We start from the raw sequence: 71,613 nt of genomic DNA, 5'->3' as shown, positions 1-71,613 counted from the left end.
GAATGCATTCGGTATCGTGAACCGGCAACACCCGGGGTAGGTACTCACGGACCGCCGGTGCTAGCGACTAACGACAGGTTCGTAGATGGTAGAAATAGTTCGACCTAGTTTTGAAATCCGTGCCCGAACGTTACACCGGGGTGTAACCGGGGAGCACCATTACGAACCTTATGTGCGCCGCGGTGCTGCGAAATTAATTTAGTTTAATTAGATCTACTTTTGCCATTGGGCAACCACGCGCATATGGTGAGAATTACAACAAATGTGTTCGGTACGAATAAACATCGCTGGCAGTGCAACGTGCACATGTTTGTCGGTGCCACGAACGCATGGTAGAACGCTATCGGACTCCTTCTTCAACATGGAATGATTTGGCAAAATTGGTTTTTCTCAGAAGAGTTGGTATATTGGTGAGAATTCAATCCTAGCTATTTTCTTAGGAAGCTTTTGATTCACAAACATTTTCATTTATTACACTTTGGCTAATGACTTCATTAAAATAAGTGCTTCCAAAATTATGGAAGCGTATAATAATTTCAAAAGAAAATATAGATTTTTAAACTTTTAAAAACATGGTCTTCAAATACTTTTAATGTCTTTTAAATCAAGGGTCTCGCAGCATTTGCCATTTTTTGTAACTTAACACATCTGAATTAAACATGTTTCTAGAGTTATAATTTGGTTATTAAACTGGGTAATTTACTAGTCGCCTTCACCTGAATCGAAGAACCAGCAATCCTTAACAACGGATGTATAACCAATTTTTAACAAATATTAACGACTTTAAAATGTTAAAATGTATAACAACTTTTTTGATTTGTTTCTTTTGATTTCTTCTTGTAGACGAAAAATGAATTCTAATTCAGGAATAATTGGAATAAATAATTAGAAACGATCTAGTCTATGCGTTGGAAAGAAAAGGAACGAACCCAGAAAATTCTATTTCTAACGTTGGAACAACTTTACAAACTACAGAAAGAGGTCTCCCAGCGGTGAAGATGGTGCTGTAAAAATGAATCAGATCGGTGATGGGTTCCAATTAATTTAAATTATCCTCAACCATCCACGAGGGCCCAGATCTACCCGGTGGCGTACGTTGGGATGCGCTTGAGAGAACGGGGTGGAAAGTGGGGGAGAATAAAAAAGCACCCACCAATGTTCGCAGCATTAAACCCAATGTCCTTTTTCTCGGGCAAGCGGTTTGCACCGTTCAATCTCGACAGTTCCTCCGGGCATAATAATCGTACCTCGAAATCGTAGATAACACTTTAAAGATCACGGTGCTTTCGTTTCGGGTTGCTCTGGTTGCTTGCTTGAGCCGTGTCTCTGGAGCGTGCAGAGTAAATTTAAAATTTCCCAGAAAACGGGGTTTTCGGTGGAATGTTCGTTTGTTCCGTTTGGGCACGGCGGAAAAAGTCCAGTTGAATGAATGCGCTCGTTAAAAATCGTCATCTATTATAGCAAAATAGGCAAAAAAGACCATCACTGAAGGGCCGTGTGGCTTCACAACCGCATTTTGTTAATGGTTGTGGTGGCCGACCAAAACTGCTTACGTTAAATTAGCGCTTCAAGTCGATGGAAATGGATCATAATTAGGTGCGCCAAAAGAAGCGCTTTTCAAGTGCCGGAACTGTACATACCTGGCATGATGCTTTGTTTCTTTGTGAAAACGGTTCTTTCTAGAAAATGGTACATCAGCATACTAGATGATTTTTGAAACTTGACTTTTCATATTTACAATTGTAGGTCATCCATATTGTAGGGTGTAAACAATTCTTTATCCTATTTTATCTAACAGCCATAAACAAGACTGAAAGATCCGTATATTCTCTTATTCGTATATATAGTTTTTGTTGAACTAGTATTACTATTATTTTCATCGCTTTTGTTCATTTTTAATTACTGGCAATATTTATGGATCCGTTCATCGTCATTGTGCGACAAAACCTAATCCAAAAGAAACAGTTCGATGAATGTCGCACTACAAATTGAAGAAAACGCCACTAGTGACACTTTCTGTAGTGCACATCTCTATCAATTCCATTGAAATCTCTAAATTATTTTGCACAATTCTAAGGAGACCGATTGCCTATCCATTCGATGAGAATATGTAGAAAACAGTTCAAAACAAATCAAATCGAAGATTTATTTCATTGGTTCAATTTGTCTTCAGCTTTCAGCTTTAGAATATTCGATACTATTTGAAACATTCCATTTGAAACAACTCATAAACTTTTGCTTCTAAATTCCCACGTGACTAAACAATTATATTGGTTCGGAGGAAGCAAAATTTTATTCCTATTCTATGACAAATGAAAGATCTAACGATATATACTGTTATTTTGTTTGAGTAAAATTTACATTAATTTTTCCACTAGAACGATTACACCACAAACCCCACCACAATGGTCGCTAAAAGCAGACACTTCCATTGTTGAGAGTGGCACTGAGTGTCATAACCAAACAAAATAGGTCCGTTTGTGTGTTCCAGTGTTCTCGTCCTTGTGTGCACTTGTTATATTTGTTGCCATCATTAACATCAATCGACTGCTCTTCTTTTGCTGGTGACATTCATTATTCTACCGTACATAATAATGCAAAAGTGATGCTTCCGCTTACTGGTATTACCGCGAGGCGACTAGCGCACCCCCCCCCCCCCCCACCACCCTCCCCACGAGGGTGGGCCAGCCAGAAAGCAAGAGTGCCATGGAACTATAGGGAAAAAAACTCCCACGCTCGCACGACTGTTCCATTACAGCCAGGTTTTTTTTGCAAGTGAATTGATCAAACCTCAACAAGTCTGCAGCTGGCATCCAAAAGAGCAAACGGTTGGTACCACCACTACTACTACCACGGGCGACCAGACCAAGGACTCGTTCTTTTTCCCATCGGAAAAGTGCTGGTGGGCAGGGCGACCGCAAGCAGACACCCGAGAGGCACTCGCTGTAGACGGACGGTCGGATGTTCGTTGGGTTCAAAAATTAATGTATGCATGTGATTATTTTTCATTGTCCCGCTTATTATGCTTATGCTCCGCGGCTTACCCATCCCCTGCCATCGGTTTCTCTTCACGCGAGTGGATATCGTATAATCCTCCCCCACCGAGTTGGCTTCAACCTCCGAACACACTCTAGCAGCTCTATTCAGTTTGAAGCCCACTTGAGCCACACCGTCGTCCGCGTTTTCTGCCCGCGGTCTGCATAAATTCCGCTCGCAACCAACATAAGGGAGGGTGTGTGTGTGTGTGTGTGTGTGTGTGTGTGTGTGTGTGTGTGTGTGTGTGTGTGTCTGTGAGTGCTGGTGTGGACGTTGATATAAATATGCTTGCTGCAACCTTGTGCACACTCTACGCTCTGCATTTCCACCTACCCGACGATGGAAGGACTCCCGCAGTGGAGCTTCAAAAACACGTTAACCGCACTTTATTAATAAATAATTACCGTCGCATTTAGACACCGTCCAACCCGGAACCCTTGAAAAGGAGCGGGATGGGGTTCGGTTGGGATCGGTTTTGGGGTTTCGGTTTGCTTACCGGTGACGAGATGCGCGGTCCTAATCCCCTCGGCCAGTCCGGCAACAATCTAAGCGACGTAACGTGGAGCACGTGCCATAAAAGAAGGACGAAACCTTGAAAAGCCATAAATCGCATGGACGTTACATAAATCAATTAAAGTCATGTTAGCAGCGGGACTCTTTATTCTGGCCCACCAAGGGCCGGACCTTCGTTTTGCTCCACCCAACCTCGGTAATGAATGTAGTTCCAAGCTGCAAATGCAATCGATTGCAGAACGTTTGTACCGCCACAGGAGGGGGGATGTTTAAACCACCCTTTGCGTTTAAGAACAGTTCCGGTAGATTGGAGGCGCACATCCTGCGGACGAATGAGATGGACGGGTTTTTCTTTCAGCTTTAGCTCACCGCGGTTGTTTGCTGCTACCAACACCGGTGCAATATGCTGTGTGCGAGGGTAAAACCGCACCACACTTGAAAGGACATTTCGCGCCGGCTCCAGAGGGAAATTGCATGAAACCGACTCCTCCCGAAGGTCCGCACCGCTCGGTGGACCACGGGCGAGCAAAACTTGCAAACCCGATTTATTTGGTCTGCTCCCTTTTAAGGTTCGCTGAAAACTCGCCCGACGCGTGGTGGTTTTCGTGTCCGAACTCCGCACACCCCCACCGACGGCCGATGCTGCCCGGACCCGGCGCAATGGTGACAAGCTCGCGAAGCCACGAGCAAACACAAGTTGCATCCCCGTACCGGCGTCCGGGAATTCTGGAGAAGTGAAGCATTCCAAGTGTTCCACAGCGACGACAGTGCTTTCGAGCGCCGAGCGTATAAGGAATTTGGCGGAAAACACATTACTACAGCACGCTTCCGGTGGCGATGGGGAAAATTGTACCCGGGGCAAAATACCGCACCGGTGGGGTGGAAGGTGCTATCCACAGGACTGTCAACATAAAATTTTGCCCGCCCCCGGGAAAGCACTTGCTAAGGAATCGAACGCCGCGGGGACGAGCGTACCCGCTCGGAAAAGGGCTCGCGGTGGTCGGTGGGTAAATAATAAATGACGGTGCATCGGAAGGAAAGATGTCGACGTCGACCCGTGGCGAGCACGCACAGCCGGCGAGCGGGAAAGATTTAACCACAGCACGTTTGACGCAAGACAAACCCCCTGACGTAATGTACGTCTGTCAGGCGCAATTAGGACACGCCCGGACGAACCTGGTGGTTTAGAGTGTGTGTGGAATATGCCGCAGTGAATATTTTTCCCATACCTTCGCCATTTTCAATGGTGTAGAAATGTCCATGAAATAATTTGACGAAAATAATTTAACAGATCCCCTTGCTCGCCTTACTACCCTGAAGCTGCTGTGATTTGTGAACGGAAAAATTTACATTTGTAGTTTATAGATCCCTACTGGGATGTTGTTTAACGGATCTTATTTGATTGAAAAATCATCAATTTGAGGGATCTTTTCGTAATTTTTAAGTTAAGCAATGAGAAAGAGCTAATGATAATGATTGTAAGGCATCATGGCATGGCATTTGAAGTTTCAGTAAGGATTGAACAATGTTGACCACTTTTCCATTGAGTTTTATTGGACAACGATCAATTTTGCATGTATTCAATTAGTCTGACAATTCTTTCCCTTAAAAACTGAACGTTAAAATAAGTTAAAAACAAATTTACAATTGGTTTAGATGGTACAACTTAAAGTTATTTGTTATATTGGATTGAAAGATATGTATGCTTTTAATAATTCGCACTGGATCATTTGGATAAAAGATCACGCAAAAGGTGGAGCTAACCGTTAATCACTGAAACAACCCAGACGTTAGCAAAACTAGTTAAAGAAACGAAATAATAATACCTTTTTTACAAACTCAAATATACATAAGCATGAATGTATTTTAAAGCCCGCATTTTTCAGCATCGCGCTTAACTGAAAAAAAAAATCAAAGCCATTGCAATCGCCATCAGTTTTTAAGTGATACTGATAAATTTTCAGAATGATGCTACGACACTTTGGTAATTTCCAAACAATAAATGTTTCATGTATTTAATTATGTCATAACAGCACTGCATGTCTTGCGTCTATTCATTGAAAATTTCCTGAATTTCTTTCTTTTTTAAGACTCTCTTTTATCAGATAGATCAATTAGACAACCATTTTTATTTTATAAAATGTAAATTATCAGGCAGGTTTACTTTTCCTCAAAAAATTCACAGTACCTCATTAAAAGGCATGAGCACAAGGACAGTTTTATTTAATACCATAAAGCAATGCCTGGGAGGCAAGTGGCAACCTTACTCAGCAACAGATGTTCGTTCCCGAATGCATTCCTGTTACGCTTAACCATACCGTAGTGACACTGAACCGGGCATCCTGTCCCAAGCATACTATTTTAGCAGCCAACTTTTGAGCTCAATTCTTGAATTTTCACATTTAATAAACCACCAGGCGCCTCCACCGGTCATAACTTACCCGAGGCAAGCTGTAACATTCGGGTGGGGGGGTTTCCCTCGGTTCCCGGACGTCACTAGCGGATACGATCCGGTTTGGTATGGAGCGAAATAAACAAAATTCCCCATTCATTATTTCGGAAGCTGTTGTTCCATTAGCGAAATTGGCCAAACACCGGAAAACGAGTGTCTTTCACTGCCTGGGAAACCTGGGTGGTAATTTTTTGTTCCTTTTTATTGTTTCTACAAAACACTACTTCCGGGTGATAACTCCGGTTGTTTTTTTTTTATAACAAGATAAAAGGACATTACACAAGGAAGAACAGAACGGATCGAGTTGGCCATGTTTGCAAAGTGAAAAAGTCTGCAGAGTGTTTTTGTGCGCGCGGTACCATGTGTTTGTGTGCGTCTGTTCCAGGCGCCAGCAGGGGACGTTGAACCGGAAAAAAGGCGACAAATGTATTCGAGGTTGTCGCCAGCAATCCCTACTCTCGGACGTTGAAATGCCGTTGCCAGCCGAAAGGTGAAGGCTCACGAATAAATAGCTACCAGTAAGGGATAAAATGCGGATTTAGTCCGTGGAACCGAAGGCAAAACCAGTCACCCGAAAAAGGAACCTCCACGCCAGGGCCTTCTGCAAGTGACGACAGTTTCCAGCCCGTGCCGTATGGTGGTAGAAGTAATTAAACCGGATCGCAAACCATCGCCAGTACGTTTCCCCGGAAACGAGGGATCCGTAGCCAAATTGAAGCGAACGAAACAACGCGCACCAAGCGGCTACAATTTATGCTGTTAAATGAAATAAAAAACGACGCAAATATCCTGATTCTTGTAAAACAAAAGTAACCCACTCTGAAATACGCCAGGCAACTATTTTTCTCTCGTAGCGGAGCAAAAAAAAACGGAACCGGCGACAAAAGCCTAGCTGATTTTCAGCGACCTAAAAAGAAGGAGAAACTCCACGGTGCCACGGTGGGAGAATTTATGTTTCAATTTATTGCGTAACACGATTAGTGAGTTGTGCAATTCCGTTCCTACTATCCTTGCCGCGTGCGGCATCCCCTACCCAAGGGCTCGTGATAAAATGTTCCATGCTCCAACCGTGGCCGGAATGCCAACGCGAAGCGCAGACCCGGGACGGAGATTATCAGATTACACGACGACGATTGGTACCGTGACAAATCAATCCGATCCGAGCGGGAACGGTTCCGAAGCCAAACGTTAAGCTCGGTGGATTTCACGTAGCACGCCGGTGTGTCACGGAGTCCGTTTGATCAAGTGCGTCCATCTCGCTTTATAATGTTGTCACCCGGGTTTTGCCGTTGTCTTCCTAGGGGCCTTTGTGTGGAACGAGCGCGTGAAGACAGAGTTGGCCAGCTTGGCGGGTGGGTTTCGAATTTATTATTCAGATATTTGATAAGGATAATCCGAGATGGCATGCATCGCATCAGATGAGGCTATCTATTATCGTCGCCCACGGACTTTTAGCTTTGTCTTTGTGCAGAGAAACAACAACTGAACTTTACAATGAAGAAACCCGTTTAAGTGTTTAAGGTGTTGTTTTGATAATAGTCAGTTCAAATATCATTGAAACCATTAGTATTTATGATTATCACACAACTTGATGAAATGATGTTAACTCTTCCATTTCTAATTCTTTAAAATTTATCATCTCAAAGATGTATCATTAACAAATGTTTTGGAATTTTAAATCTATGGCATGCCTTTCTATAACATCACAATAATGTCTTGACTCAACTTGGTTCCATAGCACAAGTATATTAACTTGTACCATTCAATCAAACCAAACCGTAATCCTTGTGTTGCATATTTTTACCCCAAAAATCTCCATCTGACACAACTGTCTATCAATACGTCAAACCTTTCTTCATTTTAAATCTGCCCTACAAAGTGAATTGAATATACCACTTCCTCCACACTCCTCCCAGAAAGCTTCTCGCTAGATGGAGCTTAGTATCTTGATCATCCAGTTCAAAAGTACCAAAAATTCCTGTGGCTTGCCGGCTGCATAACGATTAGAATCGTCTAATTGGATTCATATTGCCTGGAATTCGGATTTTGTTGAAGTGGCACATACCGCACGGGCTAGAACTGACACTGAACGTACAAAACATCACATTCCAAAACCAGTTGAAGTACTGTCAAGCCTTAATGAAAGCAGCAACTGTCTGGCTTAAAGAAATTGATTGATTGTAGATACAAAACGCAATGCAAGAGTGATTGCGCTTATAATTCTGTGTGGTATTTTGCTAACGTTTAAGCAATATCGACCCCATTTATTATGAGGGTAATCGTTGATTGAACATATATAGAGCAGTGGTGTCTTTTTTGTTTAGAGTTTTGCTTAAAATGTATACACTTTGACTAGTGGATAACACTATAGTTTTAGTTTAGTTGCATCAAACCCATTGTCGACTGTGCGTGAATTCAACAGTTTAATCATTTATAAAATACACGTATTTATTGAATGAGATATTTTCAAGGTTAAATTTAAAAAACCAACATTTGAAAAACAGTGATAGTGTGCATTCTAACAAACATTACCAGCCAAGAAAGTTATGCAAACACATTGAAACTATTTCAATCGACCGAATTGCTCCCAATCTGATCCCGCAATGCATCAATAGCCCGAAAACTATTTTCATTTTCCAATTTTTCTGCCTTTTGATCCGCACGCAGGCTAGCCAGAAATAATTTTAATTAATCACAATTGATGCCATGCAACTTTGCTTCTCTGAAATTGGATAATCATTATTTGGAGGTGTGCAAAAATAATTATGATGGCTACACATAATCATTGTTATCGTTATGGGTTACTTTACTATGACCTATTTTGTTAAATAACTTATTCGACGCATAAGCTACGCTATAATAATAATATGATTTACAAAGGAACGAAAGTGAAAACATGTTGCTGACTACCATCTTTCTACTGATATTACTAAGCTCTTAAAACTGTGAGGTAAAACAACATAAGTTTTGTACAGAATGATATCAACTAAAAGGATTTAGGAACGATATCATTTATCTTAACCAGATAATTGGTTAGTCATAAAATAACTTCATTTATGCCCTTCGCTGGGAACGATCGGCGCCAGCAGCGAAAACATCATCGACGATTCATTAACTTCCCAGACATCCATGACATCGAGTGGTCGTTAATCTTTCGTCAAACTTTTAGGAGTGACGATCCGGGCAGCTGTGTTTTCCGGGCAATGGACGAGAGCGACAGAAGAAAAAAGTACTCGATACCAATACCAAAAGTTTTGCTCTGGCGATATCAAACAAACGCCTTCCCATACTCCTTGTCCCAGCTTCATTCGATTTCACCGAAATGCTAGGTTGACAGTTAACATTTGACGAAGATATGTTAAATATTTATCCTTCCCAAAGTTTCTTCGTTTGCGGGAACTATTTGCTTGCCGCATTTCTTGCACGACATTCTCTGTCCGCCGTGATCGATCGATCATCTGCCAGCTTTTGGAAAAGGGAATCAAACCCAAAGGGTAGAGGCTCGTGAAGGGGAAACACTCAGGCAACCTCTTTTCTGGTAGGAATTAAACAACCACTCGAACATATTTCATAACCTATTGTGGCACGGAACACTGTGTTCACAAGCGCACCTTGCACGTTGTTTGTAATCTTCCCAAACGGCAAGCCCTCCACCACCCACACGCGGCTCGAATCTTGTGCGAACAAAATGTCCTCCAGCTCCGAGCAGAGCCGGCACACTGTGGGGGTAATTGTTTTACGATTTGATGATGATTAATTGTACATCGTGTCCTGTCCCGAAACCTTACGAAAAACAAAGGCTCCCATTTCCTTGTTTTGCCGTGTTCGATGCGATAGCGCCGTCGGGTACGACCGTGGCTTTCGCCGGAATTCTTTGATAAAGTCAACTCGTTTTCCGTCACCGAAAACCCGCCACTTGCCCCCACTCCTCCCCAAGCGACCGGATTCCGTGGCTTCTGTTTTCCAAATTTCCTTCGGAAAAAGTTTATCGAAAGAGAAGGAAGCCAACGCTTGCTTGAAAATTCCTCCCCTTAAAAACGCACACACACACACACATACACAAACCAATAGAAAGGAAAAACAACGTACAATCTTGGACGTAGAAACCGGCCGAAAAGGAATCCAAGTGCCCGGTGGCTGGCAGAGGTGGACAAAAAATAAAGAAAGGGTGCCCCAGCTCACTTGCAACAATCCTTCGGAACGGTCGGAATCTCCGGTGCGTCCTGCGACGTTGACCTTCGTCGAGCGACGGCGCTTATCGTTGACGAGGGGTGGATTGCCGGCCAGCCGCACACGCTGCTTAAATTTTCCATCAAAAACTTCTACGCCTGTATCGTTGCTGCTTACGGGTTTCTTGCGGCTCTTGTTGTTTTTATTTGCGCCAGGGATCCTTGCCGTAGCTCTTACCTCCTGTTGTTGCCGTCCATTATTCTAAACCCACGCTTTGGCCGCTTTCACTTTGCACAAAGAAGTTTTCCTCATCCGAAAGGAACGTTCACGGTGGCTGCTTGGATGAGGGAGGGTCGGGGGTGAAAACGACAAAAATACGCGCTAAAGCAGCGCCCGAACATCCGGTTACAAAATAAAGGCACGGGCGACAAAAACGTACACCATAAATTAAAGCTAATTGTTTCATGCTGTTTTGTGCCCGTCGGTTCGGTTTCGGGGAAAAAGATTGTGCCACCGTAAATGGCAGTAGTGGAGGCGTTCGGCTGTGTGTAAGCATAGCGAATATGTGTGTCTCATTTTTGAAAACCTTCACATCTCATCTCGGCTGACACCGTGTCAAAGTGCTGTCACAGAAAGTGAACATTACGACATCATTTTTAGCATTACTTGAATTTTTCATCTTCTGATTGCTACCCCAAGAATCTCACGAAACAGTAGTGTATCAAAAGCATGTTTGCATAATTAAAACCATTTGATTGTTGTACTTGATGCTAGCTAAGAAATGTTCATCAGGTGAGAAAGTGAATTAGAGATTATAGTTTCGGCAAGTAATCGAAAACTATGAAACAATCCTCATTTAGTTTCAATAAACATCAAACATGATGGGCTAATGACAAACGGTGTTAATTTTGAAAAAACCAGACCAGAATGATAGTTAGTATAGCATAACTGTAGCAGTTAAATAAAGCAACCAACTAATTCCTGACGATTGTGTCATAGCAATGCCTACTTGTGCGCCATAAACTTGCGTTGTAAAAATTGAAATCCAAACGACGATTTTACAATTGATCTTGCAATTCTGGGTCAAGTTGGATGATGAAATTGTTTTGTTATATTTTTCATTAAAAGAACTAGAATTCTACACTGGAAATCTACGTTAAGAATTTGCCTACATGTTGGTGTTTAGGAATGCAAGGGAAAAAGCATTAAAATATAGGAACTATGAACTAAGCCTAATGAATTGTAAGATAAGCCAAATGAATTAGTTTCACAGACGAATAAAACAGTAACAAACTGAAGCTCGAGGTATAAGGTTCTCTTACTACAGGAAAGCCATCCGAAATATCCTGCAAGATATGATTTTGAATCATTTGTGGGTAATAGAAGCGAACTTTACTGGCTGGAAAAGGGGAGCTGAGAATCATTGTGGAATAAAGACAGCATGAAATGAAGGACGAAATGTTCAATATTCCCGTAAGCTGAATCCACAAACATTTTCTAAATTTTATCGCTTTACGTAACACAATATTGCATTTGCAGCCGTATTATTCGAAATATATATTTTGCTATCGTAAAAGATATTATCATCTTGTGTCGCCCAACGACATGCTCAGCCCTGAAGCTAAGCATTAAAATCTGTTGGCAATGTACCCCCGTAAGGTATGTACAAGCAGTTCCTGGAATGCAAGCGAGCGTCAAAGCGGAGTCCTGGAACTCTTGTTAACATAATCTCGTAACGTTTCCCGCTGACAGGTAGGTCAGTGTTGAAACGTGCGCCGTCGTTCATGTAACACATTCAACCACACACCGACGAAGCGAGGGGAAACACTCGTTCGAGCTGGAGCTACCCGGCATCTGCCCTACACGATGGCGTCAACGACGGCAGGCTCCATCATTACTGGTAACTGCTTCGTTATGATTAACAAAGCATACATCATTCTTGCCATTTTAAGTGGCTGTACGACGGCACGGCCGGTATGTGTGTCTGTTCGTGTTCTCCTGGCCTCGAAAGCACATTACATCAACCTGGTGGAGCCGCCGCTGGTGGCGCTGCTGTTGTTACTGACCCTGGCTGCAGTTGATAATGATTGTTAGCCGCCCGGAACAGAACGTCGCATCATAGTGCGGCATGTACATAATTTATAACCCGTCCAACAACGCAGGGAGCTCTATTTCAAAGCCGGGACTTGAAGCGAAATGTGTTATTAGTTTTTAATCCATTTACACCGTCGGTATGTTTTACTTTTAAAAACTCTACTCTCATTGGAGGATTTTCGCTTCCCGGTTTGATTATAAGTTGGAAAAAGCAATGTGTTAATATTACAACATTTCGTTATTATATATTTCCATCACGTTGATTTATTTTGCATGTTATTATTTCTATACTTCCATCTTGATTTCAGTTCAATATAATCTAAGACATGTTAGTTGCTTACATCCATTTTCTGTCAATGTTGTCCAATTTTCTTTATGCCTTTCTGTAGCGAACAGCTCGCCTGGTGCACATCGCTCTCCGGCCAAGACACGCACAAATTGCCATCGATTACGAGCCTACCGAATCTATCATCCCTGTGTCGTGCAGAAAAGAGGGAGAGCAAAACGCACAACTGTAACACATTCAACGGCTGCCATCTTCACGCAACGCACATCATCGTTTTCTCTATACGCCCAGCGGGGTGCAGCAATAATAACGACGGCATTAGGGGTGGCCATTCATCGCTGCCATGTTTTTACCCCTCGGGCGGTGTACGTGTTTGGTAGGCGAGACACACAGGCTAAACAAACTAATAACAACGTTTTACTGGGGGATTTGTTGTAAATGAGGCAGGGTATTTGTTTTTCCGATTCAGCTTAAATGCGCCATCTAGGCATTTACTTAGAGTGGAATCAGTTTTTTTCCATTAAATATGCATGTTTTTTTTTAGATAAAGATACATTAAGGATCGAATAACTCTGTTTAACTTTTGGCTTGTCGTAAAAGAAATCCACACACTCAAATTCAAATAATACTGAGACGTTTGTCAAACAATTTCCATACCAATTGTAAATGACTTCGCAGCGGACCACATGAAGATTTCCCTTACAACTCCTTACGTACTCCGAACCAGTTTTGCAGCTGGTGCACAATGGGTCGTCGCATTAGAAATTGTAATCGCCCAACTTCGGGTATAACAATCACGCTGCCGTTTCCGGTCCCTCCATTGCCGTTCGACGAACGTTTCTGTAACAAGCCGGGTGGCAATAAATTCAAATCAAGTCCCATTCCATCTACGTCGCCGAAGTGGCCGAAAGTTTGCTTGCTGCACGAGTTTTCCTACAATGCAATCCTAAACAGCACACCGATGTGTCGAGCACCAATGCACACCAATGGTTAATTACTAATTCATGTACTACCAGCGTGTGTAGTACCGAAACGAAACCCCCAACAAACTACACAACTAGCATAAACTTCTCCGTGATGTATGTATGTGCGCCCGCGATGTGCTGCATCCCACTTCCGGTGGGAAGCCTGCCAAAATGCGACTTCCACAAAGCAAAGGCACAGCTGAACGGGCTGCCCCTCGGTTGGCACATTACGGCGCGCATTTGCGATGCTCCAACATAACAAATAACCATTAAAATTTCATACCTCAGAGAGCATACCCCCAAAATGTGCCCGGTTTTAAACGTGTAGAATCTGGCCAACCGGGCAACCGGGCGCGATACACAAACGCAATAAAGTTCCAAGGGTTAGGACTGGCGGAAGAAAAATACAGATTTTTTTTTTGTCGATTTCCTCAGCGTGAACCTGTTTTTGAGGATCAAAAAAGGAAAACTTTCCAACCACCGGGCGCGCGTAACTATTAAGGAAAATCCCCGACGACCGTCGGTGTCGACTCGTGTGACAAATAAAACGCACCAAACGGTGGACGGAATTCAATTTTCACTTCACGAATTATGAGTACTTAAATTGCTGTAAATCTAATTTCAAATGAATTCCAGTGCACGCCACGCCGGTAACGCCGGGCGCCGGTCGACGACGATTTCCGGGTGACGAGATGGGTTGGGAAATGGGGGTGCAACGTTTCGCCCGACCCACCCGCCATCGACAATAACAATGCTAATGGTTAATGAAAATAAATGGCTGCCTAAAGTTTGCTTCTGCTCCGCGGAATTTCTCACTTTTTTTTACCGTTTCCATCTTTCCTACTCAGGCCACATTAGCACATCGGTTGGGTACTTGAGCCGTTAAAAAATGCGCATAAAATTTAAATTAAAAACACTGAAATGCGACTTTTAATGGCAGCCGGCAAAAGGACAGCTAAGTGATGCACAACAGCAACGTGGGAATTACGTTTATTTTTCCAAACGATTCAATCATTAGCCTGAACTTATAATTGATTTATTTCGTTGTCATCAAAAACGCATCCATAGGTGCACGATCGATCTCGAACAGTACGATAAACACGCTTCTTGAACACCGAACCGAGGAGATGAAATTAGCTACTTTCTCTTAAGAACTTTGGAACCGTCTCGTGGCTACTAATTGTATTTCCTTTAACCTCTTTCAGCCAAGGTTTAATCAAAATTAGGTACCGAGGAAGTGAACGCCTTGCAACTACCGTCTACCGTCCTACATGTGAGATGTTCAAAGTCATCGCCTTACCATGCGTTTGGTCGTCTACCGTACGGCATCCGCGAGGTGACGAACGAGTCAACTTTTAATCGAAAATGGATGCACGTTGAAAATTGATTGCATGCGGGAAATGGCAGGAAACTCAACCGAGAATGTTTATGATCAATTAATTTGGGGGATGTAGAACGAAGTTTAATATTATATGACATCGACAACTAATAAAAATACATGTTATTTTAAGTTAACAATATTATTGCAAATTTAACAGTCTATGTTTTAGGTGAAGCATTTCAAAAAGAAAGAAAAATAAAAAGATTCAAAAACAATTTGTGTTACGTTTTACAGAGAACTGTTTTCAATGTTAGTTCAAATCAAATTGAGTATCATTGCAGAGTGTTGGAGTGGTGAATAAAACTAAATTCTAACCAGAAAGAATATTAACCAAGATCAAAACCAATTCCATTCACAGTGCGTGAAAACTTACAGAATGTAAATGTTCAATAAAATATTGAATACATTTCAAAGTTTAGTAACAATTCAAATTACTGGTACAAATGCTACTTTTATTTCTAGTTTCTTGCTCAGTCATTGCAACGTTACTTTGCGTGTTTCAACTTGCGAGAGATTTCCACAGCGATGCAGCGAGATAAGATAGCTTTTTCAAACTAAAAACATACATTAATTTACTTTGTGTATGAATTGTAATTATGTTTCCCCCAACTTCTTCAATGTGACGTTAAATCCTTTCAAATGCAGACAGGTAACGTGGACGTGGCAATCTACGTCACATCAAGCGTAACAAAATGCAAAAACACTGAATCATCCATCGTCAGCTGGATCTGCTTGAAGAGAACGAAGAACGTGGAAAATAGCAAACTTGTGCCAACTAACTAAAAAACTTTCTCCCGTGGTGTGTCTCGGAATGATTTGTTTTAATAAGAAAACGAGTTAAATTTGATTAAAAACTTTTACCATCTTTCGCTAGTTGTGGACGTTTTCCAGAGGCTACGGGAGAAGAAACTGTTGAGCAGTGAATGTTTGTGTGGGAGTTTCTTTTGGTAAGTTTAAATATTCAAACCCTAAGAGAGATAAGACGGGAGAGACAGCGCAACTTCCGCCCGTATCCCATGTGAGGGGTGCAAATGAATAAATCCTTCTCCTTTTTTGTCGCTGCTATTTTTTTACTTTTCGGACGTTTTTTTCTCGCTATAGCTCGCCCAAGACGTTGGGCTGTGAAATAAAAAGGGCATTTCTTCATCACAGCTGTGCGATGCAGCGAAAGGGAATGCTTTCCAGCGAAGAACCAGACGCGAGCGAAGCAAGGGCAGCCCGGTTGATGAGCTATGGTGAAAATAAATTGTCTGTAAAATGAAAGCAGCTTGCGAGCAACTTTTCATTTCTCATCCGTGCGCCGGCAGGACGTTGACGGCACCCCCAAACCACAAAGGCACACGTCGACAGCAGCAGCTCAAGTCAATTCCCCGGCTGGTAAATACCTACCGGTGCTGCAATGATTTATTGTTTCTGCGTTTCGCTCGACCGCCAAACGCTAAGACGTCTCCGGGGAACAGGTTCATTTCAGCTTCGTGCCATAATGGGAAGGATTCGGTGCGATGTAGGTTTCAAATATATTTTTAAAGAAGATGAAATTGGCCAGTAAAATGAAATAAATGGAATGTCCGTGTAGAAGAGAATGCCCAGCTACATTGTAAGCTTTATTACCTCCTTAGTAAAGGAAGGCTACGAAGCAGCAGTGTTCTCTTTTGTACACGTTTTTAAAGCCGTACATTAAATGTGCTACGTCTTGTGTTGGGTCTTCGATTTTTTATCCAAAATAATTAATTTTCATTGTTTCCTTGTCATGTTTCATGATATCTCAACTCAGATCGGGGGAACTTACTAAGAATAATACTTTTGTTTCTTTCAAAATAACTACCGTGGTTAGTCTAGTTCAAATGAGTCCATACGTTGGATCAAATATTTTTATTTCTACAAGAGTGCTTTTATTACATGTTTCAATATGCCCACTAATGGAAACACCGAAATCTGCTTTTTGGAAACATTGAAAAACAAAAAAATGTATACCAAAACCACAACTTCAGGTGTGGGATTATGTGTTTGCCATGCGATTACCCAATTCACACTAACTTGAGCAATGTACATAACGCTTCGTGTGGAATAAAGAAAAGATAAACCGTTTCCAGGCACAATGGGTTCCATGAATTGTCGTTTCTCCGCACTCCGTAGGATTTATCCTAAACCAGAATACTTTCATGCTTGCGATGCCTCGCAATGGCAGAAAAAAAAATCATAACAAAAAAACAACATTGGCAATCAAACAAGCAAACAGCCACAAAACTACAAACTCATGCATAGACACCCCACACAAATGCAACGACAAACGTGCAAACACTGCACAACTGCAAAGGACAATAACGAACTATGCATGAAGGTACGTGAACGGAAAAAAACTAGGGAAGAAGCTGAAAAGAAGTAGTAGAAAATAAACTCAACAACCAAACACCGCACCGAAAACCATCTCCGATAGCTCCATTTTGTGTCCATCGGCGGGACGACGGGAAATGGTCATCACGAGGTGACAAAACAAACGGAAAAACTTGCTTCCACAAGAGAGATGAAATAAAACTCGGGAAAAAAACAAAATAAATTTTAAACTGCTCAGTTTTGAAAGGGAAGTAAACACAAAGAAGAGACGGATCCTGCGAACTTCTAACAAACGAGTGGGAAAAACTAGCAAATAATATAGAAAAGAGCGTTTCGCCAGAAATTACAGAGAGCACAAGAAGAAAATGAACTTACCATCCTTCTTGCCCTACAAGTCCGAGAAAAGAGTTGCATCAGAATCGACGAATGTTCACATTGTGTGTGTTTTTGTGTGAAAGAAAAGAAAAAAAAGCAACGGAAAAAGTTCTGGGAAAATTATTAGCTCCATAAATGACATGATATACGACGCTAACCGAAGGCAACAAGGAAACTGACCCGAAAGCTCCCTACACCGACAAAGCGTATGACATAGGATGGAGGAAATTGACCGTTCACCATTCACTCCAAAGCAACACACACACATATATATACTTTACGAGAATAGGACAGAGGAGAACAGTACCGAGAGGTCATGGAGCGAGGGATTAAGTATTTTGCTTCATACCATTCCCAACCACCGGGCAAAGGGGTAACTTACGAGTTCTTTTGGTTGCGCGTTGAGTTAAAAAAAATACTTTTCTATACTGAAGGGCAAACGAGCAGGAAAAGTCGTCCTTTGATAGCCCCCAAGGATTCCCGGGGCCAGGGCCGGCAGCGAGTGGGTTTGTTGTCGCTCGGCTACGCCGGTGTCACTTTTTCGCTTAATGGTGAAATAAACATGGGGATTTTATTGTCACAGTAACATGGTCGTGGTCAAGCACTCTACAACGCCAACGTTCCCGGTCGCGGCAGGAAAGCAAAGGCAACGAAACGGGACAAACTTCCTTTTTGCCCTGTCGTTCATTTTTTTCCTCACATCTGGATCTCCTCTCGGTTTCCTTTCCTACCCCAACGTGACAACGCAAAAGGCTTACGAGTAAGTGCTCACTCAACAAACGTAGCGATTTTCAAAGTATTGCCTTTTTACACTGGACGCATGGAAAAAGGAAAGCCAAAGAGGGTATCAGCAGCAGAAGAATAAAAGACAGGAGAAACATATCCTAACGGTAAGGATAAAACTCACCGTCAATTGGCCTCCGTGCTTAGGTGGCTACGGTGGTCTTCGGCGGATGGTGGTTTCCAGCTGTGTCAATAGCGAAAAGGATCATCGATAGGTGTAATAAACCTTCATAACTTAAATGCCCACCCGAACACCCTTGGTGACAGCCGGTGCCGCATTGGGAAGTTTTTATCACCTGTTTAAAAAAAGCAGACCAGCACGGGAATGACAATCAATTGGTTTCTTTATTATATTTGCTGACGGCTTGTTAAATCTCTTCCTATTGTCAAATTTTTCCTACATCTCTACATGTTTGTGAATGAATGCATTACTTTTGGGCAAGAATAAAATGGATATGTTAAATCGTAAAAATCAACATACTGGAGGACAAACAGCGAACTGAGATGAAATTCTCGTTGAAACAACTTGTGAACATAGGAACAACAAATTATATAAAAAAATATTTTACAGTTTTAGTTGCATGAAACAATTAGGAAATGAAGATACACGATTAGTTGTTTTTATTTTGATAAATTTTAAATCCGTCCAATTTACAAAGATTGATTTTCTGAGCTCCTTATTTTGAAAGAGTCAATAAGATTTATTATGCTAGTAAGTGATATTGATTCACGCAACTTTTGGTCATTATCTATAAAACTCAACTGCCTGTTGTTTCTCTTTGAATAACTAATTTAGTCAAGCAATCAACTTAAGGCTTTATTTATTAAAATAATTTGAGACTAGCTTTCCATTCAACTATCTTCATTGGAAATTCGGATGGTTTCGAAAAACTTTGTTGAGAACAGTTTTTCTTCAAGTATTTAAAAAAAAAGATGAAAAAAAAGTTGTGCAAAAAAACCATTTTATATTTTTCACACTTCATTACCGTTTCTACGACAAAAAACTCGTGTCTTATATTTTGTGTTATCCTGTTTTCCTAAAACCAACCCCCTTTCTTTAAAGAAATTGGCTCAGTTTAAAGATTTGTATCATGATTGCTATGAAATGTTCCAGTAAACAGCAATAAGTTATTTGATTATCTTCCTTTTTGTTTCGAACACGAGCAATGATTTTTCAAAACACCGCTTCTTGTGGTGGTGGAGTTCATCCTCACGAACCTGAATCCTTTTCTGATGAACCACTTTCGGTTCCACTTCGGCCATCGAAACCCAAACCTAATCCAAAGCCAGCAAATGGCACTTACGTGAAATCGAACACAACGCTTTCGGAATGTGATGCTCCAATAAAAGCGTCCGTGTGATGATGAGAACGATGACGATGATACCGGTGCTAATGGAATGTGCCCTGCCACCGAGCAAAACTGCAAGCTAACGGATCTGCCGGAGCGAAACTATCTACTCGACTGCCGTGGTCGAATACCGAACTGTCGGCTGTGTAGACGATAGCAAGAGGAAAATACCCACCCCCCATTGGAACTATTTACGCTACCGCCCCGCAACCTTCGAACGCCAGGTGGCCCGGGGGAGAAATATTTTTCACTCCAGTCCACGCTGGTCCATTAGATGAATAGGACATGAGGTGAAAGAGAGAAAAAAACACCCCTGAACCAACCCAAGTCAAGAACCGGACGGCACAAACGTTGGCTAAAATGCACCGGCAGAATCCCGTAAATATTGGCCACTCGCCGGACGATGGAAGACGAATGACCTTCGCGGCGTAAAGGCTGCACCCCACGGCACACTTTTCACGCCTTTCTGCTGACTAACGAGAAGCCCGAAAATGAAGTCTATGGCCGTGGGTCGCACTGCGGGCTTGGTTCGAGGTTCTTCGCGTCTCTTTTTGTTCGTGGTGCTGTTTTGTTTGGACGCGATGAAAAATGGAACCTTCCCACTTAAGGCACCCGGCGCTCGGTTACTTAGCGTGCCCGATTCGAGGAATTTTCACGCCCTCCTCCCAGCTGCTGATCGTGCAGTTGGCCCCAAAGCTGCATCGCCCCACCAACAGACGAGAAGAAAAAATGTGTCCGCAACCGCGAAGCCCACCCCCCAAAGGTGGAAGAGCATCAATAGAGCATCGGGAAGGAAGTGAGAGATGCAGGAAGAAAGTGAAAGAACAACTGACGAGCGCCGTCGAAACCATTTGGCTGTGGTTAACTCCGCCGAATTCTCGGGAGAAAAGTGGAATAATAATGGATTATTGCACTTCCTCCGCAGCGGAACCGAGAGCGATTCGAGGCGCCCATCTTAGGCAGCTCACTCGGGCACAACTGCATGGGTGCGGGCTAAAGGAAGTGCATTAGTGCACCGCGAAACCAAGGGAAATGAAGAAAAAATGGACGCTCCCCCGTAGTGAAGTAAAATAATGGATCGACGAGCGATTCGACCATTGAACAACCATTTGCTAACAACGAAAGGACGAAAAGGATTCGATGGAGCGTACCAGCCGACACGGTTGCACTTCCTTTATGCCTTACCGCTAGGCTTTTTCCTTAGGCCAAAGAAAGAAGGGAGCCGATGGAGGCGCATAAGGAAGATATAAAAATTGCCCTTCTTTCGCTTTCCACTTTCATGGTCAATGGAGTGAAGCACTTTTCGCGAGTACGCGATTTAATGGTTACTTTTTAATTTGGAAAGTGAGTCTTAAGCGTCCATTTTGTAGGCTATGTTAAAATTACATTTTTACTTCTTTTTTTATCACATCGCATAAGTAAAAGAAAAATTTAACACGTAAACGAAGTCTTGGAAAAATAGCTTGAAGTACATAACACTTTGCTTTAAAATGACTGAAAAACAGACATCACAAATGATCAAAACGAAGTTTTTGTATCATCTTTAAATATTCAGGAACTTCGTCTAATGATCTTCTCGATACAGACATTGCCGCATCAAATAATTCAATTATGACACACTATGAATTAGATGAAAACTGCCAACGAGTTTATTTGTGGCTAGGTAGAGCTGCACCAATTTGACCATTAAAAAGTGTCAAGTACTTCCAAGGCTTATTGTTTGTACAGTATTATCTGCCACCATTAAATTGATTTACCTGTTTAAAAAAAAACAATTACTCATGTATTACCCGAAACTCCCACTCCGTTGGGCAAACAATTATTTTCTCCTGCGGGTGGAGTTCATAAACGCTTTGTAATTGAATAACCGTTGGAGGTGTTTTTTTTCCTTCCCCTTTGACGCCACTAAGTCCACTTTACGACGAGACTTATCGCTCATCGTGCCATAAACGGTGACTTTTATCATTTTTTCAATCACCATTTTTCATAATTAACGTTTTCCGCAGGAAAAGTTATGGCCACTTGCTGGCAATCGTTCAATTTTCACTAGAAGAGGGCAAAGTAAAGGATCGCACATTGAAAAATATCCAATATCTTGCCAGGCACATTCACTGCACTTACCTAGCAAATGCCACTCGATGTGTGTATCAGGCCGCAAATTTGGGTACCTTTAACCTTAATTGAGTTTTCTTCTAAAAAAACTTGAGAACACAGACAAACACACTCACCAAACTACCTACTCGAGATGCAGAGCGATTGGTTCCCTCCATTCATTCGATTCGATTGGTTTTCATTAAAAAAAAAAAAAAGTTTCGCTGATTGCACGAAACGGTGCCGAGGCTTCGTTGGAAGCATCTTGTGGATCCTGAAACGGCAGAAGATTTGTTTTCATTCCTTTCTTGGGTGCATTCTACAACTTCGAGCGTGACTCAACCAAATCACTTTGGCAAACAGTTTGAAATGTGAAATCGTATCGATAAAAAATGCTTACGAAGCAAAGTGATTGAGATTAGTACTCACGAAATTGGGGGAATAACAAATTTGATAAAAAGTATACAGTGTAACATTGCTCTATTGGCGATGAATGATTGGTTCCGCTAACAGTTTTTCGAGAGACGTATTAAATGTATATGCATTTTGATAATCGCTCAATTTGATAACTAGGGGAAATCTAACAAATTTTATCAATTAATGTTACCTATGGTTTTTAAAGCAATTTTAACAAATTGTGTGAAGTGAGAAACCTCTTTTCTTTAATTTGCTGTACATAACGCAGGATGTAAAGCAGTTGTTTTTCAAAATTTAAAAGTTGGCGTTCCATTTCATCTCTAATGTTTAAGGATCGAAAATTTAATGTTAATATTTACGACAACACTACGTTTTACTTCACTTGGTAAGTAAGAGTTTTCCAAAATCAATTGAAAACAGTCATGCGGGCTTTAAGATTAGCTACATTGAAAAAAAATTTAAAAAAAAATATTATAATTACTCAGTTCATAGATGAACTGATGTTCAATAGATTGAATTAATAAGACAAACCAAGGTAAGCATTGAATATTCCTATAAAAATACAGAACACATTCCAGATGTTTTCTAGTGTACTGTGTTTTTGGTAAAATTAGATCACTTTCAATTCTGGTATATCTTCCGCAGGACATTAACCCCTTCACAGTTTTGCCCGAGCCTGGCTCGCTGATTTTCACTGGAATCAAAATAGTATTTTCAATTAAATTTCACATTTTCATGCCCCCGTGTGTGTTTATAGTGTAACTTTTTGTTGAAAATGTTATTTAAAATGAAACCAACAGCAGCTAGCACCGAAAATAAGCGCTAATGCCCATCGACGTTGGTTCAACATACAAACGGTTGACAACTTTTGATTATCGCGAAGAAAAAAAGGGAGAAGTAAAAACCAGAACCCCAACAAACAAACGCCATCGCTAAGAACACACTGTTTACCAGGTGCCCACGGGACGGGAGTCCCAAAACCGTACACGGAACCGATTGTTTGCTCCGCTCGCTCAGTTCAAACATTTGCTCGGTGGTCGCTAACGCAAGAGTGTCGCCGGAACCGGATCAAACGCAATAGCGCTGAAAATTCACCCACAAAACCAGACTCGCCCAAAACGGATGCCCAAACCAGGGAGGGTGGTTGTGTTTACCGTATCCTCGGACCTGGTTTCGTGAAGCTGGGAACGATTTTCCTGCTTTTGCTCCGCTCCGTGACGCCCTGGAGTTAAAGTGAATTTCGTAGGAACTGAAAGAAAACACGCCACGCGGAGATAGAAATCCATCTTGGAACAACCCACGAGCTTAAGGTGCTAGTTGTTCCATGTGTCGGGCAAGAGGGGAGTGATTGTAAAATAAACCTTCCGGTCCTCGGCTTCGCAAGAAATATTTGCATTCCCAGAGATAGGACATAAAATCTCGGCTGCCGAATGTGAAAGCACACCAATGGAAGGAAAACATACCACCGGGCACGGTACCGGTTACCATCACCACCTCTGGTGCCACCGATACGTTCGGTGCGCGACAGTGTGACGGAGATTTGTGCCTCGGCTGAACTTCAACTGCAGACGAAGGTTTTCAATGTAGAGGTTTTGTTTTCCCTGGTTTTGAACCTCCCCCCGTTTTATGCAGAAGAGGATAAATATTGAATGTCACCAACGAAACGAACGAAACGGCGCCCGGTGAAACACTGACAAAATAGCGCTAGATAAAGATTTTGAAAAGGGACTTAAAATAAAAGGGCAAGAAATCGAACGGATCAACGGCCCTCGGGCCGAAACGTTCTCACCTGCCACAGCAGAGGAAACCTTTCCCAACGCGCGGTGGTTTATATGGAGTTTTTGTAGACATTCCCTACACTCGTTTGGACAAAAACATGAGCACACGTGCCCTCAAGCAAGATTTTTCTTATTTTTCCATCCTTGCCGTACAGAGTTCTTATGACCTGGAGCGAAAACTAAACGTAGCCACAAATACCCACGCACATACATTCAATGAAAACACCGACGATGGAAAATTGATGAAAACATTGCTTTGGTAACGCCACCATTCGAAGAATTCGGTGCCAGGCCGTAACGATCGAGAAAGGTTTCTTTTATTTCTCTTTTCATTAACAAGTCAGCTGTACGTGTGTGTATGTGTTTCTGAGCAAAAACATCTTTGCCTTTGTTTTTTACGGCCAGCGCAACCACATCGCGTCCACATAGACCAACGGTCCACTTGGACCATCACAGACCCTCCTTAGAGGTCCCCTCCCGAAACCGAAGGACATAGAAAAGCACGCATGCAAAACCGGTGTGCCACACATGGGTGAAGTTTATTGGGGCGATAGGTGTGGTTTTTTTTTCATTTTATTTTACCTACTTTTTCCACCCATAATAAAGAAGACTTAGAAAACTCGTTTTGTTTCTACTGTAAAACCGACGTTAGTTCCTCGTACCCCGAGAACCCGACGGACGGCCTTTAGAAGCATTTTACTTGAGTTGAAAGTTTCACCCTACTTCGACAGTAAAACAGTGTATGATATTGCCGTCGTAAAAAATTACACACATATTCGACAGACCGGTAGATGTTCCGGGCGGCTGAACACCGTTAGTGGCGGTGGCCGGGGGACGTACAAATGGGAAAGAAAGTGAAAAAATAGCTGCAAACGAGAAGCGTTCGTTCGGTTACTTTCCCGTGTGTTTGTGTATGTGTCTTTTCCTTCGATCCGACCGTCACCTTCGGCCGTCCGCCTTTACCGTTTGGCAAATGGCAACCGTGTCGTTATCGCATTGCAAATGAAGTGAAAATTTGTACCGTTTCTAGTGGCCGCGTTTTCAGCGTTTTTGCCGCAAAAAAGTGGAACAGTCCGGACGATCGTTGCACCAACGGAGGAATGGATATCAATGGATCGTAACGGAAACGCTATCCAGTGTTGCCACCGCGGCCTGTTTTCATCTTCAAGGCCAAGCCGAAGGAGTTGTTCCATTCAGTATTTCTCGGTTCGTTGAAGCAAAATTTCTTTATTCGAGCGCCTTCGAAGCCGCATAGTCGGAACGGTGGAATGGACTGAAGTAAATGTGTTGTTTTTTCATGCTTTCAATTTTAGACTTTTTTCCTTAGTATAATCGTTTCATTTCTTTCAAGTTTCTTCACCGCAACAGCAGTATGCGTCATTAGTTTTAGGCTAGCCTCGGTATGCATCATCATAGCAGAGTAAAACTTTCAAATGAAAACAAAATCCATTCCCAAATTATAGATAACTTTTGGGAAAGAACAGCAGAACGGGAGCACCCGGAATAGAACAGAAAAAGTTTTCCAACTTTAACTGACGAGAAAACAAAAACCCTTCTCCGACAGTGCAACACAGAATGAAACGCCAACCCGAATGGAAGAAATCAGCAGCTAGCCACACGGAAAGTTTTATATAAAATAACTCCCCAATACACTCCCCCGCAATTCAATTCTACATTCGTCCTACAGTTTTCCATCGGGTTGTTGCTTTTTTGCAATTCATTTCCTCAACTTTATGTGCTAGTTGGACAAATTGTCTTTTGTTTTAATTTTCTTATTTATTTGGATTGAAGTTAAATGGAATTCAAGAACCACCAGGCGCCTCCATTGGGTCAGACCGAATAGAGACGCCCAGTGTTTCTTTCGAACGGACACTCCGATTGGAGCACATATGTTAAGCTTATAGTTCCGTGAAAAATGATTTTGTGCGAACAATGAAAAGACAAAGCTAGACTTCTAAGTTTATAAACGATAGCGAAGCTTTATGAATGAAAGTTTTATCCAAACAAAACGGAAATCCATATTTACAACATTTTCCCACGTTTAGTACGAAGATTTTAGCAAGCAACTAACAAACGTCTACAAAGCCACATTCAATATCTATCAATAGTTGCCTGTCTTGCTGGAATTTGGCCACTAAACGGTGGAAAATGCCTTATAAAAGAGCTTGTAACACTATTGACAGATTTTCATTTTACAAAGCCTCAAAACAGCATATATTTTTATATGTGTTTATTAAAATAAGTTCGTGAACCAATTAAAATTTAGATTTACAATGCCGAATTTAATCAACAAATTTAGCATTTGACATCAGTACTTCCCCTATTATTGAAGACTTCATTACGATTGCATTATATAACTCATTCCAAGGCTGCTAAGAAAGATTGACTAAAAGATTTGAGTAGCATTTTAGGCTTTTGTTTCGCTTCTTTAATTTTCATTTTTTTTGTTCATGTTTTTCTAAACACTTCTCAGCCGTATCATTTATGATCCACCGGTAAAGTAAATACCGAACGATTTGAACAGTATGGAACCGGTTGCATAATATAGAGTAATAAAAACAAGTTCAGTATAAAGTCATACACATTGTAAAGGGACATTCTGGTTGCTGTCCACTAATCTGAAAAAAAAAACACTTAGACATCCTTCGCACAAGAACCCATTTCACTTCCGGTTTGAGCGACTGGAAGCATAAATCGTTAATAGGTGCGGCGAAAAGTATTTTATATTGCTTCGGAAATAAACTTTCTCCGACATTCATCATCACCGGGCGGGAATTGAATTCCATTCAACGCATGCAACTTCATCCGAAGCGAAATGAATGGGAGGCGATGGCTTCAATGCACCCGGCGCAACATTCTGACCGCAAAACTACGGCTGCACCACGGTCGGGATGGTTCGTTCCGTTCACTCCGTGCGGAGTAAAACGAGACAGCTGCCCTCTTCGGAAGTCAGTACAAATGGCAATTTTTCTAAAAGAAATCTACACGCTCGCAAAAAAAAACAGCTACCTCCCAAAAGTTGCCCCAAACATAGGAAAGTACCAAACGGATCGACAGGATGAAAGAAAAATTTAATCATACACACCGACACACACACACACACACATCCGGCTATCCGGCAACTTTCAAGTACCATAAAATCGCCCGCACACGAAGGCACCGACCGCGCTCGGAGTGCTCGCCGCCCGACAGCGGTGACCGAAACCCATTACGCAGCGGCAAAGAGTTCGATAAGACAAAGTTTTAATTGAATTGCTGCTTGCTCTAATTCGTCTTCTGTCACTTTGAAGGCGGATTTTGATTCGTGGTCACGTGGCCAGCGGTCCCGATTTACCCTTTATACTTTGTACGGCCCGTGCTCTTTTTATTCCACCGGGAAACTTTCGTCCATAAATTCGTGCCACTCGCCGCCCGAAAGCTCAAACCGAGAGGAGAGAAAAAATATAATAGAGATCGAAGGGACACGCTCCCGGGTGTGTCGATGTTTTTATCGGCAGTTGGCCACACCGAAACACGCACACAGCCACACACGGCCACGCTCGACCGGCTTTGGAACTGGTCAGGAAATTGGGACCGTCTCAACTTTCACGATCGATGGACTAATTGGTCTATTGTTTAACCCGGTGGAAATTGGAAGTAAAGGATTTCGGTCGGGAATTTCCTTCATCCGGTCCTCGATCGGGAGGAAACGAACGTCGTGAAAGCATCCCCCCCTCCCCCCCTTCCTGGCCACGGTTAGAACCTGTGGTTGTACGGTTGTCGGGTTCAGAATTTTCCATTCATTGGATAGCGTTGCGGTCCGCAAGGAAAGCCTTCTCCTATTCATCGCGTCAGTTGCCTCGAAACGCTGCTCCAGCAAAGCACGATGAAAAACACTTTCCCAATGCCAAACCCTAAGAGCTCCTGTTCCCTTCCGTATCAGGACGGCCAGGGACACTCAATAGAGATGTTCGACGAGAGCAAGAGAAAGAGATTGGTGATAACTACAGGCCCGACAGGGAAACCCCGTCTAAAACAAATCAATTTCCAATTTCCCATGGACGCAGTGAGCCATGGCTACGTTGAAATCTGTTTCCTGTACAGTATGTCCTTTTACACTGCACTTTGGGTGTGTTTTTGACAATTCTTTTTCGAAAGTAATTGTGTCAAACATTTTCCCTGATACCTATACTTCGCGCACTCTTTGGTGAAACTAGAACATAACAAAACTTTCAAATGCCTTAAAATCGTTAGAAGACCGATCACTCAAGGAGCGATTGCCTTCATCAACAAATAATTTGTTGAAATGATTTATTTTTATTTGAAATCATTTTTTCGTTTTTTAAATATTTGATTCCATGTTAAACAATGTACTACAATTAGATTGTTTGATTTCAAATGTTTATAAAAGACGTACGTTGACTTTATTTTTTATTAATTGTAACTTGTAGAAATATTGTTGATCCATCGTAAAAAAGTGATATTTACACATACTTTTGTGGAAGACTTATAGAAGTAAGATAAATGAAAAAAGTAATCAGAATCATACATAAAGTATGTGATAACCTTTTGCATAATCGTACCAATATACAATAACGATTTTGTAAGTCGGTAAGGTAAATACCGAAGTCAACATCGATTTGGATTTTAAGTAAGCATGATCCGTACCATTCCTCGATCTATACTCAGGAAACCAAGGTAAAGCCATATCCTAAACTCATCTAAGTATAGCAAACATCAGACCAGTACTGGGAGGAAAATTAATCAAGGTTACATTTTACAGCTTTGTTGTGTGTTCTGGAAGCGTATGGATGCCAGAATAGCAGCAAGTGGCCCCTAGATATGATGTTAAACATCGTTCAGGACTGTAAGAAAATTTTCCCATTTAAATAAATCGAAAACATCAAAACCGAAATCGTAGAATTTTCTTAATTCTGAAGAACACTGAAGATTTTCATAACACTGAATGATGCAAACCTTATCAGGCATACGGTAGCACAAATAGTATTGCGAAGAAATAAAAAAAGGTATCTAAAAGATGGGAGAAAAGTTAGTACATATAGTTAAACTTGCAACAAACTCAATCTCTGGTACTTAGTTCAAGTTAATAGCTCATTATTATGGGCATGTGTACACCATTCAACTGTTCTTTTTAAGTTCAATAACAAAAACGGCTCTTTTTCAAGTGCCACTCATAACCAACGGAATTAAAACTCATGGCAAGTGTACCATGAGACCGCATTTGACTTTGTTGAACAAATTCACTATTCAATTTTGATTTTCTACCAAACTCCTGCCCCGAAGCCTATAACAGATCCATCAGAGGATGACGAAGGCGAAACACTATTTTTCATCAACATGTTTGTTTTTTGTGTGTGTTACTCCTTCGTTAGTCACGCTGGGAAAGTAGCCATTTTCCCCCGCCCGTTCTTTCACCAAAGTGTCGCCGCTGACAGGTTGCCGATTGTGTCCGCCCAAGCACGGCAACGTATTACCGGAAGCAGCCGGTACGACCGCGCCTAGGAGCCAGAGGTAGACAAAGCGGAGCTTGGAGGGGAGTTTGTCTGAAAACAAGACAAAAAAAAAACTGCCACCCAAAAGTTGTCGAGTCACTTGCACCGTGTCGCTCGGTATATACGGCTCTGGTACAACTTTTTTCTTCTATGCCGTAAAGGTTTTCTTCGGCTTTGGTGTAAAAAACAAAACAAAAAACCACACAGCCCGAGATTTGCTAGGTATATAGGTTGAAAATAAAAAATAAAAAAAAAACCATACATAATCTGCACCAGAATGTGCCGTTTACACAAATGTCCAGCCTCGGGGTCGGGTTGCCAACATCCGACCAACCCTAAATCGCCAGTAAGACGGGGTCCGGCGAACGTCGGGAAGGCAGCATGCGCAAAAAACAACCCACAAACCAAAGGACATCTACCCCGGAGAATGAATCTTGATGATTAATCATTAATCTTCTCTGTCATGTTTACATACACGGTGAACGTTCCATACGGTTCTTAAACCTTCCTTAGGCCTCGGTTTTTTTTTTCACTTTTCGTGACGCTGCTCCCATTCAAATGCCGGTCCGACTTTCTATTTCTCGTCCTTATTTTCCATTTTAATCCAAGCAAACACACGTGCAAGGCTACATGTATGTGTGTTCGTTCCATCCATGCTAGAAAGCCGGGAAATTGCCAAGGATTTCCGTTACTGGTGGATGCTGACTTTTTGTAGACATTGTTGTGTGTATGTATGTGCGCGTGGGTGTGTTGGGGTCGCTCTTTTGTTGCCATCTATCCTTTTTCATCCCCTAATCCTACCGTTGTGCGTGCCGGACTGAAAAGGAAAAATTGAAATACGGTGTTTGTTCAAACCGGTTGAGTACAACAAGAACAACAACAAAAAAACCACAATGATACATTTTTACTTGCTTTTTTAACACTTTCCACAGCGGGGGTACATTTGGTCAGCGTGTCACGGGGAAAAAGGATGAAAAAAAAGAACAAACAATGTGAAACAGGTACGATATAACAGCTGTAAACCATCACATAAAGAGCGAAATATGTAAAAAAAAACCAACTCACCGATAAAGTGGAAGTGAAAAGGACACGCCTTTAGATCGAGCTCAATACAGCCACAGTATGAGGTCCTTGTAGAGCTGAAAGCATCCTCCATTCAGTGCGCCATTCAACCCCCGCCGGGATGTCTAGCCCTTAGTTGGAATTGTACTTTCCTGGAACTTGTTGGCTTGCAGAATTGTCCCGGCAGGGAACAATGACGGCGGCGCCTGGACGTTTAAAAACCAATGTCCTGATGCGGTCATAAGTTGGCTCGCAATCGGCTCAACTCCAGGGTTGTTGTTGATCGTTGATGTTCTACATTCCATGACACGCCGGTTGGGCGAAAAGTGATGAAAGGCGTCCCGCTGGCGTTCTACGGGAGAGCGTCAACGATGCAACTGCGTTGTTGGCATCCCGTTGCCCAAATGATCAGCGTTTCCGATTAGGGAATAGATGCAGGTGGCGGAATGCACAATGATGTTGTGCAGTGCAATGGTGCAATCGAGATAATGACAAAAGGGTTTTAGATAGCAATGAAGCAGAACAGATAAATGCGGTTCCCAGTAGAGCGACGAGCAAGTGCATAGTTTGAACCAAAATTCAGCACATAACATTGGTGTGCATTAAATGCCAAAGTTGGTTCAATTGAAATTACCGTTTTAGATTATTTTTCATATATTTTTTTTAATATATAGTTTTTCAATAATAGTACCGTTAAATGTCCATTTAAAAATTTTATGTTTCAAACCCCCTCTCCGGATAAATATCGAGCAGATGTTACATTAACAAAAAAAAATTTATTATCGTTTTGCTGAAAACATTTAAAGCATATAAATTTATATGAATACATGAAAATAAACTCAAACTGTTAAATAAAGCAACATTAAAAATAGCAATAGATACAAACATCTGTAAAACGAGAGTGAACCACACAGCAAAAGATGTGAATTTGAAACGTAAATTGCCATTTTATAAAATAAACAACTTAAGTTTGGATAGTTCAACATTATTTACGAGAGATTTCACAGAACTCCTGCTTTAAGTTCTTAAACTTTCTGGCAATTCGCACCCTCACGAGTTCATGTAAAATAAATAACAAGACCCGTTTGTCCAGAGACTTGGGATGCAGAAACAGAAACGTAAGTAAAACGTGCCATGTAAAATTATACGTGCGTAGTTAAACCTTCGAATGATTGTTCTTTGTCGTATCGAAAAACCTTCGCCAGTGAGTGCAGCATGGTCTTAAATAAAAGCGACGTTTGGGGGGAATGCAGCAGACAAAAAAATACAAGTCCAACTTGACATTCATGACATCGCAACTTCATCTGTCCGCCCACGTGCCCTTCTGCTGGCAGATGATGGACTTGCGGGCCAGCCTCACATCAACTCCCATATGTCGTCGATGATCAATTGGATGTTCTGCCCGTCTCCAGCGGCACGGGCGCGAGCTATTTTTCTAAAAGAAGATCTCTCTAAAGCCACCGATCCCCCAGCAAGCCCACCCGGGATGGGGGGATTGGATGGTTGATGCGTAGGGGAGGCTCGCCCGCGAAAGCTCGACCGTGTGCGCCCGGCAGCATATTCGATTTGATTTAACGGTTGCAATTAATCTTCCGCCTGTCTTACACGCTCCGCGAGCGGCCTGGTTCCCTAGCTGCGTTGTGCATGACGCGCGACTCGGAGACGGATTATTTTATTTCGTTACTACCATTCGGCGCCTAAACGGACGAAGAATGCTCCGAACCCCGAGATTCGGGACGAGCAGGGTGAAGGGTGTTGGTCAAACGCTGAAAGCTGGAAATAAATTGTGCTTTATGTGCTTTCAAAATGAAATTTATGCCACGTTATGGTTTTCATCTCAAAGCCACCTCGAGCGCGCTTATGCCCAAACGGTGGGCTGTTTTGCACGGCAGGGGAATATGCCCTGCCACACTTTCCTACCGCGATAAAAAGGTCACATTTTGTTTAATTTTTGATTCACTTCTTTTCATCATTTTGGGATTTTTTTTTCCTTTTCTCTCCTTTGGCTCTTCCACACGCTGCTAACAAGCACCTCGGTAACTGGGAGTTATTTGCCCCCGCAGATAATAAAGCTACGATTAATCATTGAAAACTTCGCGAAGTTCCGTTAACGCAACGCAAATATATTGCAGAGGGAGCTTAGTCGCGAATGTGGTGTGGTTGATGTTGAAATATGGTTCCCACGGTCACTGGTACAGCTGTGGGTTTGCAACTGGACTGTTTTGGTAATTATTTAACATATTTTATAAATTCCTTCAATACACGGTTTTGATCAAGCTGTTGGAAGCATGGTGCGTACAGTGGTCATTCTGACCGCAACGCATTTTTCGATTCTCGAAAACGGCTGAATATTTAAAAATCGGAAAAAAGGATTTTCGACCAGCTCCGAGAATTAAATTGAGCACCCCTAGCATTCTTTTGAGCGGTCATTTTTAACGCGCTGTAACATCGCTATTTTTTCAGATTTTTTAAATCTGTAAACGGTTACTTTTTATTACATTTGTTGACTATTTTTTGAAGCTTTTGGTTTTTTTTTTGATGAACCTGTTAATCATTTCGTAAGCTCGGTGTAAAGCAAAAAAAGGGTCAAAATTGAGTTTTTTCAAAACGTGCTACCCAAATACAGAAAAAAGTATGCGCTAGAAAGGTTTTACGGATTTGAAAAATCATCAAAAATGACGAAGTTATAGCGTGTTGAAAAGAGCGGTCAAAATTACCGCTGAAAAGCATTCTGGCACGCTTCCAAAGCAATGTATTCTACTGTTAAATGATAGGATTATGAAAGATACGGTTAATGAAACAACTTCTCTCATTAACAAGCAGAAGAAACTAATGTAAAATTTTGATAGACTTTTTAAAGAAAGGGAATTTGCAACTTATTTACAATTTGGAAGTATCTAAAGTTAGCTAACAAACGGATGCGGTTTTTGTTTGACGATTTTAAAGTCGAACCTTAAGTGGAATCGTATGGTAGAAATAACTGTAATGCTTTTTGTTGGAAATCAGATTTGAGTGAGACAATTTTGAGCTTATTTTTCAGTGAACTCTCTTCTTAGACTTGTCATCGAATTCCACCTAGCGTTTGGTGGTGCCCTATTCCGGTTTCACGATTCGATACCGAATTTAAACAAGGCGCTCAACGCTTTTCAGCTTGATCTTGCCTCTTATCCATAGGAAATAAGATTGGCAATAAGCTTTCAGCTGAATAAGTTTCGATGAAAATGAAACACTCAAATCCATGGTGAACTAAACTCCAACAGCCATGGTGAACCAATAACCTCGACACATGGCTACCAAAATAAAACTCTTATACTTACCTAACATCCGGATGCAAGTTTCTCAAATACGAAGAAGAGATCGTAAGAACGGGGCACCGTTTGTGTAGTCCCGGGTAAGGATGTTCTATCCGGGACATTTTTTTGTATTGTTTTCATAATTGTTTGCTTTCAGAATACCTTTTCGCGTACGGATGAGTGACAAACCGTCCCTACTTCAGAATTGCCTGCAATCGGCTGCAAACGGGCAATCGCTAAGATTCTGATTTGCCCTCGTTTGACAAATACGTCGCGTTGCAGCCGTTTGAAGTTAATGAGTTGATTAAATGTGGCGATGCTCTAATAAGACGAAAGACGGGTAACGTGCTGGCCTCACTGTTAAGCGCTTTCCTTTTCACTCTTAGTGGCAGAACTAGCAGCATCTGCATCGGTCGATGCGGTGGCCGGTGCGGTGGCGGAAGCACTGCCACCGGCGGCCGAATAGCCGTACATGGGCTGGAACGGTTCTCCGTCGTCACCCTCCTCGTCCTCTCCGTCAGACTCGAACGTATTGTCCGGGATGTCGTACAGACGTACCATCGGCTTGTTCGGATCCTTCATGATCAGATACTTGCCGTCCTTCTGCTTCATGCAGATGTCGATGATGCACCGCAGGATGCCCCACGCGTTGTCCATGCTCAAGTTGATCTGATTGGCGAACTCTTGCGGCTTGAACTGCTGCGTACCGAGGATGACGTGCTTCGAGGAGTCACGCACGTGCGCACGGGACACATATCCGAACTTGAGCTGGTCAGATCCGGCCAACAGTGCCTGGATGGTCCACTTGGCCAGCTTGCACGAGTTGTTACGCAGCTCGTTGGCCAGAATGGCACCGCGCTGGGTGTCCAGCTTGTGGCGCCACTCGACGGCATTCGCAATCTTCGAGTCCCACTCGTTCAGCGCCTTGATGGTGAGGAACTGGGTGTCACCCTGGGGCACCTTCAGCACACCATCGTGCTCGCAACGTGCCACTAGCGTGATGCCATTGTTGAGGTCCCACTTGCGGTAGCGGTAGGCGACACTGGCCACCTCGCCATCTTCGTCATCGCCAATGAACGGATTGGGATGGCCAAACTTGAACTTCGCTTCCTTCTCGCCGCTCTTCAGCACCTGCTGGCTAAAGTTGTGGTTGATGAAGGTGGCCTCGATGGCCAGGTTGCGCGGTGAGTTCAACGAATTGCCGTCCTCCTGTGGCGGCTCGCTGGCCGTTTCGTTCACGGTCAGCAGATCGAACTCCGTATTGTCACGCTTGTCCATGAACAGCTTGTCACCGATCTTCTCGATCACAATGTCCCACGAGTAATTCGAGCGCGTGCAGCACATGATCGTCGCCAGGATGGCGTCGGTGGCGTACACATTTCCGTGCGCCTTCGACAGCTGCCGAATGATCGGATCGTCCGTCGTCGTGACGGTGTGGAAGATCCGGTCGACGCTCTGCAGCGGCCGCTCGTTCTTCACGTTCACGCGATCGTACGTCTTGTCGTAGTACTCAAGTGTACCGCACGTCATGATGTCTTCGCCCTCCTTCACGCTCGGCAGCGACAGCTTGGACAGCCGCGGGAAGTCCATCTCCTCGATCGTTACCCAGTCCGGCCGGACCGTAACCGACGCGTCACGGATCTTCGGCGGTGGGCCACGCATACCCCACTTACGGGTCGTGCCACGGCGTTGATCGCGCAGCTTCGAAGCAGCCTTCGAAAGCGTCGTCATGCCACCAACCTGCACACCACCGCGAGCTCCACGACCGCGGCCAGAGCTGCAACACACAACACGATCAGCATTTCGACCCGGGAATGAGCGGAAGTAGCCTACAACTTACCGATTGTTTCGCATGTTGCCTCGGAAACGTCCTCGCTGATGCGGAGGCTTCTGGATCCGCGCATTATCGACCAGATGGAATGTGGTCTCATCCTCCTCGTGGAAGTAAGCATACTGGCTACCTCCGCCAAATTGGGATGCATACTTATCTAAAAATGGCCAATGGCAACCGACAGTTCAGTTAGATTTTGTTCGCAAACAACACAAAACCATTGCGCCACTTTGTTAGGTTAGGTTGCACTCACTCGAAAACTTCTTGTCCGTCTGGGCCGTGCCAGTCCAGTCGCTGATCTTTCCCAAACGGTCGCTCTTGCTGAACGGCTGATAAGGAATGTCCTTAAACGCTTCCGGCAGCTCGCATGGACCTGGAGGAAACGCACAGAGAAAATAAGGAATAAGAACATTTGCTGAGTCGGCACGAAGCAGAGCCGGGGGCTTTCGTCCCTACTCTGGCTGGAACTAGAAGTGCCCGTCTTACCCCAGCCATCTTCGTTGAACTGAAGCTGCGGAACCTCAAACGTCGCCACTTCGGGCGTGCAGCTTATAGTTTCGCTCATCACTGCCGCACCGACAATATGCCTAGTTTTTCCGAATTAAAAACTCGACACAGAAGAAAGTTGTCTGAAAAAGTGAACGTCGAGAAACTCGAGCCGAACGTGGCTGCCACAGAACTGTCAAATGCTTGTCAAATGCGCTTTGACAACCAACACGCACAAAAAGCAGTATTTCAACTACTGCATGATTTTATTTATTTTATTTTTATTTCATATGCTCTTACTGTTATTCGCCTCGAGGGCTTTATAACGTCTAAACTTAAAATTAATTACAAAGCAAAGGGTAGAGGACGCAGGGTCACCGAACGGAAGGATTAAGCAGGAGAGGAGAGGAGACGAGAACGGAATTGGGGAATGGAGAGGTTGAAGTCAAACAGACTATAAACGTCATTGAAGGCAGACAGTGCGCGGAGGAACGGGTCGTTTTGGCCGTAACGGGTGAGGCGACGGGGGATAGCCAACGGGGGCCTATCACGCAGTGGGCGAGATGGGGCATAGAAAGGGATTGAGGACAGGAGGGAAGGGGCATCCAAGTGATTGAGGAGAACGCCCGCGACAAAGAGTGCCTGAGCGTTCTTGTGCCGCAGGCAAATCTCCTCCAACCCCAGGAGCTGACACCGAGTGGAATAGGACGGAATAGGAGAGGAGTTGTTACCAAGGAACCGACGGACAGCAATCCGCGTAAACCTCCGCTGAATACCCTCGAGCCTGTTCATGGAGGTAACCCCTGGAGGAGACCAGACAACACAAGCGTAATCGAGGGCAGAGCGGACCCAGCAACAATAAAGCGACTTGAGGCAGAGAGGGTCGCGAATCTCAGTCGCAATCCGTGTTATAAGGCCAAGCATTTTATTCGCCTTGGCAACGGTCGCGTTCAGATGTGCGTCGAAGGTGAGGGCACTGTCCAACCAGACCCCGAGATCCTTGACCACGGACACACGGGATAGGGGGACCCCACAAACCGTGTAGTCCGCATGGACAAGACTACGAGGTCTGCCGAACGATACCACACAACATTTATCGGGGCACAGCGTGAGTCCGTTGATGATACACCACGCCGAGAAATCGTCAACGACACTTTGGAGGGGACAGGAGTCAGTAAATGAGGAGATGGGCAGGAAGATCTTGACATCATCGGCGTAGAGCAGGTGGCCGTCACTAGGAAGGATGCTCGTACAATCATTGATGAAAAGACAGAACAGGAGGGGACCAAGAACACTTCCCTGGGGGACACCAGAGACACCCAGGAAGGGGTCCGATAAGCAATCGACCACCTTCACACGGTAGATGCGACCGGTCAGGAAAGACTTGATCCAGGATAGGAGAGGATCACGGATGCCAAGCCGCTCAAGCTTAGCCATCAGAAGATCGTGCGGAAGCGAGTCGAAGGCGGCTTTGAAATCAGTGTAAATGACATCGAGCTGCCTTCCGGCCGAGATGTTCTCAAAGGCGCATTTAACTAAGGTCATCAGGTTGGACAAAGTTGAGCGACAAGGCATGAAGCCGTGCTGGTGAGGAGAGATGTAGGAAGAGAAACAAGAGAGGAGAGAGGTATGGACAACGGATTCTAGTACTTTGGCGATGGAGCACAGGTGGGATATACCGCGGTAGTTAGAGGGAGTCGAACGGCAGCCCTTCTTGTGAGTAGGGACCATCCAGGCAGACTTCCACATCGACGGCACAACCCCTTCGGTGAGCGAGCGGTTGAAGAGGCGAGCCAGTATCGGGGTGAAAGCATCCCTGCAGTCCCTAAGAACGCAAGAAGGGATACCGTCGGGACTAGGGGAGGAAGAGGGCTTTAGGGAGGAAAGTGCAGCCAGAATAGTATCATTATGATCTGATGCGGTCTAAATTTATTTAATTTGAACAAAATAAAACTTATATTTGGTTTATCACTAAAACCGAAACATGTAAAAAATACAGATAATTCAAAGAAACTATGATTTTAGAAATAATAAACAGAAAATGCTCTTTTTATAGAGTTCTGAAAAGGCCTTTTCAACGAAAAGATTGTTTTGAAACTTGACAAACGTCATGTGCTATCTCTTTCTGGTCAGAAAAGAGAAGCAAATATTGCAGTTAATTGGTCTATCAAACGAAAAACATAACTTTCCTAGACATATCGCTGTTAGTCACTTGTTATCATTTACTTTTATCAACATTCGCCATTCGCAGCACTTAAACTCAAAGTTACCAAACGCCCATCAGCTTGTCCGACCAATGCAAAGATGTTGGTGCTAGTGCTCGGTGACCTACACATTCCCCACCGGTGTAGCAGTGTTCCGGCCAAATTCAAGAAACTGCTCGTCCCAGGGCGTATACACCACATCCTGTGCACCGGAAATCTGTGCAGCAAGGAGTCGTACGACTACCTGAAGACGCTCGCCAACGATGTGCACATCGTGCGGGGAGATTTCGACGACAACAGCAACTACCCGGAGCAGAAGGTGGTCACGGTGGGACAGTTCCGCATTGGGCTATCGCACGGGCACCAGGTGGTACCGTGGGGCGATCCGGAAGCGCTAGCACTCATCCAGCGACAGCTCGACGTGGACATACTGATTTCGGGCCATACGCACAAGTTCGAAGCGTACGAGCACGAAAACAAGTTCTATATCAACCCGGGCTCAGCGACCGGATCGTACAATCCGCTCGACACAGCCGTCATTCCGTCGTTTGTGCTAATGGACATCCAGAGTACGACCGTGGTGACGTACGTCTATCAGTTGGTGGGCGACGATGTGAAAGTCGAACGAATCGAATATAAAAAGAATTGATAAATGACATGTCCTGCCCGGAACGAAACACACGTATATAGAAAATAATAAAGCAAAGAATGAGAAGTGAATTTAAATATGCATAAATATAATTGTATTCATGGTTAAAAACACGTCATAATCTTTCATTTGGTGCTGCTGCTAGTAGTAAAAGTTAAAGCAACCGTGTCCTTCAAGCTCTATCCGAAACATACAACAAAACATATAACAAAATTCCTTCAATAGATGCCCATCTGATTCGCTGATTGTCTTCTTCGACTGTGATAGTTGGAATGGTCCTAAGCCGCTAGGCGGACAGGGGTTTCACGAAAGATTACATCGATCTTTTGAGCCGCTGGTGCTGTTGCCATTGCCAACGGCAATTCCTCTTGGATTGTTGGATGGATTTCGTGCATCGTTGCTTCGTTGCTGTTGGGCGTCCTCGTCCTGCATCGATAAGGCCAGGGCACGCGCTAACGCTTCATCCTCCGACATTCCACCCTGAACGATAGCTATGTGCTCGTTAACCGAGCTGCTAACGGAACGAGCACTGACGGCACTTGGTCTGGCCGAGAACGGATTCAAGGCATTTGTTTTCGAGGCTTGACGTTGAATGGCGGCAGTTGCTGTGAGATTCCTCTGGCCGGCCGCGGAACCCTGACACTCGTGGTCGGTCGTATGGCGATGCTTTAGGCAAAAGTTAAGCTTACACACACTACAGTTCACAGGGATAAGCTCCTTCTTTTTGCAGTTGCGGTAGGAACAGCGGTTGGTGTAGATTTTCTTTCGCTCCGATTTACAGAACTGGTCTATGTGTGCCCCCACGGTAACGTCTGGCGACACGTCTCGGGGCGTCGGTACAGGATCCCCGCACAGAGGACAGATTGGCACCTGCACATCTTTCTTGTAGGCTGAAGGACAAGCGTGATCTTTATAGCTGAAGTGGTCAGAACTGGAAACAAACGAGAGCAAATAAATCACACAATCCGCCCGGAAACAAGTAAGGAAACCTGGTGTCAAAACACTTACCAAAAGATTGCACCACAAGCATCACACTTCATCGGTAGAAAATCTAGCTTATGGCAATGCTGCTCGGAGCAGTGTTTGCCCAAATGCGGAAACTCCATCGTAGCAGATTGTCGTTCGTATATTTCCTGCCTTCACAATGACGTGCCTCGGATGAGTCACTTCTTTGTGCACCAAACTTTGCTGCTGACTTCTAATCGAATAACGAAAACAGTTATGCTGCGAGTCTATTTATGGAGATAAATGCTTGCAACTGAGCACTAGAACATACGCGTATATTCCTGGCAATAGATGACTTGACAAAATTTACGCATTCGATTTAGAAACAACCATTCGTCTAAACACTCCACGCTTTTCTGATGCAATTTGGAACTAGGTTGCTGCAGACAAGGTCAAGACATAAGCGTTTTTGGCGTTCCTGTGGAAACCGGTTGTCAATTCATTGCTTACAGATCTTTGTCACAATGTGTTCTAGGTGTATTATTTTAGACTTAGTTGTTCATATCCATAATATCACTTTGAAAATTGTTTTTTTGTGTCGATTTCTACCTTTTTCTTGTGCGGTAGACATGTTTATGCTATAGCTTAACCTTGCTTCTTTTGTAGACTTTGGTCACATCGAATAAACTGTCAAACTGTTCTTACAGCAGTATCATCAAGGTTTATATGGCATATATATAACACTTGGGAAACAACGTACAGCGGCTCAATCATAAAAGTTGTGAAATTGCAATGATTTTCGTTTAAAGTGTGAATAAAAGCAACCCAAAGAAAATTCACTTACTTTTTGTACCATGATGTAATTTGTTCGTGATTTTGAGAGAAATAAATCATTGCGAATATCAATCAACGTCATCTGAACCGCTGTAAACCGATGCTGTCAAAATGCCATTTTGCACGTCACCGGCCGCTCAACTAGTGATGGGGAAACTGAATCCCTACAGGGATTCGAATCTTTCGATTCAAATCCATTCTGAGATCCGGATCTTCGAATCCGAATCCCAATCCGTCATATCATACATGCTCATCTAATGCCGATTTTTCATATGATGTGTTTATTCTAATGAATGATTTGCATAAGAATATCAATATACTTGACATTATTCTTCTAATTGTATTCAAACAACACGAACAATTTAGTCCTTTTGGGGAATATGCAGACTAACTGATTTACCCGAGTTTATTCCAAGAAGAGTAGCATTTATTATGTTTTAAAAACAATTAAGACAGCGTTATCATTCAAATTGAATCCATCGTGGGTCACTGAAACAGTGAAGCAAGTCCTTTTGATGTTTTTCCGCACTTCCCAGGCGGGTACTTTATCGCGGAACGAACATGTTTGAGGTTCTGATAACATTCTTCAGAAATAGCGCCTCAGACATGGCTGATATAATGTAGTTAAAGCTAGACAGGACTCACACTCGTAATACCGGTGAGCCAAGACTTCCCGGCTATCTGTCTGGAAACGCCCGAAATTCGTTATTTTGCAAAGGAGTACAATAGTACAACAGGATGCCGAGAGAGATTAAACAAGCGTGAAATCTTAGGGAGTTCAAACGCCTATGCGCCGTATAACGTAAAGCGGGTAGTCTGACGCTGTGCTTGCAATGTATTTAGTAAATGTTGTAGTTTTTGAGCCCATAGTATTGCATTTGTCAACACGGTCTTTGACTATGATGATGATGAGTAAAACAATGAACCGGGACTTATTATTTTTATTATTTAATTTAACTTAATAGAATGAATGAGTCTACATAGTTTTGAGACACGCTCGTGTAAATGAGGACAATTGGTGGTCATGGCAGTACGAAAAGAACTAATAGTATCAACACATTTCGCTGTAGTTGGGTCCCTTTCTGTGCTTGATAGTGGCACCACATTATCAACCAATGGTAATTGGCGGGGAGAACTACAAACAGAGCAGAAATATCCTCTTACACTCCGGAAAGTGGTGCCTCGTTAACCTTGGGGGACTCGGCGATTTACCTTTCGAGGTGATTGCTCGGGGCTGTTGCATGGAAGGAACGAGATCAGGTCCCTTAAGTGGGTGGGTTTCACCACACTATCAATCATAGATAGCTGGCGGTGTTAACCAAAACTGTGCGAAAATATCTGCCCTACTCCGGAAAGTGGTCTCCTTTTGCTAGTTGGGAAACCTCCTTGTGCAATTGATGGCGACCGTTGTATGAATGGAGCAGAGTTGGATACGATTGTTCTGGATAGTAATGCCCCAATGCCCCCTCTCGTTTGGTGATTTATATTTAATATCGTAAGATACTTTCGTCCCTCTCAAACCTATGTAGGGGTAAGCGGTGGGACTTCTTATCATCATCATCATCATCATCATCATCATCATCATCATCATGTAAACAAATCAATGTCGGTCTGGAAATTGTTTATCCTAATCAGAATCCCCAGAATCCGATTCAGAATTCGGTAAAAATGGTCTGGTCCTGATGAAATGGGTTTGGTTGGGTAGAAAAACTCGGATAATGGACATTCTACTGTATTTCTAGGTAAAAAATAGGTTCCAGGAATTTTTCTCTCTTTAGATCGACTAGTCAGGAAATCTCTAGATCGACTATTTATGTGACTAATTCGACTCACATCATTGTTTAGGAACAAGTCAGAATCGAATCAAATCGAGTGCCAAACCAATCAAATCTGATTCGAATCCTAATCGAATCAAATCGTTAGAATCCGTCAAATGGGATTCAAATCTTTAGAATCTGTCAGATGGGATTCGAATCTTTAGAATCCGTCAAATGGGATTCGAATCTTTAGAATCCCTCTAGGGATCGAATCTTCGAATCTTCCGAGTCCCGATTCTGCCAACACTACGCAACCCTTTCGCGATTTGTCAAAAAACGCGAGTAATACGGGGTTACCGACTGGTGCGTACCTTTTGCCGTGAAAAAACCCTTTTCTTCGTGCTTAGCACGCCGCAAAAGCCTACGAGCATCAAGTTGAGGTATAATTACATCCAGTGCAAACGAATGTAAGCATGTCCCGCTACGTACAACGCCCGGAAAATGCTCTGAAAAGAGCGAACGGTAAGTGGGGTAGCCGAAGAGAAATCCAACATGGACGACACGTCAAAGGTCCACGTTTTGATGATGCATTTGTTTGTTATGGCCCGCCGGATGGTCGGCGGTTTCTTCGTCCACAGAGTTCATCGATGTCGGCAAGAAGGCCCGTGCGTTGGACACCTTGCAGGAGGTGTTCCGCGCGAAGAAATGGAACTACAATTGGTCCGAGTCGATCATCGAGCCGATTATGTTCAAGTATCTGGACCTTTGCGTCGAGCTGAAGAAGTCGCACATCGCGAAGGAAGGACTGTTCCAGTACCGTAACATGTTCCAGCTGGTGAATGTTGGTTCGCTGGAGAATGTCATCCGAGGTTACCTGAAGATGGCCGAGGAGCGCACGGAACAGGCCCAGCAGCAGTCGTCCCAGGCGATCGTGGACATCGACGATCTGGACAATCTGGCGACGCCCGAGTCCATCCTCATGAGTGCGGTGTGTGGTGAAGACGCACAGGACCGTTCCGACCGTACGATCCTGCTGCCGTGGGTAAAGTTCCTGTGGGAGAGCTACTGCCAGTGTCTCGAGCTGTTGAAGGTGAACTCGCACTGTGAAACGTTGTATCACGACATCGCTCGTATGGCGTTTCAGTTCTGTCTGAAGTACAATCGCAAGATGGAGTTCCGCAAGCTGTGCGAGAAGCTGCGCAAGCACTTGGAGGACATCTGCAAGGTGTCGTCGCAGACGGCCAACGTGAGCATCTCGAAGCCGGAAACGCAGCAGCTCAACCTCGAGACTCGTCTGCACCAGCTCGACTCGGCCATCCAGATGGAGCTGTGGCTGGAAGCGTACAAGGCCATCGAGGACATTCACGGGCTGATGACGCTTTCGAAAAAGACGCCGCTACCGAAAACGATGGCCCTGTACTACCAGAAGCTGGCGATGGTCTTCTGGAAGGCCGGAAACCAGCTTTTCCATGCTGCCGCCCTGTTAAAGCTGTTCCAGCTGTCGCGCGACATGAAGAAGAACGTTACGGCCGAGGAGATTCAGCGCATGACTACTCATGTGTTGATCGCCACGCTGGCCATTCCGCTTCCATCGGCCCATCCCGAGTTCGATCGTTTCATCGAAACCGACAAGAGTCCGATGGAGAAGGCGCAACGCTTGGCGTTCCTGCTCGGTCTGCAGCAATCGCCTTCCCGGGCGTTGCTTTTGAAGGAACTGCTGCGTTTGAACGTGTTCCAGCTGGCGTTGCCCCAGTTCCGCAACCTCTACCAGCTGCTCGAGGTTGAGTTCGATCCGCTCAATCTGTGCAACTCCGTCCAGAAGATCATCGACGAGATCGAGGCCGACCCGAACTCACCGTACGTACAGTACGTGCAGGCGCTGAAGGACGTCACGCTGGTACGTCTGGTGCGGCAGATTTCCCAGGTGTACCAAACGATCGAGTTTTCACGCCTGCTCGAGCTGGCCAAGTTTGCCGACTACCACTACCTGGAGCGCATTCTGGTCGATTGTGTACGCCACAACGATATGCAGATCACGATCGACCATCGCAACAACTGCGTGCACTTCGGAACGGATCTGAGCGAAAGCCAGCGGGAAGACCATCCGGACGGCCCAACGCTGCAGTCGATGCCGTCGGAACAGATCCGCTCGCAGCTGGTCAACATGTCGGTGGTGTTGCACCGTGCGATCGCCACGATCAACCCGAACCGCAAGAAGGCCGAGCGCGAGCGGCTGCGCACGCAGATGGTGCACCAGTACGAGGAAAACGCCGAGAAGGAGCACCAGCGTATTCTGCAGCGCCAGAAGAAGATCGAGGATCGCAAGGAGTACATCGAGCGGGTGAACCTAGAGCGCGAGGAGGAAGAGCTGCGCATGCAGGAGGAACAGGCGCGCCAGCACAAGCTGGCCGAGCAGCGCCGGCTGGAGGTGGAGAACGAGGAGCGCGAGCGCAAGCGCCACGAGAATGAGCTGCAGATGATCAAGGAGCGCAACATGAAGGACAAGATCGAGCAGATCAAGCAGACGGCCACCGGGCAGAAGCTGCTGAAGAAGATGGACGAGGAGGAGATCCGCAAGCTAAACGCGGAGGAGATTGCGGCCCGCGAGGCCGAGGAGCGGCTGAAGGAGCGTAAGGCGCACGATACGAACCTGAAGACGCAGGAGAAGAAGGTCGACTACTTCGAGCGAGCGAAGCGCCTGGAGGAGATTCCGCTGATCGAGAAGTACCTGCAGGAGCGTGCGGTGCAGGACAAGGAGTTCTGGGAGAAGCAGGAAGCGGCCCGCATCGAGGCGGCCATCGCCGAGCGCAAGAACGCGGAAGCCTGCCAGGAGCGGCTGAAGCGTATGCTGCCCGATCGCGAGATCTACTGGCAGCAGCTGAAGAACGAGCGCGGCAATCAGTTCGCGGAGAAGCTGAAGCAGTTCAATGTGGCCCTCGAGGAGGAACGCAAGCGCCGTCTGGCCGACCGGGTGGTGAAACGTCGCGAAGAGCGCCGTCAGAAGTGGCTGAAGGAGAAGGAGGAGGAGCGGCGACGCGTCGAGGAGGAGATTCGCAAGCAGAAGGAAGAGGAAGAGCGCATCGAGCGTGAGCGCCGTGCCGAGGAGCGTCGTATCGAGGACGAGAAGAACCGGCTGATTGCCGAGAAGCAGCGGGCCAAGGAGGAGGAGGTCGAGCGCAAGCTGGCTGAAGAACGCGAACGGCTCAAGGAAGCCGACCGCCGTGAACGGGACACATGGCGCGAGCGACGTGCTGGCGGTGCTGGTGGAGGTGGCGAAGCGAAGCAGGACGACAATTGGCGCAAGGGACCGGCTCCGGGTGGTGCTGCCGACGAGCCCAAGAAGGATGCTTGGCAATCGTCTGGACGGTTCGGAGGACGCGAACGTGACGGAGCCCCACGTGGAGGAGCCCGGGAGGAAGGCGGTGCCAGCGACAAGTGGCGCCGGGCCCCGGAAGATCAGGATAAGGACGGTGCACGCGATGGGCCGCGTCGCGGAGGTGAGATTCGCCGTGGAGGGGACGACCGTGGTCCGATTCGCCGTGGAGTCGCTGGTGAGGATCGTGATCGGGAAGATCGTGGTCCGATTCGCCGTGGACCAGCAGCCGGAGCTGGCGGTCCGGATGATCGCGATCGTCGTCGTGGTGAGGGTGCTCCTGGAGGAGGAGCACCACGCCGTGGAGGAGATGATCGTGGCGGATTCAATCGCGACCGTCGTGACGATCGTGGACCGCGCCCGGCTGGTGGCGATCGCGATAATACGTGGCGCCGTGGACCCGCTGAGAATCGGGATGATAATCGGCGTGCTCCGGCGGCACGTGAAGAGGGAGGTGCCGGTGGTGGAGCACGTGAAAGCAGCTGGCGTACCGCTCCCCGACAGCAGGACGCACCCAAGCCAAGGGAAGAGCGTCCCCAGCGTGAGCAGCGTCCCCCGCAGGAAAATGGTATGCAGCTGCAAGGCTTATTTTTCCCTCGTTCAGATAGTTATTGACCATTTTTACCATTTCCTTTCCAGTACCCCCACGCAACACCGGTCCCGATGAGGACGGATGGACGGATGTCAAGCATCGTTAGGGGATGACTAACCTACCAGCAAGGGGGCCTAAACTACCTTTAAGTGATTAGTGTTCTCTGGCACACAAGTAAATCAACCCCCGCTCCTGTTAACCTATCTGAACCCATCGACGCATGCATGCAGCATCGCCGTTGGTTTGTGTATCCGTTTATTTTTGTATTGCTTTTCTCTTTACTATACCAGCTATAGAATTGAACCATTAAATAATTACGCCACTCAGCTGCTAAAAGACGTTGTGGCAGTGGAATAGGAGGATTTGCATCGATACTGTTTGGAGTTTGGAACAACTCCGAGTTCCTCGTGCGTGGTTTATTGGACATTTATTCGTAGCAATTATTATGCTTAGGAAACTCCGTAACAAAATATAATTATAAAAATGGGATAATAACTTTGTCTTCTCATGTTTCAATTCGTAAGATGACAGTAGATGCCATGCACGTGATACTTTCGTTCCTTCATAGAAGATTAGTTTCTAGCAATTATAAATCGCTTTTATGTTTTGGAGCACAAAAATACCACCAATTAATAGTTTTTTGAAAATTACAGTGATAAAAGCTCAAGGAACTAAGCGCGTCACTACACTTAAAAAATATTCGTGGAAATTGGTTCTGTTTGACATCGGTTGCACCGGTTCTTATGTGGAAATATTTGATCATTTGGTTACGTTTGATTTGTTCCGTGTTTGCTAAAAATCGTTATCTCCTTTTGCTCAGTATAAATAATTTTGTTTAATTCTCAGTATAAATAATAAAGCTTAAATAACAAATGTTCACTTACGTTGAATACAGGGGTATTGTTGGAAATGGTTTGAGAATCAATTTTAATCGATGTGATCGTTGTGATCAGAGATCGTTATCTACGATGATTGATGATGCAATGTTGATTTTCACAGCATTGTACAACACTTTTACAGTTGTAAACATATTCAACAGGCATCATGGGTATGAAAGAGAATACAATTAATAAAATTAAATTGATGGAAATGGTTTTCGCAACGACGAAACTGCTAGAAAATATAGGTCAATACAATATGTATAGGATACAAGTTAATTTATTCATATGTTTATGTATGTTACATTTTAACGAGTTCTTGTAATCGTAGTGTACGTAATCACTTCACGTATTCGCACATATTCAATATTTTCCTCTTTCTCTATTTTTTTTTCATTAATTTTTTGTCATAGTTCTACTCCTAGTTATGCTGCTCCAAAGCATAATGCTTTATCTACGTCTGGCAGAGTTCCAAATCCTGCAAATTGATGTTGGTACCATGCTGCTCAAACTCCCGCGCGTACTTCCGCACCAACGCCTCCGTGTTAATGCAGTCCAGCTTCTCCTGGATGCGTATCCTCAGCGGGTTTTCGATTGCATCCATCAGCTGATAACGGAGCAGATTCGGAAGGATGTTAACCGCCGCCTCGATGATGTAATCAAACGTTCCAGCTCCGTCACAGCGCACCTGTATATTGCCAAGCTCCAGCTGGATGTCACGTAGTTTGATCTTTTTGCGCAGATCCAGTGGTTGCTCGATCTGAACCGCCACCCGAATGTGCTCGACAGTGAACTGGGCCCGGCCAGGATGCGACAGCATGCCGCGCCCGATCGAAACCTCCCACTGCGTCGAACCCACGATGCGCTGGGTCGCCACGTGCATCCCGAGCGTGGCCGTGTTGTTCTCCATCGTCACCGAGATGTCCCCGTAGCGGTAGAAGCTCGAGCCGCCCGTAATCCACGTGTGCATCGTCTGCATACCGAAGATGCCGGCCGTATTGTTGTAGTCCGGCACGAGGAACGGGTCCAGGCCCTTGTTGCGCACGAGCGTACGCATCTCGCCGATGGCCATGTCGAGCGGTGAGATCGAGTTCGGCAGCACGAACCCGTTCTCGACCGTCACGTTCAGCATGCGGGTGTCCACCTCCTCGCGGATCTTCGCATACGCCTCGGCCAGCATGAACGGTTTCATCGTGTCGTACACCAGGTTGGACGCCGAGTTGGCCACACTCTGGAAGATGCTCCCCATGAAGCCGAGATTCTGGAAGTCCATCGCCAGATCGTCGAACGCGATGTCCAGCTCGATGTCCTTCGTGCGCAGCGTACCGTCCCGTTCGACCGCCAGCGAGACGTTCGCGTTGGTGAGCACGTTCTTCATCAGCACCGTGAACGGGCCCTCGGCACGGTTGAAGAACGTACTCATGGTATAGTTACCATTCACCGCGATCTCGTCGATCGAAATCTGCGCCCGTACCGACATGCTGTTCAGCTCGGTCCGGAAGTAGCGAATCCGGAACCGGGACATTCCGCGCGCGAGCACATTGCGCAGGTGCATCTTGGCGAACGAGAACGACTGCTTGATCTCCGGAATGGGCATCGGATCCGGGATTGTCGCACCCGGCAACCCTACCGGATCTTCCTGCTTGTACAGATCGATGATGGCGAACAGTTGTTCCGACAGCAGCTGCTCGCCGGGCCCCTGTAGCGAGTCATCACCCGATGGTCCATCCGGGTTCCGTGCTGTATGAGGAATTTAAGCAAAGGTTAGCACCGAATACATTGCACCACGTTGTTGTACGTACCGCCCGAACACAGACCCACGCTGATAAGGGCGATCAAATTGATCCACAATAGAGCGATTAGCGCTCTTGCCATCGTACACGTACACTAGGCAACTGTAAACCAAGGGAAACACTGCGGCCTCCACAACAACAACCAATTTGAAAGCAAAAAAAAAAAATCAAAAAAGGTAAAATTCCCCTTGAGGACGTTTGCTGCGGGAATAAAGTTCACCCGTCGGTTGCCGCTTCACTACTGGCTCCGGTTCTCGAGACGATTGCTCCGAACCGAAGACATAGCGACCTTAGCTTCTGGGATGAACGCGTACCGCTTATCAGCATCCGCTATCAGCTCATGACTGTACCATGCTGGCGTTGCAGTCGATCCGACCATCGATCATCAACCAGAGTGCGAGTGGAATGGTTCGATCACACACACACACACTCACGTGTGGAACAGAAGGGGATGTAAGACTTTCACCATCTACGGCGATCATTGTGGTGACCGACCGGATTCAAAGAACTGGAAGGTCGTCGCGGGATTTCAGTTTGGTTCTCTCGCTTATCAGCATCGACTGTCCGGTGGATGGTTTCGTCCAGCCCGATGACTGATTAAGGGTTAGGATGGCGATCGATGGCGTAGTGAAAATTTAAATACGTGTTTTGCACCATCTATTGACGTACTTACCGTTGGCCGATTTGATCAGTGGAGTATAACAACTTGCATAGAATTAAAATATAAAACAGTGTGTTCGTGTTGTAAGACTTTCTTCAATTCTCATTCAACAAATGCATTTTGTATATTTTAACTCGTTGCACGGGATGCAACGTACTGAAGTGTATTTTGTGTTTGTGACGCATAAGCTTCCACATTTATTGAGTTTTAAGACATTATGTAGCACAAACAGAGCATCAGCCCTATTTAGTCGTACGTCAGGTAGTTTTCAAATGTTTTTTTTATAAAAAAAAATTGAAAATTCTGTCACACTTGTACGAAAGAAGGCTCTAGAAAGTAGCACACTAGAGAAGTCTTTATGATAGTTGATCAGTTTGTAACTCAATGGCAACATAATGATGAATGGCACAAATATGATTATTTCTTTAATTTTTAATTACTAAATTTTCAATTACTGGGTTTTCACGGAATCTATTTATTTGTTTCCCTATTGTTTTTCTCAACTTGCTGATGTGTTACTACGATGTTACAAATATTTTTAACATGACCTAGGATGTATCTTCTTACCGTCATTACCATTGGTGGCGAATTTAGAGTTAAGATTTTTGTTTACAAATCGCTAGAAGGTGCAATTTCAATTTTAGAGCAAGTCTGTTAAAAATGCTGCACCCTAAATTGGGATGCATGAATAAACGGTAATTATTCATCCGAGCATAATAACTTGTCAGCTTTCAGGAGGATGGTTTTATTCGCGAATTCCCTTGCTTCAACCCATTTTTATCGTTTCTGTCGCATAGGAATAAAAAAGCTCCCTCTTCCCGTGGTCTGAACTAGACGAAATCACTGCTCGAACGACGGGCTCGAAATTATGAGAATCCGGATCGCTACATTAATTAGTTTTCCTGCTAGCAGCAGCATGATGGCTTTATTGTCCCGGGATTTCACCGCCTGCTGGCAGATGGATTAAACCTTCGGGAAGAGATTGAGATGGGGTACGTTGGTTGGAACTCTGTTGGTTTCCGAGCAGAGTTATAATTCTTGGAAATTCCATCCAAAGCCAGCGATAAATATCGAATATCATTCAGTAAGTCTTTCAAATTAATCCTTGCCTAGCACAATGGAGCTGGAAAATAGAACGGATTTGTCAGGTTCGTCATTGATAAGTTTTAGTATTATGTGCATCTTTTGTTTGAATTTTTTTGCCAACTTTACGAATTTTGCATTGATCCAGAATGTAAATTAATATGTTTTGTTTCTGGTTTGCCATACAACGGATATGCAATAATGCATACAATTGAACGTAAGTGCCAATTCAGAGATTTGTGAAATTTTATTTGTCACATGTTTTTTTACTATCAACCATACTAAAACTACTCTATTTGTTAAATGCATACGCTAGTGCTTGACATGCATATTAGTGTAGCATATTCGAGTGAAAGCGTGGTAGTTCCTCGGTTACGACATAGTCAGCATAATATTCAACGTACCAGGGTAAAACCCTTCCTCTGAAATGTCCTTAATACTTTCTAATTAGTTTCTTCTTTGAGTGCGAGGAGTTGTCTCGCAAAGAGTGCACTCTCCATCGTCGTCGCGGTCGTCGGTGGTGAATGCTGATTGTGCGGAGAATGTTCCACCCCTCTCCCCCTCCTCGAACCACAGTGATGCGCTGCCCATTTCGTTTCACCGTGTCGCTCAATTTCCGCAATCGTTTTAATTCATAGCGCGAGTGTCAACGTTGACACCGTGCAGTGTAGCAAAAGTTCGTTAATTTATGCGCGAAAAGCAAGTAAACAAAGTGCAGGGGTTTTCCCTGGGTGCAGGGGTTGGCACAAGGGTGACGTCGAATGGAGCGACAGCAGAAATGGCTGAGCACTGGCAACCACCCTCCTCCACGTAGAAACGCATGGTGGGTGGAAAAGACGGTTTTCGCATGTCGCTGTCGAATGTAGAAATATAAAAGGAGGATATAAATGTGTTCAAACTAGATCCTAGACTTTGGTTTTTATCACGACCGCGCAGTTTCAATCTTCCCAGCGTCATAAAATTTTCCGGCATTCATGAGATTTTTTCAAATTATGCACACTTCCTTGCAGCATGAAATTAGCACACGAACGTTCAAACACACAAACACTCATGCCATTGAAACAAGTACAACGCGAGGTAATTAGTGTTACTTGATTATATTCAATAGAAAAATGAATAGAATTCAATTATATCTTTATGAATGGTCTTTATAATTCTTTTTATTTTTATTTTTGTATCAATGCAGAGAGCAACATCATCCGCAATGATACTATGCAAATAAAAAACGTGTGATAGCACTTCGTGTACATTTAATTATACATTTAATTAATCTCAAGTATTCTGCTTTTTTAAACTGTTTTATTATTCTCATAAAAATTTCACTGTCCACAGAGAAAAATGTTTTCTTTTTGATTTAAACAATGAAAGATGATTTGTATACGGACATAATTGAAAAGATTAAACGTACACCTAAAGCACGATGATGATTATTTTTGATCGTAATGAATGAATGAACATCAAATTTGCTTGTTTTCGCTTCGTTATTCCCTCAGTTGAACCGAGCCCAAAAAATAAAACACATTCAACAGTAAAGCATTTGGGAGCTACTGTTGTGCAAACGATTGCGTGCATGTTTTCTAACACACGCAAAATCAAACAATACCTTAAACAATGGAGCATTTCTGATCGTTTCTAGAACAAACAAAAAACCATTCCATCTACTAGTCGAAACATCACGCATCCGCACACACGTGCACCAGCAGTTCACAAAACGTTACACGTGTAATGGATGCTCAGCATGAACATCGACGGCCTTCCGATGGCACGTGTGGCGCTGGTTTTGGTAAGCCGGTGTAGCTCGTTATGAATTGATTGCCTTTCAGTAATTCGGCTCGAAACGGTGAGCTTTGTGGTAAAAAATAAATTAATATGAAATCTAGGAGCATTAAGCATCCATTTCTATCGTTTAAGACAAGTTTAATAAAATCGTATGCACGCAAGATAGCTTTCTTCGTTGGCCTCTAAGCATAAAACAGCGTTTGATACAGATACAAGAATAATTCGACTTTTATCTGATGTCTATAAGTCGTTACTACAGACTTAATAAAAGAAAATAACATGATCTTGTATGTTGCTTAACGCCTCATGGTTATAGATTTTGCAAATTCCTGTTTGAGTAATAATTGATTACTGGTAACACCTAGTATTTGGAGGGAGTGTAGATCCAACAAATAAATTAATTTTCACCCCCGGTGTCTATTGCCCCGCTTTTCCCTACCCACAGACGGTGAGGGATGATAGAAAAATCCATCGTTTTCACCTGAGATTGGTTTGACGTATGGAATAGAAAAACCGCAGCCGACAGTCCGGGTACCAGCAAACATCTAATATTTATCTTGTTTTGATGGCAAAGTTTGTGCTGCCAAAACAAAGTCTGCCCTTCGGCCTCCACCAGGAGCGTGCTCCATCCTCGTCTACTGGTGCACACTGTTCGCTGCTCTTGGACAAATATATGGGGGTTTATTCGGACTATTTCTTTCTATTCGGACGACTCGTTCCACAAAATGACAAATGGAGAATTGGTCTCTCTTTCCACCCGCGGCACCAGACAGAGGTTGGGGGGCCCCCATTTCTGCCCTCGGTTTGGGTTCATCATTTGGTAAAGATTGACACCCGAACGGGCCAGTGTCCGTTAGTCCGTTTGCCACCAGGCACCAGGCGCCGTTCCAGTGCTCGCTCGATGGAAACACTTTGCTCGGAGTTTTTCCAAATCAAATGACAAAGTTTTGCCCGCCACTCGATTCGACTCGACGATAATGGTGCGATGGTTGTTTGGATGAGTCCCATCTCTAAGTTCCCCTGTCGGTCACCCGCAAACACCTGCCCTACGCGTGACGGAAAGTCACTTTCCAAATAACGCCAGCGTGGGGGTGAAGCAAAGCGACTTTTCTCCAAAAATAATCGGCCGTGATTGCTGGCGACCGTGAGGAAATTATATTCCCGTGTACCGGCAGGGGTCGCCGGTTCTAGTTTCTGCTGACATCGCCTCTTAAGCCCTTGCCCTTTTGCCTCACGCTCTAAAGCCCTGCGAGCGTAACTTCGAACTCATTGCGTCGTGGCTATCCAATTTTCTCCATTTTCAATCATCTTCACCGGCCACCGCCGGTAGACCAGGCCGATCCTGCCACTGTCGATGGTGAGCAGCGATTAAATAACATCCTTATCTGAAATAGAAAATCTATCATCTTCCTTGCCAACCGGATGAAAGAGTCTTCAACTGGCCGGCGAAAAGGGCCACGTTCGAGAATGTTCTGCGAAGTGAAACCGAACGAACAGAAAAAAAGAAGTACACCAAACCAAAAACACTCACCTAAGATATCTTTCCCAACCCGTCGCAAAGGACATCCTTACCACGTCCGATGTCGGCAAAGTTTGGTAGCTTCGGGTGACATACCGGGGCGAACGTCGGTTTGTGACGTCCGGCGCTTTTCTTCGTCGAAGGCCAGCCGAAAGGAAAACCCCTGGCCGGTCCGAGCCGTAGCAAACGGTCAAATCAAGGTATAATTAGTGCTCGATTTTAATCTCATTTACTCGCCCGTTTAAAACTCGAGATACTGCTGATGATATTCATTCGTGCTGACACCGTGTTCGGAGTCGATGGGTCCTCGGGAGAAATTAAACAACCATCCCGTAATTAAGCGACCCGAAGCGCTGGAGCGTTGCCGGCGGTTCTCGGACGTGGCCAGCAGGGTCTCGAACTCGGGCACCCGATGGAGAGAAGCGAAACTGTGTGTGATTGAAGTTCCACCGACCGCAGCTTGAGCCAGGCGGCAGAGGCTACCGGGCCAAACAATCACGCCCGGTGTCACATGTCCATTTTATGATTAGTTTCCTGCTCAAAATTTCCTGCTATCCTCCCGGGAAGGTTGGTCGTGACTTTCCTTGGGTGACGAGCGTGAGGGCGCAGCGGGATCGCACCGGAGAAAGTGGGACGGAGAAGGAGAGTGAGTGATTTAGATTAAATTCTTGAGGAACTAATTTTCCCCTAGCAACTGCCGAACCGGAGCCGGTCCGGTATCGTTGGCCGTCGGCATGGATATATGGCTCGAATTGGATATCAATTGATGAGTGCGACGGAACGGATCTCAGCTGCCGGCGGAGTTCAGTCTACTCCCCGGGTCAGTTCTGCCTCTCGCTCTTTATCTTTTTCCCTATCCCGGCTCCTGCCTACGAGACGATGCAAGGTAAATGAAAGGAGTACACAATTAAAGATTTATCATGCTAGCCCGACTCGGGGTTGATGCGTTTGATCAGCCAACTTCACCGTCGAGGGGGTGCATATCGCTTCGGGAATGTTCCTTGTCTCGATAGGATTTATTGATGCAAATTTGCGAAAGGTGCGTTCATGGGAGAGAATGCTATCGAAATATTGTTCCACTGGCGCCTTACGAAAGCATTTACAGTCGAAGAGGAAAAAGGTTATTGGCCAAATTCAGTTCTATTTTCTTCTAATTTGTAAATTCTTCCATAAACGCCAATCTGCAATGTTGTATTCCCCGCTATGCATCTTGGCTTTCCTATTTCCCGTGCCAGGAGTAGGGTAGGGAAAGGGGTTCGTTCAGAATTCGACAATAAATATGCCTCCCAAATCGATAATCATAAAGAATTCAGCAACGCATTCCGAGAACACGACGAGAAAATCCATCGCTCAGAAGAATTAGTCCTCGCTTTTGTGTTTATTTTCCAGAACGTTGAACGTTGATAAACCCGTTCCCCGGTTTGTGAAATAGGCCTTTTTCCCGTACGGTTGCTCTTCTTCAGTTTTTCGTGGGGGGGAAAAAACCAAATCAAACACTCCTAGTGCCGTCCGGTAATTTCCGTTCGATAAAAGCAATCGATTGAACCCCGGTTTAGCTGTTGTCTCCGTTCGAGAGCGTTTTTCATAAACTTCGAGTACCGCTTTTCCGGCGCTTTTCCAGCAGTTGGCCACTCACAAACCACCACCGGCAGCTTTCGAGCCCGTTTTGCTGATTTCGCTTCTCGCGAGCAATATTTATTACTGCAATTCAATACTTTCCCACCGAATGAAGTGGTGCAATAAAAATATTCGTTCGATTTTTTATGCTCCAGCATCGTGCGAGGGGAAAACACTCACACTTGCACTCAAACATTCACACACACACATTCGGGTGGGCAATAAAGCCACTTGATTGCGATAGTTCTATCCGCCACCTCAACTCCCCCAACCTGAAGGTGGCGTACGTTTCCACTTTGCTCGTTATCCTTCTCGTACATTGCATACTCCCACCGCACCTTTTGGGCTGGTTTATTCGACACACCCCGGAGTTTCACATTGATCTTCTTTTCATCAGGTTTATATGAGTGTGAGTTTTTTCTTTTATTTCCTTCACACAATGCACATCAGCTGCAACACTTCACTCACTTTGGTGAAAAGCGTTAAACGTAGCCATGTCTGCGTGGGACAGCATTCGGTAATAAAACTGCATTCGATTGATGGAAGAATCGACTTTTGATTTAGAGTCTACGTGTTTCTTTTCGGCCCATTTTTCATTAATTTACACATCACTGTGAATGGAACCCTTTTGGCGCAGAGGTGGTGGTTAATGAAATCGGATCGAAAGCAAGGGCTTTTGTGGAAATCTGATCGTAAATAAAGACCCGTTCAGCAGAACCACTTCATCGGATTGGTTTCGGTACATGATGATCAGAGGGTTTTTTATGGAAAAATTTTCCATAAAGAGGACTGTTCATGGAATTTAATTTTTATCACTTATAGGTTTTCATTGAATTGTAAAGGGGTTTTGAGCCCAGTGAGTGTGGATTCAAATTGTGTGAATTTTCCAACTTCGTAGGTAAACTATTTAAGCTTTATTGAATAAGGATTCATCAAAAAGTGTACACCCAAATTTATAAGAGAAATGGTTCTTATAAGAACTTATAAGTTTCACGTGGAACACATAAACACTATGCACAAATCACATTACAAAGCTCTTTTATATTAAAACCCTTACTGTATAATTTCGACGCATATCGTGGTTTTTTCGATGCGGTGATTGATTTAATCTTTAATATACAGTATTGTGCTGGAACTTCTTGTAATTTGGACGAAATCAAATGTAGGGCGACCGATTCAGAAGATAAAGCATAACATACCTCGTTAACTTTGGAGGTCATGTTCCAAACGAGAAAAATTTGAATCAATTTAATATCATTTCCTCCATTTTACCAGATGCTTTCAAGCTTGGTTTTTCTCCACTTGCATCCTTTTGGTACATAGATTTGATTAGGTTGCTCGTTTGCCCGACGGCAGCTGAATTAGCTAACCCGTCGTTAGTTTCCCCTCTGTTTGAACGTCATTTCTCTTCCCAGCGAATTAACCGACGGCTGTATAAAGGCCTTTTCCGCAGGCACCTCGCACCACGTCACGTGCCAGCGGTTAGGAAGTAAACGTGCTCGCAAATCTTACATTACTACTCAATTATCCCTCACCCGGCGGCGGCGTGTAGCCCAGAAAAAAAGTCATAATAAAACATAAACCGGAACCCTCCCCTAAACGTCACGCAGGTTCCCTGTTTTTCCAAACCTTGGAAGGAAGATATTCCTTTTATTAATTCATTCCTCCACACACCCCCTCACACACACACACATACTTTCGCTTAATGTGGATGGTTGTGTGATTTGTACGGCCCCCAAAATCACTACTTCGCTTTCTGTTCACCGCCGGACGATTCCGGACGGAATTTCGACGCAACAGAGCGAAAGGTGCGGGCAGGATTTATTTTCATCCTCTCCGGCATCGTCCCTTCGCTTTGCGGTGATCTACCAAAATGCTGCGGTTTTCGGTTTGATGTCCCCGGGAGAGAAAAAGTTCCGCCTCCGGCACACACCCATCCGAGGCAACGAGGTTCCCAACGGATGGATGTACCCAAAACCGGGCTCCGATTTACGATGCTGGTTGGACGGTTCTTGGCGCATTCGAAGATGGGGCCGGTGGCGTTCCACCCCGGCCGGTCTCGATGGGGGCCGTGTGTTGCTTTCCAGCTACTTTTTGGCCTGGCCCTCCCCGATCTACCCCCGGTCGCCCGCAAGAAACGCTTCGTTAGGTTTTCGGAGGTTGGGGCGGCAACTGTTTTTTACATCATAATCGATTTGCCATAATTTTGTCACACGGTTCGGGGATTTACGAGGAAGACCCCGGAGGAACGTTCTTGACGTTTTTTTTTTGTTTTAGATCCTACGCTGCTCGCCTATCGCCACGGTCGGATATACGGGTGGCATTCCGAGCGACCCGATTCTCGCTATTTCGAATTTCATCAAAGTTATCAAATTTATGATTGCCTTCGTTCCGGTTCATGAACGTGTTGCAGGGGCCTCGGCCTACGCCGGTCGTGGCTGAAAACGCCGAAGAAAAGACCGGGACCGAATTGAAAGAACGAACGACATGGTTTCATACTTTCCCGCGCGCCAAACACTCAATCACCGCCTGGGTGCACCCCGCCTCTTCGCGAGTTTCTTCGGCAAAGTTCTGTTCGCGCTTTCTTTTGCCTGTGACCACGTCCTGCGCCCCGTGTGTTCGGTGGGGAGCTGGAAATCATTTTGAATTTCAATTTCGTTCCTTAAATTCTAAGCCGCTTCTGAGCCAGCGAGATCCCTGCTAATTGATTGGATTACGGGCGCTGGCAGGGCGCAAAGCAGGACGCGGAAGAATACGGAAAACCGGTGAATTCGGGGCGCGATTGGGTGGGAAGAACACCGGAAAGCTCTACGCCGGGAACCAAGACGCATATCTGGATGGTGACCATCTCTGATGAGTCGTGCCAGAAAGGGTGGGCACAACGGGGCGGGCTCTCCTGGTGGAGGGCTGAGGGTGGGGGAGGGGAGTGGCACGGTCTGGCTGAGATCACTGTTAATTCGCTAATTTATTACCCAAAGCTACCCGAACGCCAATCACACTGGGCGCCCGCACTGGCACTGGATCTAATTAGCACCGTCGATCCCATTCATCATTATTAGGCGGCCGTCTTGGCGCTTGGCGGAAGCGCTGGATGCGAGGCGGGGAGGGCGAGAGCACAGCCTCCCACATCCCGCTTGGCAAAGGGGGGTTTTTCCGGAAAGGCGGCCGGCCTTTCAATCAATTTTTTTGCAACCCACCGTTCTTTTCCGGTTCGCCATCCTTTTGCCAGTTGCGCTCGGCGAACTAGGACTTCGGGAGTGGTTTTTAATATTCTTAATTGGTACCGCCGTTTTTTGGCTGCCGACAGATTTATGCCTCGATAGTGGCTTTATTTTTCGTTTGTTTATATGTTTTCCGTTTGTTACTCCTTCGCCTTTTTCCTGCTTGCGGGAAAAATTGTGACATATTTCCCATAAAATCAACGGATGCAGTGGCTGGAAAAAAGAAAGAAAAATACTAAAAGGACCAGAACAAAAATTGAAAGCAAATGAGGTAAAACGTCACCCACAAAAGGAAATCGCACCAGTAGAAACGACTGTACTACTAGAAAGAACCACACTAAAGACTAAAAGGGCAACTTTTTCGCTAATGGACAAACGATTGGCCGGACGACCCTCCAACCCGCGACTGTTACCGGTTTGAAAAATGATTTACAAAAGCGTCCCCGCTCTAGCTCCCCATTTTTTTTTTTTTTTACAAAGATTGAGTGAAGGTATCGACGGAAGCGTACCGAAAAGCTTGTCGAATGCAGAACCGTTAAAAGGGACGCCACAGTGGATCGAAAATTAATTAAGCGTGTTGCTGGGCCGGGTTTCTGTTTTCTCTGCAATTCGATCCTAGTTTTATTTATGCTTTCATTTTTATTCTGCTTGTTTGAAGTCCCTTACGGAACCGTTAATATTTCCGCGCGCTCGAAAGAGACTACAAAGGGTGCTAATGGAAACGTTTACCATGAACGGTCTTTTGTGGGAAAATTCCTTCTGCAAACGAACGATTCATTTGCCAACCACAATGACGCGAAATACATTTCGTGTTGTAAAAGTGTGTGACCGATGCAATATGTTTTTTAAATTATTATGTCCAATTCACAACCGCTTTATGCACATCAAACATTAATCATTGCGGGCTGAAAAAGAATGGCTTTTATTTTGAATTATTAATATAGCATATTGAAAATCCCTCCGTTTAATCCATTAATACAAGTGCATTGATAGAATATTGATAGGGAGTCGATCGAAGAGGTAATCGATTTAAGCTTTTATACTTTTTAAAAAGCTGGGAGAAACCAGAAAAACCTGGTAACGAACAATTTGTTTCACTCTCAGCTCATTTTATTGTTTGTCTTGTCCAGGATAACAACGTGCGACATAATTCGATAAGTAAGTCTGTTAGCTGCTGCACCGGCAGTCAGATATCATTAAATTATGTAGCTCTCATTATTTTCGATTTCTTACATTCGTCCGAATTTCGTCTTTGTTGCCTGCAACATGATGGAAGTAAACATCTCATTAATTTTCCAAGTTACTCACCACGGCGTCGGGTCACGCTCGCTCGCTCCCGCCCCTGACCCTGTCCGTAAACAAGTGAACTGGCATCGGTGGCAGGGATTGCAATCGTGGCTGGTCGGTGAGTCCAAATTAATTAGCTCTTGAAATGGGATCGCTGGCCGCGTTTATCCACGGCTCTGCAAATCCGTTTACGTTTACGGAGGTGGTGATGTTGGTGGTGACATGAAAACTTTAACCGTCTTCGCTTGATGATGATCTAATTTGAAGCAATCTTCAGTGGTCTGAATGGAATCCTATTGGGTTTGCTGAAAGTGAGCAGGGTTTTGTTGGAAATCGTTTCAAAACAAGGTTAGGATATGAAAGCCGGATAAAGTAAGTTTGTTTGACCCGTTACCCGGTCAAACCATTAGTATAGTTTGGGATATCAATGTCTAGCTCAATATAATTTCATTAGCTTTTAATTGATAATGTCTGATTGATGGGGTTAATTTAAATAAAATTACTGTAATTAGTATTACTATTAGTATAATAATTTGAATAAAACATTTATTATTTTAATAATCTACAATATGCAAATGCAATGAAGCATCTTTTAAACGAATCGAACAAGAAACACTCCTTCTCTGGATAATTTTATTGCTAACACTATTGCAGTCCTCTCTTTAATAAAACCAATAGCAAACACTTAAATCAAACTTAATGCAATGTTCTCGAATGGTCTCTGTCAAAAATATCATAGAGGGTTATTGCCCATAGTTTTCTCCTGAATTCACTTGAGTAAACGAATCCAAATAAAGAATAACTGAAATGTAATCTAAGACCATCGCTGTGTGAGCACTCTCATGGCGTACGTAAAATCAATTTGTTGAAATGAGATATTGTCGTTAGTTAGATAATCTGTAGCGATTAAACCCTATTGCAATGATTCAAAGTGGTTTTCCAAGTTCACGATGGCCAACGGCATGCCGTCCGTAGAATTTTCCCCGTGTACCAGCAAATCCGTACCGATAATGTAATCCATTTCTACAAATTGAATTCAGTTTGCCGCCGGCGTCGAGCAATCGATGAAAACACACGGCGAAAAGCGGCAAGGGAAGGGGAGGGGGGGGGGGATAGTCTATTGATGCGGGCGGCCAGCCAAACCGTGCCCTTTTCATGCTGCCCAGCGAATTGTAAAGTTCTTTACCTAATACGCTACGCGCAAACGGTACTCTTCAATCAGTCGAGTCGGTGCGAAGCAAATGGGAACATTTCGAAAGATAATGACCTAAACTACTCTTCCGGGACGATGAAAGAGTTCGATCACAAAAAGGACCAAAGCGTGGAGAAGCAACGGAGATGTCAGCTCGGGTTGAGTTGTTCTTCACCTTCCCGGAGAGTACCAAGCGGGAGGAAAAATCCAGCTTCAGTGCAACGCACACCGCCGGGTCCATTGTGCGGGCGAACGTTTTCGAGATTGATTTCAAGGCATCTTTAAGATTAACGGTACCCGGACAGATTAACGTGGGCCGATGGGTAGCGTAGGAGAAAAGGCTTGGCGCCCCCAGCTACCTGCTTCCGGGCAGGGTAGTAGGGTGCCGAGCACCCTTATCGGGTGACCGGGCAGCACTACCACCCATGAGGATCCGTCCAATCTACCGGGGTGAAGTGTTTGGAAGTGATTTTGTTTTTTCCGCTCCACTGGACCGCCCCATCCCCGTCGGGTGCGTTGATTCAATTTCACAGAAAACTCGCTGTCCATCACCCGCCGAGCCAGGCCGGACCGGTGACACTTGCCCAGCGATGACGCAAACGATGAAGAGGTCGCCTCGCTCGTTGAGGAAAACAGGAAATTAAATTGACAATGGGATAGTGAGTTTTTTATTCGATCTATTTTCACTTTGGTTCGTTCTTTTTCCCATTCGGTTGGAATGAGTTCTCCTGGAAAAGAAAGATGAAGAAAAAACTACGCTTTCCCTTAACTCGTCTCGCAAACACTCCAAGCCGTCCAAGCTGTCACTCGGTGCCGATATGCTTACCGTCGACTACGGGGGCAATCGGCAAGGCTACATAGGGCGTTGACAGAGTTTCAACTGTCACGCGTGGACGTTGCGTGTGTTCCCATGGCAACCGAGCTTTGACAGCTAGCAGACAGATTCACGTAGGAGTCACCAGTGACGATGATCAGCGGCGTAGGAAGATGGCGAAGCCGGGTGGAAAGATGTTGGCCGTACGCATTTTTAGATTTACGAAATTTAATAAACTCGCCCATGTGTGGAACTCTCGACAACCTCGTTACGAGAACGCTATCTGGCACACATGCTGCAGAAAATGCTGTAGCTGTATAGAAGAGAGCGACAAATACAAATAAAAAGAAGAAAAACACCTACACGCACACGACAGGCAGAATGCTTTCGGGGGAGGGTAATAAAATTGTACCAAACGTGAAAAGCTGTCACGAGTGCCGCATGCTCTGCTGATCGTAATGGACGTGTAGTGGTCACCTCGGGAAGGATGTGACCTGCCATCCTGGTTTGATGAAAAGTTTCTGATCCGTTGCCATGCCGCTTACCGGATCGGTGCTAAACATACTGCCTCCACTCGGCTCGGCTCAGGGCCATAGGTCAAAAGTTGTTGCAGATGTTTCTCTGATCTCAACGAGCTGCCAGAAATCGTAACGTTGTCACCGGAACGCCCCAGGTCCCTTTTGCCCACGCTGCGAATTTCGTTACAAATGATCAATATACTATCCACAACCATTCCTACTCCACCCAATATGCTCGATAGGTCGTCGTTGCTCGTCGTACTGGGAATTATCACCATCACCCGGGTGAGATGGGCTCTCGCATCAGATTCAATTTCAGCGCAACAATTTATTGAATGCTTATCGATTGAAAGCTGGATGTATTGCCGATTGCACTCTGGCTGGAGTCATCCGGACACCAACTACGCCATAAACAGCCCCCTCCTGGCTATGACCTGTTAAGTGTTTGCTGGTGTGTGGGTGTGTACGCCAGACAAAATGTATGATAAGTTATTGGCAGAACAGACAGGGCTTCATTTAATTACCGCCACTCCGGTTCGGTCATTGATGTAGTGCTGTTTTTAATTAGACCTTGCAATCGTACACACGGTGAAATATACCTCGCGCACGTTTTTAATTGATTTATTGCCAATATTAGTAATATTTTTATGGGTTGATACAACTTTTGAGTTTAGAATGGCATTTCTATGACTATTAGAATAAAAAAAGTCACATATTTGATGCCCAGTTATTGAGCCAAATGAATACAAAAACTAAAATATTGATAGCAGCGCAATAATACACCGAAAAACTAATGCATGCAATAAGTTCTTGGAACGATATTTATGGTATTTGCCGAATCTCATTGTTCATTAACTGAAGCAGAAGTTTTGATTCATTCGACTGTTTTAATTCAATCAATTGTAATTTATTCTAGAATTTATCATTTTCATGCTACTTCGATGGAGACGCCAGGTTGATGTTAAATGGAGGCGCCTGGTTGTTTACATGATTATTGTACATACCTTGCTTGAGAAATGGCACAATAATAGAGCAACATTATGTTCAGCTTTGCTTACAATACATTAACAGTATAAAAAAGATGGGTTAGAATGGAGATGCCCGGTTGTTTACATGATTATTCGACATACAATGGTTGTAAAATGCCAAAACAATAACATTATTGAGTTGTTTTAATCTTTGAGGAAAATGAACAGCTTCGTACGAATAGTCACAAACGATTATTTAAAAAAATCATGCTTTTGAGAGTAAACTAAACACATCACCGGAAACATATTAAAATTGGATTACACGTTCTCTTTTTTTGTCTGCTCAGATGATAGAATAGGTATCCTGCGCGATCAATTTAAATCGAATAACCGTTCGACGGCTCAGCTTGGACCACAAAATATTGATCAATAACCGATAAGTTGTTTGTCCGAAAACCCAAAGGATCGTGAAATGAAAGATTGATACATCACGCCGTTTGGGGTGTGCGAAAAATGTGTGAAGTCTCGCCGAACCGAAGGGATGGATTGCGGTGCGGCAAGCATAAATCTTGCAGTGCCTCCGTTCGGCTCGTTAAAAATCCCACCGGGACCATCAAGGCGGGCAGCGGATCCCTCGAGGGCCGGACCGAGGCCACCCGGCAGCGTTTGCCAGCCGCTCGTAAAAGCTCCATTTCCATTAACAACTTTATCCTGAAATCATTCTGAAGCCCGACCGTTTCGGCCGTTTGCCCAATGGTCGTCGCTGTTCATCAGGCTCATCAACATCAACATCGTCATACTCGACGTCGTCGTTGCCTCGTTGGCAAAACATCATCTCGCTGTGGATGTGTTTGTCGAAAAACGTGTGAAATCCCACGCCAAAAGCCCTGACGGACCGTGTATCATCTTGGCAAAAAGGATGCCAAAGCCTAATCGATTGACGAATGAAAACAGACTGGCGCTAGCGTGGTATCAGGTTGTTGTTAGGAACGCAAAGGCTCACGCGGTATTGGATATCGGACGAAGTTTTATGTTTCACTCTAGTGTGGAACACGATTAAACTAGCACCATTTTTACCACCGGTCCCGGCAGCAGTTGCTTTCTGCGTTGTTTGATGTTGATCTCGATATGGTGCCACATTTTCCATTCGTTTGTTTTTCGATGAAATGCTTACGATTTTAAAATCCGTTGGTTCATGACAGTTCGAAAAGTTTTTGCACAGCCTTTAAGTTTTTCATTCGTTCGAATCAAGTCAATCTAAATAAATATGTTCACAAAAGATGCTGTTAACGTCAGTAGACAATATGATAGCAGAGATTGATGGATGGTGTTTGATAAAAAGATATGTTTGCTAGTGAAATTTACGCTAACTATTTCACGACCGTACTTCATAGCATATCCAGGCAACAATGTGATACATTTTGGTGCGAGATACAAATTAATTGGTAAAGAAGAATGTCGGTTTTGTGAGGACGATCTAAACCTACCGCAAGCTACGTGCTTTCACATAGTGTAAATTTTGGTTTAAAACCCCTTTCTCTACAGGGTTCGGTCTAATGACCCCTCAATGTCGCCGAACACTTTTGTGTTTTGTGTTTGCTCGAATAATTAGTCTCATCCTTAGCCAGCAGCGAGATATTTTTGAGGTGCCTTTACCAACACGAAACTGACCGTTAAAGGGACAAATACGGAACGCTGCACGTACGCATGTCACTAAGCAACAGTGGTTTCGGGCGAGATAAAATCCAACCCCTAGCCGAGGGGTACGAGGTTGGGCAAAGAGCGATGTCATGTTCGCAGCCCTCGGCACGACCGGCAGCCCTTTTCAGAGATAACACCCGTGCGTGCGTTCCGGGCCCCGGTGGGAGTCATCGGAACGTCGCACGCAGAACCTTGACGGCACGGACGCAAAAGTGATTGACATTCAATTACTCAATCACTTTAGTGGCTTGACCTGCTGCGGTTCATGATGCGCAGCGAGGGTGCAAGGGCTTGGATTTTTGGATCCCGGCAAGCTAACTAACTTAACTAACATGCTCCAGTATCGTATTGGAGATTTTTCGCGTCGTTTCGGTGTCCAATTTGGCAGCTCGTCAGCAGACGTTTCAGAGAGGGGTTCGTTTCAGTGCGTATTTCTAAACGCACGAAACCACTAAAGTCATTCAACTGAAATGGTCATGCGATATTGGCTGTATTGCGGAAAATCTACGTTTTTGCGATTGCGATAAAGGTAAAAAATATTGATAAATCTAAATTTTGCAATCTTGAAGGATATTTCAATTGACTCGATACAATAATTTGAATGCTTCAATCAGAGACACTTAGTCGAACTGAATCATTGATCTCACCTCTTTTTTACTGTTTCAAAAATCTCTAGGAGATCTATCTTGACAAATTTAACTTGACAGAAACAAAGAGTATTCTAATGATTTTACATATCATTCGAATCGAATACAGCCATTAGTTAACGCACTGCTGCGGGTGTTTGAGTTTTAAAAAAACTTAAACTTTATTTCCTACAACATATGTGCGGGTTAATACCCAACTATCGTGTTCGGATGCTGGATACCAACTGATGATCGGTTCGCGATCTGGATCGTTGGTTCACGGTCTTCTGATTCTAGGTGGTCCGCGTCGCTGCGGGAATCTGCAACTCAGCATAATGCGGGCGGTCCGCGTTGCTATGGGAAGCTGCAACTCAGCATAATGTTGTGGTCCGGGGGCCGCGTCTCGATGATCGAATGTTGACTCACAATGTATGCTCTGGCGATGTCCACAATGTATGCGATGGCGTTGTCCACAATGTATACGCTGGCGTTGTCTTGACTCCTCCCTTCTTAAATGACTTTGTCCTCAAAGTCTTGTTGCTGCGTGGAATGATGTTGGTCTGCTTACGAATGTTTCTCCGCGTTGCGGTTCTTGGTTTATGTTTACTTTTACCATTCTCCTTCTATTGAAAAATAAGCAGATTACGGTTGCGCATATGAATAGTAACATGAAAGTTCCTCCGAATGCATGAATTTTCCATTTGATGGAGTTGTTTTGTAGATTTATACTTTGTAGCGTTTCTCGATGTTGCAACGTAAGATTGTTTAGATATTCTATCGGTGGTCTGTCTTCAATTTCGCTTATCTTTCGCGCAACTTTTATTCCCGCTGTCGAGTAGTATGGTTTACCGGGAATGATGGCTTCGTTGTTTGAATAAATTTCTCCGTTGATGATTATGTTGCAATTTTCAAATTGTATCAAGTATGACCCGTTCAATACTTGGTTTGCATTACTGCAATTTGACGATATTTCTGCGATTGCATCATTAATGAGAATATTGGCGTCATTAATGCGTTTCACCAATCCTTTCGAGTAAATTTTTTCGTATTGACATTCAGCGTCTTCTCGTTTCACGAGTTTTTCTATGCATTTGGTGGGTTGTTGCAGATTTACTTGTTGGCATATGTAGAAATCTTCCTGCTCTTGGCATCTTTCCGTAATTTCGAATACATGCGTTCGATTTCGTATTATGAAATTTTGTTTTACGATAATCCGTCTCTCGTGCTGGATTATGGAGTCAATGTATTCGTATTCGTACATTTGTGTGGTTACTTTGGGGAACTTTAGTATGTAGATAATATGCGTTTGGTTTACAGCAACTTGCGCAGTTGATTGCCCTAGCAATTCCTCTGGAGTACGGTAAGTAATGTTGTTACTCTCTAGGAATTGGGCTATAGAGTTTAGATCATCTAGGGATAGTAGCTTGCTGCTTGGAATCCCGTGTTTCGCGAGTATGATGGCATCTTCAATTACTTCTAATTTTTCTTGTAGCATGTTCATGTTTGATAACAGGATCAGTTGACGAATCTCTGTCTGGTGCGTTTCGTATCGTTGATTTTCAATGTTGATAACCGTGTTGGCGACTTCTGTTATTTGTTGGAGTCGTTCATTTAAACCTTGGTTGATAACTACTTGTTTGTTGTTTTCAGCAATTAGGGAGTTTATCGTTGAGTTAATAATATGTAGGTCGTCGGCGTCTGGATTTCCTGCGATCCATTTCCAAACCTTTCCGATCGTGTCCCATCGTTTTTCTCTGTTTGTAAACGGTCTAATCTTTCTAAAGGTTTCCTGTAGCGTTCTAGCTTTTATATTAATCAAACTTTCAATTGATGCCGTATAGATTCCATTTGGAATTTCTTCTAACGTTTTTTCTACTGCTTCTTCTATGTTTGATAAATCGATTGGATGTATCGTCCTTACATATCCGATTTGAATTTTAGCTTTACTTATTGGTATTATAGCTAAGGGATTATTACTTAGATCATATATGCTTATATCTGCTACAATAAGCTTGATCAACAGGGTTGTAATCACTCTGTAACGATAGTTAAAAGAATTTCAAAGAGTGTATTAATATTTCTTCCTTATTTCCTTAGATTCATTTTATGAATTTTTCGATTATTTGAATCGATTATATAAGTTGGATAATTCTCCTTTACTTTTATTATGTTGAAACGACTTTCGCGTTTATTATTTGTTTTCTTCCTTTCATATACATATTCGCTTTCTTCATAGTCTTTATATTTTTCATCTTTGATTTTTTCATCATTCTTTTTGAATATTTCGAGTATTCTTTCATTTGTAGCTTCTCTTATTCTTGCTCTTTCTTGTGGATCATCTGATCGTTCTCCTACGTACACATTTCTTGGTGTATCCTTTATAAATGAGTGAATAGTATGATTATATTTATAAACGGCTTGTTGCACTAATGTTATGATACTCATTTCTGGATTGAGTTTTTTCGTACATCTTGCTATTTCTCTGATAGTCGAATGGCATCTCTCTACTTGACCATTCGTTTCTGAACGATTAACTGGAGTTTTGAAGATTTTGACTCCTAGATTTAGTATTGATTGTTCGATTACATTCGATACAAAAGTACATTCGTTGTCTATAACAATTTGGGCTGGCAAGTCCCAGTCATATAAAAGTTGTAGTAATACTTCTTTTATGTCAGCGATTGATTTCGATTTTATCGGTCGTATTTTAACGTACTTTGAAAATTTATCGATTGACGTGATAAATAAAAAGTTTGCGTTGTATGCAAATATATCAATATGAATTATCTCTCCTGGATATGTCGGTATTGGTGTTTTTACTGGTATAAATACTTGTGGTTTTCTATCGTATTTTTCGGTTTTGCATATCTCACAATTTTTAACAATATTTTGAATACTTTTTCTCATTCCGGGGAAGTAGAATTTTTTATGAATTGCAATGAATTTTCCTTAGCGTTTCTGTGTGCAAAATTATGGATATTTTTAATCTCTTCGATTTGTTTTTCTACGTCGCAAAGATCTTCAACTTGTATTTGAGAAAATCTAGCTTTAACTGTTTTTGGATTGTAAAGGTTTTTATAAACTTCTTGGATAATTCCCATTGTTTGTTCATCTGTATGAATTCCATTAATTACGTTTGGATTAATAACTTTTTTGAATTTATCTTTGATAAAATCAGTAGTAAAATTTGGTTCGATGAAAATATGCCTTTTAAATTTCGGGAAAGGGCTTATTAGTTCGGAAGAGGAATTAGTTCCGATTTTAAATATTAGTTGGTTGCGGAAAACATTAATAGGTGCTTCTGTTGAAAGGATATATGAATTATCGTCTTCATCAGCTGAGTGCTGGGTTGGTGTTAGTGAGTTAATTTGTATTCTGGAAAGGGCGTCGGCTACGACGTTCGATCTTCCTGGTTTGTAGCATAACTGGTAATCATGTTCCTCTATGAATGATTTCCATCTTTTCAGCTTTGCGTTGTTGTTCTGCGGTGATAAAGCAAATGTTAGTGGTTGATGATCAGTATGGATATTAATTTTTGCTCCGTATATGAAATTTCTCAGTGTATGTAGTGCCCACACGATGGCAAGCATCTCCTTTTCGTTTGTTGCATAATTTTCCTCAGTTTGGGAAAGAGTTCGGGAAATGAAGGTTATTGGTCTATCTCCGTCGTGGCATTTTTGTGAAAGCACAGCTCCTAGTGCTTTATCTGATGCATCTGTTGTCAGTTCAAATGGCTTCTGGAAATCTGGAAAAACTAAAACATCATTAGAAGATATTATGTCTTTCAAGGTTTGGAATGCGTTCTTTGCATTTTGATCAAATTTAATTGGAACATTTTTTGATTCGTTTTTTGAAATTTGGCGATGGCCATCCTCCCCTCTTAGGAGTTTTGTGATGGGTTTTGCTAAGTGTGCATAGTTTTTAATAAACCTGCGGTAATAACCTGACAGTCCTAAAAATCTTCTCAGTTCTTTAAGGTTCTGTGGTTCTGGGAATTTTTTTATGGCTTCAACTTTTTTTATGTTTGGCTTAAGTCCTTCACTTGAGACAATGAATCCGAGGAATTCTACTTCTGTTTTTAAGAATTCGGATTTGTCTGGCTGTATTTTGAAATTTGCGGCTCGCAATGTGTCTAAGACAATTTTCAAGTTTTGCAGATGTTCTTCAACTGTTTCACTAAATATGATAATGTCATCGATGTAAACGTGACATATTTTTCCTATATGTTCTCTCAAAGTGTCGTCCATGACGCGTTGGAATATGGAAGGTGCATTTTTTAATCCAAAGGGCATGCGTACGAATTCATATTTTCCATTGTTTATCGAAAATGCAGTTTTTTCGATGTCGTTCTCCGACATGGGTACTTGATGAAATCCTGATGCTAAATCAAGGGTAGTGAAAAATTTATTTGAGCCTAAATTGGCTAGAACAGTAGATGGATCCGGAATAGGATATTTATCACTTATTGTTTGAGTATTTAATTTTCTGTAGTCTATGACAAGTCTATATTTTTTTTCATTGGCAGCGTCCAGTTTTTTTGGAACAATCCACACTGGTGCATTGTATGGGGATTTTGAAGGTCTAATAATTCCATCATTTAGTAGTTTTTCAATTTGCCTGTTAACTTCACCTTTAAGTGCTTGGGGATAAGGATAAGTTTTACTGTAGATTGGCGATTCATTTTTTGTCCTTATGGTAGCTTTTACTTGTGAGGTAAAAGGTAATTTAGAATCAGGTGGTTGGAAAAGATCCTGATAATCCTGTAATAGGTTATGTAGCTGTATTTTTTCGTTTTGGTTGAGATGACTATCGCGGATGTTTATTTTATTTACTTCCTGTAGTTCATATTGTTGTAGGGGTATTACATTTGTACCGTCAATGATTAATTCATCATTGGCTGTGTCAATAACTGCTTTGATTTCTTTCAGTGAATCGTGCCCTATTATGGCATCGAATGATTTCAAGTTTTCAAGATGATAAAATTTTAACATTTTATCTGAAAATGGTTTGAATAGTCGAGCTTGTGAATAAGCTTCGATTTTTATGTCTCCTGCTACAGAAGATACATAAAATGGTTTATCAATTTTATGGGAAATTTTAGCATGTTTCGGGTGGATATAGTTCTTATTAGAACCGGTATCAATGAGCATTTTTAATGGCTCCGAGGCGTTACCATAAAAAAGAAAGTAAGGCAACGCCGAGTTTAGTCTAAAAAATTAAGTTCTGCGACTTCGACAGTGTCACTGAAGTTGCATCCTTCTTGTTTTTCAATGGTTCGGAGGTATCTCTCGAACGATTGTAATGTGTTGTTATCTATTGTGTTGTTCGCGGGGTTACCGTTTTCGAATTGTTGTGGCGGATTGGCATCCGTTATGTGGTTCACCGTATTTGAGTGTCCTGGCTGTGTTTGGATA

At 43.8% G+C, this 71,613-nt stretch overlaps 5 protein-coding genes across 5 annotated transcripts; 2 read left to right on the top strand and 3 right to left on the bottom strand.

The window, feature by feature from the left end:
• Window positions 1-34,219: 34,219 nt before the first annotated feature.
• LOC131286405 (eukaryotic translation initiation factor 3 subunit D) lies at window positions 34,220-36,328 on the bottom strand. Its single transcript, XM_058315352.1, has 4 exons — window positions 36,189-36,328; window positions 35,956-36,075; window positions 35,712-35,859; window positions 34,220-35,648 (listed from the first exon to the last, which is right to left on the bottom strand). The coding sequence occupies exons 1-4, from the start codon at window positions 36,265-36,267 to the stop codon at window positions 34,232-34,234; spliced, it is 1,764 nt and encodes a 587-aa protein (XP_058171335.1). The 5' UTR covers window positions 36,268-36,328; the 3' UTR covers window positions 34,220-34,231.
• A 2,039-nt stretch (window positions 36,329-38,367) lies between these two features.
• On the top strand, window positions 38,368-39,138 carry LOC131286765 (vacuolar protein sorting-associated protein 29). The gene has a single exon (XM_058315763.1). It carries the CDS (start codon window positions 38,493-38,495, stop codon window positions 39,039-39,041), a length of 549 nt encoding a protein of 182 aa, XP_058171746.1. The 5' UTR covers window positions 38,368-38,492; the 3' UTR covers window positions 39,042-39,138.
• Window positions 39,139-39,212: 74 nt separating this feature from the next.
• LOC131287549 (AN1-type zinc finger protein 2A) lies at window positions 39,213-40,147 on the bottom strand. The gene is made up of 2 exons (XM_058316606.1): window positions 40,050-40,147; window positions 39,213-39,972 (listed from the first exon to the last, which is right to left on the bottom strand). The coding sequence occupies exons 1-2, from the start codon at window positions 40,145-40,147 to the stop codon at window positions 39,345-39,347; spliced, it is 726 nt and encodes a 241-aa protein (XP_058172589.1). The 3' UTR covers window positions 39,213-39,344.
• Window positions 40,148-42,913: 2,766 nt separating this feature from the next.
• Window positions 42,914-46,755, top strand: LOC131288977 (eukaryotic translation initiation factor 3 subunit A). The gene is made up of 3 exons (XM_058318163.1): window positions 42,914-43,099; window positions 43,216-46,518; window positions 46,590-46,755. Exons 1-3 carry the CDS (start codon window positions 43,051-43,053, stop codon window positions 46,646-46,648), a joined length of 3,411 nt encoding a protein of 1,136 aa, XP_058174146.1. The 5' UTR covers window positions 42,914-43,050; the 3' UTR covers window positions 46,649-46,755.
• Window positions 46,756-47,874: 1,119 nt separating this feature from the next.
• On the bottom strand, window positions 47,875-49,295 carry LOC131284901 (uncharacterized). Its single transcript, XM_058313760.1, has 2 exons — window positions 49,223-49,295; window positions 47,875-49,160 (listed from the first exon to the last, which is right to left on the bottom strand). The coding sequence occupies exons 1-2, from the start codon at window positions 49,293-49,295 to the stop codon at window positions 47,875-47,877; spliced, it is 1,359 nt and encodes a 452-aa protein (XP_058169743.1).
• Window positions 49,296-71,613: the final 22,318 nt, after the last annotated feature.

The sequence above is a fragment of the Anopheles ziemanni genome, chromosome 3 (genome assembly GCF_943734765.1).
Source record: "Anopheles ziemanni chromosome 3, idAnoZiCoDA_A2_x.2, whole genome shotgun sequence".
Lineage (NCBI taxonomy): Eukaryota > Metazoa > Arthropoda > Insecta > Diptera > Culicidae > Anopheles > Anopheles ziemanni.
The sequence above is the reverse complement of the archived record's forward strand: the minus strand, read 5'-3'. Positions and strand labels throughout refer to the sequence as shown.

Coding starts and splice junctions, on each gene's coding strand:
- LOC131286405 (XM_058315352.1), bottom strand. CDS start 36,267: ATGAGCGAAACTATAAGCTGCACGCCCGAAGTGGCGACGTTTGAGGTT. Junction 36,076..36,188: donor GTTCAACGAAGATGGCTGGG/GTAAGACGGGCA, acceptor CGTTTCCTCCAG/GTCCATGCGAGCTGCCGGAA. Junction 35,649..35,711: donor GGCAACATGCGAAACAATCG/GTAAGTTGTAGG, acceptor TGTGTGTTGCAG/CTCTGGCCGCGGTCGTGGAG.
- LOC131286765 (XM_058315763.1), top strand. CDS start 38,493: ATGTTGGTGCTAGTGCTCGGTGACCTACACATTCCCCACCGGTGTAGC.
- LOC131287549 (XM_058316606.1), bottom strand. CDS start 40,147: ATGGAGTTTCCGCATTTGGGCAAACACTGCTCCGAGCAGCATTGCCAT. Junction 39,973..40,049: donor GCTTGTGGTGCAATCTTTTG/GTAAGTGTTTTG, acceptor GTTTGTTTCCAG/TTCTGACCACTTCAGCTATA.
- LOC131288977 (XM_058318163.1), top strand. CDS start 43,051: ATGTCCCGCTACGTACAACGCCCGGAAAATGCTCTGAAAAGAGCGAAC. Junction 43,100..43,215: donor TGCTCTGAAAAGAGCGAACG/GTAAGTGGGGTA, acceptor CTTCGTCCACAG/AGTTCATCGATGTCGGCAAG. Junction 46,519..46,589: donor GCGTCCCCCGCAGGAAAATG/GTATGCAGCTGC, acceptor TTTCCTTTCCAG/TACCCCCACGCAACACCGGT.
- LOC131284901 (XM_058313760.1), bottom strand. CDS start 49,295: ATGGCAAGAGCGCTAATCGCTCTATTGTGGATCAATTTGATCGCCCTT. Junction 49,161..49,222: donor CGTGGGTCTGTGTTCGGGCG/GTACGTACAACA, acceptor TTCCTCATACAG/CACGGAACCCGGATGGACCA.